General features: G+C 47.9%; 1 protein-coding gene across 3 annotated transcripts; it reads right to left on the bottom strand.

The window, feature by feature from the left end:
* Positions 1-16,682: 16,682 nt before the first annotated feature.
* On the bottom strand, positions 16,683-45,796 carry TSKU (tsukushi, small leucine rich proteoglycan). 3 transcript variants are annotated; one of them, XM_053304777.1, is made up of 2 exons: positions 45,297-45,796; positions 16,683-17,877 (listed from the first exon to the last, which is right to left on the bottom strand). In XM_053304777.1, exons 1-2 carry the CDS (start codon positions 45,300-45,302, stop codon positions 16,807-16,809), a joined length of 1,077 nt encoding a protein of 358 aa, XP_053160752.1. In that variant the 5' UTR covers positions 45,303-45,796; the 3' UTR covers positions 16,683-16,806. The 3 variants fall into 3 exon arrangements, with proteins under 3 accessions (XP_053160752.1, XP_053160753.1, XP_053160751.1); XM_053304778.1 differs by lacking the exon at positions 45,297-45,796 and adding an exon at positions 45,031-45,184; XM_053304776.1 differs by lacking the exon at positions 45,297-45,796 and adding an exon at positions 42,824-42,941.
* Between the last annotated feature and the right edge of the window lie 26,001 nt (positions 45,797-71,797).

Here is a 71,797-nt window from a genome sequence, read left to right as displayed (position 1 = left end):
ATATGTTTATCTCTAGGCGGTGTACACAATTTAAAACGCAACAAATATGAAACAGAAAAAAAAAACAATTTCACAGAATAAACAATTTTGTGGGATAAAAACAATTAAATGGTTTTAAATTCATTTCCGTCAAAAGCCTTAGAAAACAGGTGTGTCTTGAGGGTAGTATCGGGGCAGTGACCTGAAGACCCAGAGAGACAAGCAAGGAGAAGATACTTTGATTGATATTTATTTAAGTTGCCTGAAGAAGAGCACCTCACATTCGAAATGTGTCAGGCAATACTGAACACATTATTAAAAATTCATCAGCCCCTTTGGGAACTCCCCCTCCCTTTTTTTGCTCTTGACTTGATGCTGCATCAAAGAAAGTGCTGGTTCTTACCTATAAAGCCCTTAACAGCTTAGGTCAGGCTTTTAAAGAGAGCACCTCCTTTGTCATGAACCCTCTTGCCTTTTACGATCTTCTGGAGAGGTCCAGCTACAGTTGCCACCGGCTCATTTGGTAGCGACCCAGGACCGGGCTTTTTCTGTGGGCTTTGGAATATGCTCTCTGCTGAAATAAGAGCATCTCCTTCTCTGTTTGTTTCCAGGAAGAACCTCAAGACAATCCTGTTTTTGCAGGCTTTTAATTAGAATTAATTTTAATAATGTTAAAAACTTGTTTTAATATCTATTTTATTCTATTGTTTTATTGTCATGTATTTTAATTTGTAATTTTTAAATATTTTAAATTTTGTACACCGCCTAAGGGTGTACATATCAGGCGGTATAGAAATATGATAAATAAATAAATAAATAAATAAATAAATAATAATCTAGATCCCCCCGCCACTTTCCTCTTTCCTGCCTGAGGACACCCCAACCCACCCAAATCCGGAAGCGTCAACAACATCCACTGATGCCCAGCTTTGTCCAGTAAGCCTCCCCAATAGAGATGACCAGGGAAGTTTATAGAAGGAGGGAAGGCAGCATCAGAAATTCTCCTTCTCCAGTGTGTGTGTGGGGGGGCCATTTGATTATTCCGCATGCCCTGCCTCTTGACACTGCAGGCACAATTGCAGAGCAGGAAGATGGGCCCAGCACGAGCCGTCCCCAATGGTCCCTCCCGCTTGATGGTACCCAGCACTGGAAGAGCGACCTGGGTGGACAACCTCCTCTTCCTTCCGCCCGGCTGCCAGAGCCCCCAGGGCTGAGAGAGGAGCATCCCTCCAAACTGCCCCACCTGTTCAGTTGGCTTTCTTGGTGCTGGGATGGGCATCATCGGGGGAGTGGGGGTGGAGGACCAATGGGACAATCCGCTCTCCCTGATGGTTGCCAGCTAGGAAATCTAATCAGGCATCATCGTGGTGGAGAGCGTGGCATGTGCAAATGAGGGGTAGGGAGCCCTACCTGCCTTCAGGAGGCCCAGCGCAGGGCTTTGCCCCAGGATGCCGCCCACTACAGGAACCTACTCAGAGTACATTTGAAGACAGAGCTAGGGGTGGAGCACAGCATTTGCAGTCCGGTTTCTGTGCTGCTGTTCTCACTAAGTGCGAGTGCCAAGGTGAGGGTGCTATGCATAATTGTATTTTAAAGGTAAAGTGTGCTGTTCAGGCAGTGTCGACTCCTGGAGACTTCAGAGCCCTGTGGTTGTCTTTGGTAGAATACAGGAGGGGTTGACCATTGCCTCCTCCCACACATTATGAGATGATGCCTTTCTGCATCGTCCTATATCGCTGCTGCCCAATATAGGTGCATCCCATAGTCTGGGAAACATACCAGCAGGGATTTGAACTGGCAACCTCTGGCTTGCTAATCAAGTCATTTCCCCGCTACACCATTAGGTGCCCAATTGTATTTTACAGACTATGAATCCCCCGAATGCATCATTGCGTAGTGGGGAAATGACTTGCCTAGCAAGCCAGAGGCTGCCGGTTTGAATCCCCGCTGGTATGTTTCCCAGACTATGGGATGCACCTATATTGGGCAGCAGCGATATAGGACAGTGCTGAAAGGCATCATCTCACACTGCGTGGGAAGAAGCAATGGCAAACCCCTCCTGTATTCTACCAAAAGAAAACCACAGGGCTCTCTGGGCTCCAGGAGTCGACACCGACTCGATGGCACATTTTACCTTTCCCTAATGCCTGATTACACAACTCCTAAACAGGGCTATTGGGATGGTCTGACATGATCTGCCACTATTTCCCCTCAAAGTTTGATTTAATATTATTTCTATAGCACAGGCCTGCTCAACTTAGGCCCCCCAGATGTTTTTGGACTACAACTCCCACAATCCCCAGCCACAGTGGCCAATAGCCAGGGATTATGGGAGTTGTAGGCCAACATCTGCAGGAGGGCCAAAGTTGAGCAGCCCTGCTATAGCACCATCTTTGTACATAGCATTTTAAAGTTTACAATGAATGAGAAGACAGGCTCCTGCCCCTAGGAGCTTACAGTCTAAAATGCTAGACCATGAAGGCTGTAATAACTGCTTCTTCTTTGCCTGTTTCCATCGGCCTCCATTTAGCTGAAGAGGAAGAGGAAATGGAGGCAGCGGGAAACAGGTGAAGAACAAGGAATGGTTGCTGCTACACAAATATAGGCTTAGTCCCGGGAGGGCACAGGTTGGGTTCCCAGCCTTGGCTCCCCAGGTGTTGCTGAACTACAACTCCCATTCCCACCCCCACCCCCCACAATGAGGTCATTGTGGCTGGGGATGATGGGAGTTGTAGCCCAACATCATCTGGGGACCCTTGCAGCAGGATATGAAGAGCAAGGGGTTGTGTCTAGGGCTTCATGGAGATGGTGGGTTTTTGAGGAGGGGGTTGAAGGTGGCGAGAGAGGTAAAACTGTGGAGCCGTGCTGCTATATGAGTGTAACAGATGTCTGTTACATTCATACATATGTGTGTGTTAATGAAATGCGCCTGTGTCCATTTTAAAAGAGAACGTAGGGGAACATAGGAAGCTGCCATATACTGAGTCAGACCCTTGGTCCATCTAGCTCAGTATTGTCTACCCAAACTGGCAGCGGCTTCTCCAGGGTTGCAGGCAGGAGTCTCTCTCAGCCGTCTCTTGGAGATGCTGCCAGGGAGAGAAGTTGGCACCTTCTGCATGCAAGCTGGCTGGCGCTCTTCCCAGAGTGGCCTCATCACCTCAGGAGGATATTTTACAGTGCTCACATGTAGTCTCCCATTCAAATACAAACCAGGGCAGACCCTGCTTAGCAAAGGGGCAGTTCATGCTTGCTACCACAAGACCTCTGCAGGATACAGACAGAAATTGTGCTGCTGTACCTGCATCCGATATAACTCGTGAATAACTGTACCTGTGAACAGATCTGTACTTGTATATACTGTACCCTCATTGTATGAGCATTGGACATACTAGATTAACAGGGCTATTCTGAGAGATAGTCCAGGTATAAAGGTATTATTTAAGACAGGGTATTCAGCTGATGTCAAGGACTGTGACTCCTTTCCTAGAACTTTATAAACCTTTAAAGTGGTGGAAAATCTAGACACCACAAGCACATGAGATTTTAAAAGAAAAAGAGAGAGAAAAGAATCCACACCTCTCACTCAGCAAAGACAACAAAGGAAAACCCAGGAACTCTTTATTCTTCCTTCCACGAAGCAGAAGCCCCCAGAGAGTATTTACACTGCTATAAAAGAGAGGAACGTTTAGGCAGTAAATTGCCTTTCCTGTATTTGTACTGGAACAGTAAAAGCATTCAAAGGAAACACTTGAGCGATTGCAGAGGAAAGTGGATTGTGTTGTGAACAGCCTCGGAATATCCTAGATGCAGAACTCGGTGGGGAAATCAGTATGGGAATAATAGCATATTTTGTTTTGTTTTGTTTTGTTTTGTTTTGTTTTGTTTTGTGATTGAATAGTTGTAAAAAAGCAGCCACTGCTAAAGGTAAAGATTTATGTTGGCTTGTGCTACAGATAGAACCTGTTGTCAATTTGTTTGATAATTCAGGGGTTCTCAGACTTGGGTCCCCAGATGTTGTTGACTACAACTCCCATAATCCCCAGCCAAAGGCCATTGCAGCTGGGGATTCTGGGGATTGTAGTCAACAACATCTGGGAATCCCTGTTAGAGGGAACAGTGGTCCCTGGCTGTTGTCAGACCACAGCTCCCATCATCTTCAGCCACACTGGCCACCGTGGCTGGGAATGGTGGCCGTTGTAGTCCAACAACAGCTGGGGACCCAAGTTTGAGAACTAATCTATGAAAAACCTTTTAAAAGAAACTAAAAAGAGATCCCCAAAATATTAGCCGTATAGGAAGCAGCAGTCTGCTCTCCTGGACAGCTGGTGGCCTAAAAATAGGCCACCTTAAGCAGCCTCAGAGGCAGGATGCCTCTAAATACCAGTTGCAGGGGAGCAGCAGTAGGAGAGAGGGCATTTCCTCACCTCTTGGCTGTGGGCTTCTCAGAGGCATCTGGTGGGCCACTGTGGGGAAAAGATGCTGGACTAGATGGGCCTTGCGCCTGATCCAACAAGGCTGTTCTTATGTTCTTATGGCCCCCTTGAACCAAAGAGATGCCTCCTCGTGAGCAACAGTCACAGTGGGAGTAAGGCCTACTAACTAGCCTGGTCAAGGGAGGTAGGAAATGGGCAGAGCTGGAGAGCAGCATATAAAAGGCTGAAGAGAAGGGAAGATGAGGAGAAAGGACTTCCATGGTTCTCTCTGGCCTGGGCCACAGCAAAGAAGGAAGCACCCCTGTTGTATAGTGGTTAGAGCATTGGACTAGAAATGGAAAGTCCAAATTCCCCTTCAGCCATGGAACTCACTTGGTGACTCAGGGCCAGTCACTTCTCTCTCAGTTCAACCCTCTTCACAGGGTTGATAAACTAACATAAAAGGTAAAGGTAAAGTGTGCCATCGAGTCAGTGTTGACTCCTGGCGCCCACAGAGCCCTGTGGTTTTCCTTTGGTAGAATACAGGAGGGGTTTACCATTGCCTCCTCCTGCACAGTATGAGATGTTGCCTTTCAGCATCTTCCTATATTGCGGCTGCCCGATATAGGTGTTTCCCATAGTCTGGGAAACGTACCATAACCATGAGGATAATCTAACATAACCATATACACCAGGGATTCTCAACATTGGGTCCCCAGATGTTACTGGGCTTCATCTCCCATAATCCCTAACCAAAGGCCACTAGGGCTGGGGATTATGGGAGTTGGTCCAATAACATCTGGGGACCCAATGTTGAGAATCCCTGGTGTACACTGCTCTGGGCTCCTTGGAGGAAGAGTGGGATATATATTTTAAAATTAAAAACATAATATCAACCTCCCCTCTGACTCAGGCCAAGGAGACCCCAGCAGTGTTCCCTCTAACAGGGATTCCCAGATGTTGTAGACTACAACTCCCAGAATCCCCAAGCAAAAGCCATTGCAGCTGGGGATTCTGAGAGTTGTAGTCACCAACATCTGGGAATTCCTGTTATGGGGAGCACTGGACCCAAGGTTTCCCTATCTTCCCAATACATGCCAGTAACCAGGCCTTCTCTGTGGCTGCCCAAGGGCTCTGGAATGCACTCTCTGTCAAAATAACTTCTCCATCTCTTGACTGGTTTTTTTTTTTTTAAAGACTCTGGTTTTCTCAGGCGTTTCATTAATTAATTAATTAATGTTAAATTGCTAGTTTTATTTCACAAAATTCTTTTAATAATTTTATCTTGTTTTATATTTGGTGTATTTTAAATCATGTACACCGCCTAGGAATACACATATCAGGCAGTATATACATATGTGAGAGAGAGAGAGAGAGAGAGAGAGAGAGAGCCATTTCATACATTATTTTACACATGTCCTTGCAAAATACTCTATGTCAAACATACATGTGCTGCCATGTGTACCTTCTGCAGATTTCTGTGATTTTAATATCAGACTTTGCACTTCCTTTGCCTCTGTGATGACAGACAGGACTTCTGCCATCCCATCTCCAAACGAGGTTCAAGCTTGGTGTTCAAATGCGACTTCAGAGTATGTAGCAACCACCAGACACCAATTACTGCCAAGCAGGAAACATTTCGGTGTAAACTCTGGCTGGGTTGAAAATGAACAGGGCATCGTAAAGGGCTTTTATTTGGGGAGGGGTATCAAGAGGCTCATAATGTTTGCCTTCAAGTGGGTTTAGCTCTGTGACGCGATTCAGAGAGAAATGGAAAAGGTTAATGATCCTTTCAAAACACAGGCTGGGATTCCCAGGATGGTGAAATGCACTTATCAGAAAGATCTTAAGCTTTCCTTGCTAAAAAGGATGCAATGTGTTTATGTTTTGTTAGCTAAAGGCCTGGCTCTGTTTGACAGGCTGGGAATGGGAAAGGACAGAGACTGTTGATGAAGCTTCAGCGAATAAAAGAGCTATAAAGCCAATAACTACACATCTTGGGATATCGATTAGAACAGGGGCGCCCAAGCTTGGATCCCCAGATGTTGTTGGACTACAACCCCCATCATCCCTTTAGCCACTGTGGCTGGCTGGGGATGATGGAAACTGTAGTCCAACAACATCTGGGGAACCAAGATTGGGAACCCCTTTTCTAATGGCCATCCCAAGATCTGTTCAATACTAGTAAATGCATCTGGCATTCTGCAATCTAACTGGTATTCTGCAATCTAACTGGCATTCTGCAATCTAACCGGTATTCTGCAATCTAACTGGCATTCTGCAATACAATACAACTGGCATTCTGCAATCTCAGGTAGCAGAAGGTTTAAGAAAAACCTCTTCCAGTCTGACAGCCTGCTGCCTTTTAGAGCAGACAATACTCAGCTAGTTGGACCAATGGTCTGACTCAACATAAAAAAGCCTCATGCTGCAAAACCAACTGGTAGAAAATAACAGCTATTAGGAGTCCTGTTGCAGTGTAGCTCAGTGGTAGAGGAAAGGTTTTGCATGCAGAAGGTCCTCGGTTCTGTGCTCTCAAGGATCTCCGGCTTGGAGAGAGCACTCCCCAGTAGCTGATGTATAATAGTCATATCAGACAGTCAGTGTGTCATGGGATAGTTGCAGTCATCATGTGATAATTGTGGCCATGTGAATTTTGCCCCTGTGGTCACACATGGGCAGGAATCTTAGCACTGACCCAGTCACCAAAGAAGCATTGAGCTTGAAGGAGTCAATGGTAATCTGGTTTCAGGACCTGGTTCTCCTCATCTAAGGTATGGGAAGAGAGCTGGTCTTGTGGTAGCAAGCATAACTTCTCCCCTTGAGCTAAGCAGGGTCCACCCTGGTTGCATACGAAAGGGAGACTAGAAGTGTGAGCACTGTATGATATTCCCCTTAGGGGATGGAGCCGGTCTGGGAAGAGCATCTAGGTTCCAAGTTCCCTCCCTGGCAGCATCTCCAAGATAGGGCTGAGAGAGACTCCTGCCTGCAACCTTGGAGAAGCCACTGCCAGTCTGTGTAGACAATACTGAGCTAGATAGACCAATGGTCTGACTCAGTATATGGCAGCTTCCTATGTTCCTATGTTAATATCCTGAAACAGGAGTGGATCCCCTCCCAGCTCCCCAAGGGTCAGTCAAGGCAATGTGGATCATCCAGCACACACACCCACATCAGATAATGAAACTCTGTGCATCATGTAAGACCAACCAGGATTTTAAAGCATTCAGCACAAAGCAAGTTACTGGCATGTAGACATGAAACACAATTATCAGAAAGATCTTAAGCTTCCCTTGCTGGAAAGGACAATGCTTTTGTATTTTGTTAGCTAAAGGCCTGACTCCATTTGATAGGCCCCCTCAGACAGAATGGCAGACCTGCAGTTTGCCTCTACCCCCCACCCCCTATCTTCAGGCTGGGGGTTGGCAAAGAGGGAAAGATGGAAGCCCACAGGAGGAGCTTCCTTTGTTAGCTAAAAAATCCCAGTCCTGACGGCAGGGGCTAAAATCCCAATTTGCACAGCATGGAGGAGGCAATAGACGCTCAGCTAGGTGAGAGGAACTCCCTGCAGACCGAGGGTTCATTCCTAAGTTTAGGGGCGAGATCGGAACCATGGTTCCAATCATTCAGACATAACAGGCAGAGAGAGAGAGAGAGAGAGAGAGAGAGAGAGAGAGAGAGAGAGAGAGAGAGAGAGAGAGAGAGAGTACTTGCGAACCTGAGGTGAGTTCAGGAACTCCCCCAAAGGGCATAAGGTAAAAAATGATTTTTTTTCTAAAAAAGAAAAGAAAAGAAACCCCAAAAAGGTCTGCAAACCCCTGAACAGTCAGGGTGTGTGTGTGTGTGTGTGTTTGGTCCAGGGTTGGACCAAACAGGGGGGTGGTTTGGTTCAACACTGAACTGTTGTATCGAATTGGTTCGACATTAAACTGGCGCAATGTCAAGCCGGTTTGCACATCCCTATCCCTGTTATGTCTGAACGTGGTCACAGAGTTGGAGGGGAACCTGGAGGCAACCCCTGGTGGGGTAGGCAACCTTGCCTCTCCAGCTGTTGTTGAACTACAACTCCCATCAGCAGGGCCGTCCACACTGGAGAAACCTGCCCTGCAGAAGTTCATCTCTCTCCTCCAGTTCGGCCGACTTGTAGTGCTGCCGGGGCCACGTGTAAGTTTGCCGGCTATCGAAAGGCTCCCTACGGGCTGCTACGGATCCCTCTCTGCCCTTTCAGCCATCCGGCTGATAGGGTGGGTGGGTGGGTGGGTGGGGAGGGGTTTCAGAGGTTTCTCTGCCAGCCTCCCTGAAGCTCCCCTGGAGGCAGAGTGCCCAGCGCTGTGCTGTGTACACTCTCTGCCCTGCCCTGTAGCCCTGAGAGCCTGTGCAGGGGGGGGGGGCAGGAATGGGATTTCCCTTTTTTCATCCCCCCCCCCTTGTATATTTATTGGATGGCTTGTTATAGGGATTTGATATTGGGCAGAGATGTAGGGCAGGGTGGGAGGGCTATGTATATTTAATTTGGATTGGACAAATGTTTGGTTTTTAATAATTTCCGAAAACATCAAAACAGGTCTTAAAAGTGGCTTGTTTCATGGCATGAAATTACAAAAACTTCTGGAACTGCAGGCCACCCCCCCCCCCTGTTGGACAATCATTCCACCCCCATGTGGTGGGATCTACCCTTTGCCTTCATAAAAAAGGGTAAAAGCACCCCACTTTTTGCCCCACCCTTTTGATCACCTGGAATGACTTGGCATACGGCATATTGAGCACAGATGTAGGGCAGGGTGGGAAAGCTCCATGTATTTAATATGAAGTGGATTGGTCAATGCATTTATTTTTAAAATAATTTTTCCTTACTGCAGTAAAGCTGACAGATCGATAGATCGATAGAAATGTAAAGCAAGGGGCATGCGTTATGCTTGAAACTTTCCCCCTTACAAATGCACTTTATGTCCAAGCTGGTTGGACATGTCCTAAAAACTCACTCACACTATTTACACAGTGAGGCGCTTCACCTGACCCATGTGAAGTGCCAGATGGGGTTTGGCAGACGATCAAACCCCTAGCCCTGGGTGGCCGGATTGGCCACCCACACTACTACTGGCTCCGTCAGGGAGCTGGTGGGGGCTGCGGGGATCAGGGGACGCCCAGCCTCCGGGAGTCCCAAGATGTCCCGTGCATGTGTGTGGGGCATTCTGGGGGAGGGGGACCCTGACACCGGGAAGTTGTTTGTAGCCTCCCGGTTGGGGGTCTACTCATGTGCCGCTGCACACCACGGCGGCACACAATCACAATAAAAGAAACAAGGTTAATGGAGTGCATGCTCCGTTAACCTCGTTTAAGGGCAGGGGGAATTAGGCGGGCTAGCTGCCTTGGAACCACCAGGCTCGCCTGCAAGCCGAAAATCACCAGAAAGCTGGCTGGGCTCCCTTAGCCTGCTTTCTAGTGATCGTGGGAATAGGCTCAGTATGTCATCAGTCAGTATGGTTCTGTCATCATATGAAGCATTACGGAGGCCCCCACATGCTGATTCGCCCCCAGCCCCACATCAGATGGCCCTGATCCTCAGCCACAATTTATTGTGGCTGCGGGTGATGGGAGCTGAAGCTCAACAACAGCTGGAGAGCCAAGGTTGCCTAGACCGGAGGCAGCCTTGATACAAGAAATCCAGAGTTACAGTGAGTGACAGCTGTCCATATGCAAACGTTCTCACTAGAAACGGGGCCGTTGTGAGTGTTCCATTCCAAAACAGAACTGGCTCGACCGGTTGTTCCGATGGAATGTTCTGGGCATTTGCATTCCATGGAAATGTCCAGAACGAGCCCTTTATTTGAAGGGCGTTCCATTTCAGAATGGAATGCTCGCAATGACCTGTTTCAAGTGAGAACGTTCTGAGCTTGCAACGTTGGGCACATTCCCAAATACTATACAATCATAAGAAAGAGTAAGGGAGTTATCATAATCATTAAATTTTGAATTCCAAGAAGGAATGAACAGAATTCATCGTTGTATAAATCTGTCTGCTTTTACATTCAGTTCTGATCTTCTAAAATAAGGTAATTTTGTAAGTAGTGCAATGGCCCAAATATATTGTTTATATCAATCTGTTAATGAGGTCGGATGTGAACATTTCCAATAAGATGAAACACAGAGTCTTGCATCTGATAAGAGAGTCTTGCATCTCTAAACCATGCTCTAGAACTACCTGTTGACATAACCGAAGAGGACTATTTTTGGATCCTATGTTAAGACTTATCCCATTATATCCTTTATAATATTCAGAACATTCGACCAGAATTGTGTATGTATAATTATGGGTTTTCAACTAGTTGTGAATCTATCTATGGTACTATCATACAGCCCATATTTGGCCAGTTTGCTAGCCAAAATATCATGGGGAACTTTACCAAATGCTTCACGGATGATAAATTACAACCACAGCATTCCTGCAACCCACTAAACTAGTAACCAAATAAAAAAGGAGAATAAGATTTATTCCTACCAAATCCAGGCTTGCACCTACTAATCACTGCATTATCAAGATGCTTACAGTCTGGGCAGATTCACACATAATGCAGAATCTGAGGTTCCCCCAGCCTGAGATATGGAGGGAACCTCAAGTTGTGGCTGTAGATGATCAGTTTGTTTGAAAGTACCGGAGTTGAGCCAGAGATATGTCCCCTGGCTGGACCTCCCAGTGAGCTCTGGTTGCTATCTCAGCCTGCCCTAAACTTGTGGAATTCTCTGCCATGAGATGTGGTGACAGCCAACAAGCTGGATGGCTTTAAGAGGAGTTTGGATTACTTCATGGAGGGGAAGTCTATCATTGGCTACTAGTCGGAGGGCAACAGGACACCTCCAGCCTCCAAGGCAGGATGCTTCTGAGTACCAGTTGCAGGGGAGTAACAGCAGGAGAGAGGGCATGCCCTGAACTCCTGCCTGTTGCTTCCAGTGGCATGTGGTGGGCCACTGTGCAAAACAGGATGCTGGACTAGATGGGCCTTGGGCCTGATCCAGCAGGGCTGTTCTTATGTTCTTATGCCCTGAAGACATTGGTCTTGAGATAAAAAAGGAGGGGTTCACCTGGAGCAAGGTTTATGAAGAGTGTGGGTTCAAACATAACACACACTTCAGCAGATGCAGCACTTGGTTTGGCAAGCCAACTTCAAACCTTGGTTACAGATCTTGGTTTGAGGCCCTAAGCAAACCCCAGGTTCCTGTCTCAGTGGGAGTTCAGACAGTCACACAGTCAAGTTGCTTACTGACTTTGCAAATGGGTTCTGCGTTAAGTGTGAAGCCGCACTCTCACTGCTTTATCATCTGTTCTAGTCTCCTCCCTGGTGTTGAAGTCAGACAAATGGGCCTGTAGTTTCCGGACTCCTCCTTTCCCCTTTTTTGAAGACAGAGACAGTATTAGCCCATCTCTGGTCTTGTGGTATCTTACCCTGCCTGTTCTCTAGGATTCTCAATGATGACGGATCATGATTCAATGAGAAGATCTAATAGTTTAGGATGCAATTCATCCATCCCGGAATACTGGATATCATTTAAGGTGAAAAGGTGTTTTCTGACCAGTTCCTATCAGTCTTAAACTGTAACCCTGACCCTCCCCCAATCCTGATGCCCACACAGAGGTGCTCTTACCCCTGGACTTTGGGGCCAAAGTCCAGGCCCTCCACAGCCCCTGGGGGGCCCCAAATCCTCTTTAGTCTGTCCTGGGTGGTGTGGCCGCCTGGCAGAGCATGATGATGCTTAATTTGCAGTGGTGGGGGGCTCCAAAGGCCTTTAGGTCCAGGCTCCAAAATTACTTAGGTGCATCTCTGTGCCCATGTATGCTTGTACACAGTTCCCTTTCTGGGAGAATCTGGAGGCAAAATGGGTTCTACTTCTATAAAAAGAACTCTCCTTACCAGCAATATCAGCCAGATAGCAGCCTGCCATTTACAGGACTCAACATTTCCGTCAGCCACTCATGAGCTCTCAAGGGAGTGGTTTTTAAAATAAAATTTCCACTGACTAAGAGCATCAGACAATTCCTCTGAATCACGAGAGCGGAAACAACCCTTTCAATCCAAAGGGCCTAGGAGGGGTTTGACAAGGTTATCAAGACAAGAAACCTCACCAAGTTTTCTTTAGATTTTGAGAGCAAAAGAGGGGCTGCTTAATCTATAGCTGTCTCATCACTCACTTTGGAGTTTTATAAACATGACCCATGAGTGTATTCCATACACAGCTTAGCTTCGAGGGAAGCATGTCCACAATCATGCTCTTTGCGAGAGAGGAAATAATAGAGTTCAAATGGAATGTAATATATAGCATTTAGTATTCTAACAATGCTACCTATGTTTTAGGAGTTTTAAATGGTGAAGGGCCTCCAAACAGGACCTCAGTGCATGGACAGGTTGGTGCGGAAGAAAGTGATCCTTCAGTACCCATGTCCCAATTAACTTAACAAGGATATACTAGGCTTGTTCATACGATCATGTGAATCAAGCTCTAATGTGGGTTGTCAGCATTGAAGTGATTGTGTGAACCCATGCCAAGGTGGTTCATTGCCTGAGATGTCCACCTTGGCATTGGTTCATAAAATCATGCTCATGTTGGTAACCTACATTAAATGTAAATTCAAATGATTGTGTGAACAAGCCTATCATCTCTATACCAGGATGTGGCAGGTAGCTGTGACTAGCAGCCATTCATAGACTTGTTCTCTCTGAATCCATCCAATCCCCTTTCCAGCCTATCTAAGTTAGTGACCATAATATCTTCTTGCAGTGAACTCCATAGAGTAATTATGCACTGTGCAAAGAAGTGCTTCCTTTTGCCCATCTAAATTTGCCAGTTTCATGACCTCTGGTTCTAATGTTGTGACAGGGGGAGAAGTTTCTCTTCCTCCACACCATGCATAATTTTATATTCCCATGTTCTCTGTCTTAGTTGCCCATTTTTCTAAACTAAAAAGCCCCCAATATTGTAGCCTTTCCTCACAAGGAAGGCCCTGATCATTTGAGTTGCCCTCTTTTGCACCTTCTCCAGCGCTACGACACCCTTTTTGAAATGCAGCAACCAGAACAGTACAAAGTATTCCAAATATAGCTGTGCCATAGATTTGTATAAGGGCATTTAAAATTAGAAGTTGTATTTTCTGTCCCTTTCCCAGTAACCCATAGCATGGAATTTGCCTTTGTCACAGCAGCCTACACTGAGTCAGTTTTCATTGAGCTCTCCACTTCAACCCCAAGATTTCTCTCCTGGTTAATCACGGACAGCTCAGACTCTATCTGTGTACATGTGGAATTGGATCGTTTTCCCCCACTGCACAACTTTACACTTGTTTACACTGAACCACATTTGCATTTTGTTGTCTACTCATGCAATCTAGAGGGTTCCTTTTGGAGGTATTTGCAAACAGTTTTGGTTTTTACCAGATAGTTAAATTATTTTAAAATATTTAAAAACCCATCTTTTTACTCAGGCTTTTTCAGCTTCTTGATAATGTATAGGTTTTAATTCTGTGATTGATTTCTAAATTGTTAAGTTTTTATTTGCTTTCATGTGTTTTTAACTGTTTTATATCAATGTGAACCACCCAGAGATGAGAGTTTGGGGCGGTATACAAGTGTAATGAATGAATGAATGAATGAAATAAAATCTGCAAACTTGGCTATCTCACTGCTTGTCCCCTAACTCCAGATAAAAAGTATCAATACAGATCCTTGGGGGACCCCCACTGCTTATTTCTCTGCATTATGAACATTGGCAACTTATTCCTCCTCTCTGCTTCCTGTTCTTTAACTAGCGAATCAATCCACTACTGCTACGTTGACTCGAGCCTTTCATGAGATATTTTGTGTAAACCTTTTTGAAAGTCCAATTATACAGTGTCAACAACAGTATCACTTCTATTCACAAGCTTGCTGACATTCTCAAAGAACTCTGAAAAGTTTGAGAGGCAGGACTTACCTTTGCAGAAGCCATGACTCTCCTTCAACAAGGCTTGTTCTTTTATATGCCCAATAACTTGGTGATGGTCCACCAATTTACCCAGAACAGAATTAAGTGAACCAGCCCTGGTAATTTCCCGGATTCCCCCAGATCCCTTTTTATAAACCAGTGGTTGTCATCCTTCTAACAATGCAGAGGTGCAACATGCAAAGAGCCTCCAAAGCATTTAGTAATCCAGAGTTGTGCTGAGTACAGGGAGAGGCAATTTTCACCAATCCCCCCTTCCCCTGGAAGCAGGCGCGGGCCGTGAACGCGCCTCCGGGGGGGTGGGGGGATGGCGGTTTCTTTAACTGGAAACGGAGCTGGTGCTCCGTGCCGCCCAGCAGCCCCCGCGGCGGGGAATCGCCTCCACCACTTACCTGGCCGCTGGCTCGCCTCCGCGGGAGCCAGGTAAGTGGTGGAGGCGATTCCCCGCCACGGGGGCTGCTGGGCGGCACGGAGCACCGGCTCCGTTTCCAGTTAAAGAAGCCGCCCGCCACCACCCCGGAGGCACATTCACGGCCCGCGCCTGCCTGGAAGCACTCCCTGTGACCCGGAAGTAGCTCCCTGAGGGCCACACAGCTCTCAAGGACCTATTTCCAGGTTACAGGGAGCACTTCTGGGGGGAGGGGGGATTGGCATAAACCATTTCCTTTGCACACACAGTAAGACTCTGGATTGCTAAACGCTGCACAGGTGTTTTGCATATTGTGCCTCTTCACCATTAGTGAGGATGTCAGCAAGTGTTACATTAGTTACTTTCTAGTCCTGTGACACGGCCGATTTTAGGTACAGATTTTCATTAGAAAAGCAGCCATTCCACATTTAAGAACTCCTGGGTGAATACTATTCATACCCAGAAATCTGTTAATCTCTTTCTTTTTTTTAATATGCCCTAGAACAGGGGTTCCCAACCTGTGGTCCTCCTCCAGATGTTGCTGAACCACAACTCCCATCATCCCCAGCAACATCTGGAGGAGGACCACAGGTTGGGAACCCCTGCCCTAGAACATCACCAGGCATTGCATTACCTTAGAGGCTATGGAATTAGACGCATAGTAGTGATTCAGTTGCAGTTCAGAGATTTGGCTCACAGAAGTAGTTCTCTGTGGAGATCTCACCATGCAAATGACATAGTGAGCCAGTGCGGTGTGTGAGCCAGCGTGGTGTAGTGGTTAGAGTGCTGGACTAGGACCGGGGAGACCCGAGTTCAAATCCCCACTCAGCCATAATACTAGCTGGGTGACTCTGGGCCAGTCACTTCTCTCTCAGCCTAGCCTACTTCACAGGGTTGTTGTGAAAGAGAAACTCAAGTATGTAGTACACCGCTCTGGGCTCCTTGGAGGAAGAGCGGGATATAAATGTAATAATAATAATAACAACAGATGAGCACAATGATAGTGCATACATGGTTTATCCAGTCTCCCCAGTCTTTCTACCATTTTGGGAAAGGAAAGGATCACAGATATAAGGTGAATCATGCATCTGTTTCTCCACCATACTTGACATTGAGGCTATTCCCACAATTGCCCAAAAGCGAGCTAAGGGAACCTAACCCACTTTTGGGCGATCATGTGCTGCAACGGGAGCTACTTGGCTCCCGGCAGCTAGCCTCCATAAATACCCTTCCCCTTAGTCGTGCGCTCCGTTAACCTCATCCTTTTGCTCGTGTGTTGCCACGATGCACAGCAACACACGAATAGACCCCTGACCACTGCAAGCAGCCTCCCAGGCTTGGGGGTTTCTCCAGGATGCCCCGCGCACTCCTGTGGGGCATCCTGGAACTTCCAGGGGCTGCGCGACCTCCGACCCCCGTTGGCTCCATGATGGAGCTGGCAGTCGGGTGGGCGGCCAATGCAGCCACCCAGGGCTGCCTTTGGACCATCTGCGGGGAGAGTGGGCTAAGCCCGCTCTCTTCACAAACCCCCTTACAGCTCTTCACACTGATCGTGTGAAGAGCCTCATGAAAGATATGTGCAATCCCAGGGGCTGTGGTAGTGATAGCAGTGTGCAACTCCAAGACTTAGGTCCACTCCCCTGAAGAAGGACTGAATACCTTAATTTAGTATTTAGTATCGTAGGAAGCTGCTTTCTACTGAGTCAGACCACTGGTCCATCTAGCTTAGTACTGTCTACACAGACTGGCAGCAGCTCTCCAGGATTTCAGACGGCTCTTTCCCAGCCGCACCTGGAGGATTGAACCTGGGACTTTCTAGGTAGTTGCTCTTCCTCTGAGCCACGGCCCCATCTTCCATGTTCCAACTTGGGACAGGGGAGAAGCAACCAAATTAACTCACACACACACACCCGCTGTCTTAATCAATCATTGTAATCAAGTATTAAAATATACAAAACAATATAAATTAACCATTTTTACAGAAGGCACATTGGTGGCTTTTTCAAGTCCAGTATCCATACCCCCTCTTGGCCCTTGTCACAAGTCATAAGGAGCAGTTGCTATCGACCCATGACTGTCATGGCAGCTCAAGACCTCTTTCTTGGTCAGCCCACTCTGTCTGTGGTACTGGCCTTCTCGGATTGTCTTAAGACACTTGACGTTCTTGCCCAAGGTGATGCTTTTGATGGAAGGCAAGTATTTCAGCATTGCTTTTGATACAGAAGCTGCTATCCCTGTGCCAGACAGGTTGAGCTCTTGCAAAGAATTTAAGCTGTGGAAAACTTCAGCGCTGAACAATTTAATGTTGGGGTTGTTGGATAAATCAAGGACTTGGAGAGCGGGCAGATCTTTGAAGCTGTATGGAGAGATCTCGAACAGGTCGTGAATACCACTGAGTGAGAGGTGGATTAAATCCTTCAGTCCCGAGAACGCTCCTTTCTCGATTAGCGATACTGGGTTTCCATCAAGGTTTAAGTACCGAAGAGGTATCCCTTGAAGGTTTGGGATACGTTTTAACCTGTTTCCAGAGAGATTTAAGCTTTGAATGTTGGGGGTGGCTTTATCTTGGCGCCTTGAAACCATGTTGATTAAATTGTTAGAGAGATCGACATTGATTGGTTTCCCTTGACCTTTGGAGGCAAAGATGTTCAGCGTTATTTCCAGGAGGAGGTTATTGCTGAGATCGACATCTCCCAGGGGTGACCGAGAGAAGCATTCATCTGGGAGGGCGATCAAGGAGTTATGACTCAGATCCAAGGATTCAAGATACCGAAGCCCAGAGAAAGCAGAAGAAGCAACCTTTGAGATTTTGTTATAGCTCAAGTCAAGGCTAACCAGTGTGGTATATCCAGGGCCAGTCAGCATGGACTCATTGATGGATTCCAGTCTGTTTGATGATAAATCCAAGTAGGTAGTGTCCAGGGGAATGGGGACAGGCACAATATGGGACCCAATCCCACTGCAGTCTACTTTGGTTAAGCTGAAGCTGTCAAAGAGACCAAAAGTCTCCACTTCACAGTGGCATCCTGGGAAGCAGGTCTTTGAAGTACTGATGCCAGGAAAGAGGAGCAACACGTTGATCCAAATTAAGAAAGGCATTTCTGGAACCTGGAGAACAAAAACACAAATAGAAAGACATCAATCAACGACTGCCGCAGCTAGAGACAGGAAGTTGGGTTGTTTGGAGTTATACTGTTAGGGCGGGGGTTATCTAACCTGGATCCCCAGATGCTGTTAGGCTACAATTCCCATCATTCTCTTCATTCCATGATGCAATGGCCTCTGGCAGTGGATGATGGGAGTTGTAGTCCAACAATATCTGGGGACCCAGGTTTGAGAACTCCTGTTTGAGGGGGTATTTTCCTCTTATATGTAGTTGAAAGGAGGTATTCTTGTGAAATCCTCCCCTTCTGAGTTTCTTCCTGGATTTGGGGGTTCTGAACTACCTGATCTTGTTTTGAGAGTGGTATCCTGGAGAGAATCTATCGATTTGGTTGCTAAGAGTTGGCATTGACTTGACAGCATTCAATCAATCAATCAATCAATCAATCAATCAAGGTGTTAGCAGTCAGTCATTCTTCTGTTTTAGTTTTCCAGATTTTATACAGACACTGTGCAAGAATAGTATACTGGAGTTTTCAGTTCAGTGTTCCCTCTAACAGGGATTCCCAGATGTTGTTGACTACAGCTCCCAGAATCCCCAAGCAAAAGCTACTGCAGCTGGGGATTCTGGGATTTGTAGTTAACAACACCTGGGAATCGCTGTTAGAGGGAACAGTGGTTAATGTACCTTTTCTTTTCCTTACAGGTACTCTGTGCACACTAGCTCATATGCGCCTGGATTAAACTACAGATCTTGATGTAATAACATCAAGATTCCATTTTGTGCTGTGATTTAATTTAGGCATACAGTATATGCACTATGGCCCAGAGAGAATCTGTACAGAGGCAGGGAAACGGTATAATATGGTAAACTGCAGCAAACTGAGCATACACCAATTCTGAAATAAAGTTTGGAAACCTGGAAAAAGTTAAAGCAAAAGGCAGGCAAAGAGAGGAACGAGGTGTGGCGGTAAAAACCATCTATAGAACAATAACTGCCCCAAATGGGCAAAATCCATCCACCTCTAATTTGCAAGACTGATTGAAATAAAGGACCTGCTATTTTCTGACGTGACATTTAGGAAATGCTCATGGAGTTAACCCCCCCCCCGGGAATGCACCGCTTTCCAATGCACCGAGTGAATTGGATTATCTATTTGCAGCCCACCCACCAAAACAATGATTCTGCACAGCTAGCATTGCCAAGGGAAGGCTCTTAGCCTCGCCTTCACCCCAGCATGTGAGCTTGCACTGTGTAGCCTTCAGCTCACAAAACTGGTGCCAGGAAAATTTTGACTTGAGAATGGAATAGAGCCCAGTGACGCAAGATGAAAAATTTCTCCCAACTGGACATATTTGCTGACATGCCATCTCCAGTGCTGAGTAAAGCATCACCCTGACTATTGGAAGCCACACCCAGGTTCTCTCCAAGTATTAATATTTAAAGAAGAAAGCCACCTGGTTTTTCCACAGCAATATGAGCAGAGAAGAGCTGGTCTTGTGGTAACAAGCATGACTTGTCCCCATAGCTAAGCAGGGTCTGCCCTGGTTGCATATGAATGGGAGACTTGATGTGTGAACACTGCAAGATCTTCCCCTGAGGGGATGGAGCCACTCTGGGAAGAGCAGAAGGTTCCAAGTTCCCTCCCTGGCAGAATCTCCAAGATAGGGCTGAGAGAGATTCCTGCCTGCAGCCTTGGAGAAGCTGCTGCCAGTCTGTGAAGACAATACTGAGCTAGATAGACCAATGGTCTGACTCGGTATATGGCAGTTTCCTATGTTCCTAAGTTTTAACAATTTAGTGGAGGCTGCCTGTAGAGTGTTCTCTGGTTTTCTCTACAACCCAAACGTCTAGAAGTATCATCTCTTTTTTTTAAAAAAGTTAACAAACAAGCATTCAAACCCTGGGTCATGACCTGGCCACACATTGGGCATGCATGGTGGCCTCCAAAATAGCCACCTCCATGGGGGTGAGGCCTGGAAGGGGCCGAAGACTGCCGGAACTGGGCAATTTGACACATAATGGAGGCCAGTGGGGGGGGGGGGAGGCGGAACCTCTGGAGACCCCCTTGCAGCCTTGGAGAAGTCTCCTGGAGGGGGTGAGCAAAACAACAACCGCGAACCACCCCCCCAGACCAAACTGAACTGGAGGGGTTTGGGTGTGTGTGGCAAAACTGAACATGACTGGTCCAGTTCAAGTCCGAATCAGACTTGAACCAAACCGGGTAACCTGGTTTTGTGCACACCCCTAATGGACGAAAGGGCAGCCCTTTACGAGGCAAGGTGAGCCACTCATCTCAGGTGGAAGATTATTGGAGAGTCAGATCAGTCCCAAACAGCTGCTCCATCAGTGGAACAGCTCTTTGGGACTGACCTGACCCTTGCAAGCTTTGCAAGAAGGAGCACCTCTTTTCACACTACTTGCAAGGATCAGGAGAGGATCCTGGCTACCTTCCCTGCTCCCCCTGCACTTTTGAAGCTTGCAAGGTTGGTTTTGAAAGGGGCCTAGGCTCTACCATGGATGTGGGGCAAGGCAGAATTTAGCACCTCCTCTCAGGTGCTGCAATGCCTTGGGCTACCCCTTGATGCATGTTCTTCACTTCCTCAAGGCCAGCCCATCCACTAGGCAGACCTAGACAGTAACTTAGGACACCAGTTCTGGCCGTGGGGGGCAGGGCGGTGCATAAACAGTGCCAGAACATAGCATTTTCTCTCCCTCCTCTATTGCATCCGTGAGCCACCTAATGGCGCAGCGGGGAAGTAACTTGCCTAGGGAGCAAGAGGTTGCCAGTTCAAATCCCCAGACTATGTCCCAGTCTATGTTCAAGTCCCCAGACGTTTCCCAGACTATGGGGAACACCTATATCGGGCAGCAGCAATATAGGAAAATGCTGAAAGGCATCATCTCATACTGTGTGGGAGGAGGCAATGGTAAACCCCTCCTGTATTCTACCAAAGACAACCACACGGGGCTCTGTGGTCGCCAGGAGTAGACACCGACTCGACGGCAAAACTTTACTTTACCTTTAGTACTGCACAGTACTGCAAAAATGTAATATGCAATCCTGTACCCTGCTCCCCCCAAAACCTGCACAGTTCTTTTTGTTTGCCGCACCTTAGCCACTAAACAGCTAGTTTCATAAAGTGCACTCCCTCTCTTGAATATGAATTGCCCACCTCAGCATTCATTTCCAAAAAGATATGGTTTCAAACTTTATTTCCAAATCAACAGCAGCATCCTCTCATCTCTGGAGTGTTAAGCGTTTTGCCCCCATAATAGACTGGGAACTCTCTCCCACTGTATCCTCAAACCAGCACAGGCTAGTCATTTGCTTGTTATCCATGCAGGCTGATCTCATGAATGATCAGCCTGCATGTCTCAAGTTGAAGCCAGGCAGGCAGGGGAAAAATCAAACTTTGCCTAGGGAACTAAGAACCCTAGGGTGCTTCCTGAGTGCAGGACACTGCACAGGCTCACGAGAGATCAGGAGGCCCATGGCCAACATATTCTGAAAATAAGACAGCGGCAATCCTATGGCCCCATACCCCTGTGATTTCCTGAACTTCACCATGAAGCTGATGTTGAAACACTCTAGCTGACATACTATGCCAAGTTCAGTATGCATTTTTATGAAACATGCACACAGCTGTGCAATAGATGTGCAAATACACAGAACTGTGCAAATACCTCTTGTGCAAATACACAGAATTGTGCAAACGGAGTTGTGTGATAGACATCCATTACGGAAATAATGGCCACCCAACATACAATGATCGTTATTTCCATAACAGAGTTGCTAAAATCCAGTTGGATTTTGGACAATTCTGTGTATTTGTGCAAGAGCGCTATTGCGCCGTTGTGCAAATGTTTCCTTAAAAGGCACACAGAACTTTGTGAAATATGTCAGCTACTGTCTGTATGCCCGGAGGAGGGGAAACAAGTCTGATTTCTGGCTTTTCAAAACAGGCAGCCGCCATTTCAGAACTGAACTAAACAGGGTTCCATTTCTTCACACAACCCTCGCTCTTTCTCTCCAAGAATGGAGGGAGATGGACTGTCTCTTTAGCACTGCTATTAAGACCCATCACCTTTGGAGCTGGCCGACGGATCTCAAATTGAAGTGATTGGACCCCGGTGTGAATTTACAGCAGCGGTGGTTTAAAGGGGGAAAAGATAGTTATTTGAAAACACAGGGTGACAATAGGGATAAATTCCACAGCCTCAGGAGGAGAGAACAATCATCAAGAACTGCTATTTTTAAACAGGCAAGAGAGAGAGAGAGAGAGAGAGAGAGAGAGAGATGCCAGCCCAGCGGTGAATGGAGCTGTACAAGATAAATCAAAACCCTGAGTGATGTTGCTTTAACAGCATCACTTTGCCAGCGATAGCAACCCCTTTAAAGCATCGCCGTTCTTAAAAACGTCCCCGCTGCTTGTCAAATTTTAATAGACTCCTGGGTTTTCTCAACCTTGATTAATCCATCTACCTGCCTTGAAGTTAGACTCCACAGTTAGTTACACACAGAATTGCTGCTGCGATTGTTTTCCAACGGGGTGATTTAAAAAGGAGCGTTTTTAGCATCCAGAGGGAAGCACAACGCAATTTCTCAGGCCAGCTCGCCAACTTACAGACACAGGCGATCAGATGGAGGTGACAGAAATCTAACTGGATTATACCAGAAATGGAAGGGGGAGGAAAACGCTACCCTGGCCTTAAAAAAAAAACAACCATTGTCGCATGGTGGGGGTTGAGGGGGAGGCCTACGTAACATTTGCCAGGGAATTTTTTTCCAGAGGCGGAGGGCACAACTTATTTTCCAGACTTGGGAAGTGGCAGGCATCATGCTGATACAGCTGCAACGCAATCTGTTCTTGGTCAATGATTGTCCCTATTTTGTCTTTTGAAGACATTTCTGGAGGTGCCCTTAGTGTGAGTTGCTCAAGTTTTCATTGTTCTGCTTTCAGCTTCTTGGTTTGGGATACTATAATTAAGTTTCTGAATCGGAGGTGAGTAATGAGGAGAAGATTATCTTGACTGCAGGGCTGACCCTAGGAGGGTGTGGGGCTGGGGGCGAGTGGCATTTCTCATCAGCCACACCCCTCCACCACCACTCCTCACCCCACCCCCCAGGAGTCCTATCACCTCCCTCCTCGCTTGATGCCGAATCAGGGCGCACATGAGCCTCTAATTTAGTATCCAGCTTGTGCAGCACTGGGGAGTTCACCTCTCTCCTCATTCCAATACGGCCCTTGCAGACATATTCCTGGACCCTAAAAAGGCTTTTTGCAGGGAGGGGAGGCAAGCAGGTTTTTAATTCTGTTATTGACTTTTAATAGGTTTTCTGTGATTGACTTTTAATAGGTTTTCTGTGATTCTGTGATTGACTTTTAAAGTTGTTAGTTTTTAATTGTTTTTAAGTGTTTTTATATGTGTTTTAAACTGTTTTGTCATTGTGAACTGCCCAGAGACACGAGTTGGGGCGGTATAAAAGTGTAATAAATAAAATAAAATAAAAAAGTAAAAACTGCTTCCCTCTCTGCCGGCCCAGCACAATGAAGCAAACCTTAATAAACACCGTTAGTTTAGTACGTCGCTCCTGTAGAGTGCAGAGCTACAGGCTGTGCATCCTTATGTGGGTGGAGCAAGACTCTGGCTCCGCCCTCAGAAGGATGCGCAGCCTGCCAACCAATCTTATTCGTGATACAGTGGCCATGACAACGGTTGCAGTTGTCGAACGACAACACTCGTGGCTCACATTACACTACATACCTGACCATCCACTGCCCTTTGAAGGGAGTTCAAAAACTGGAGACAAGAGCCCTCCTCGGGCATTATCAGCACCAGCAGCGCTCACGTTGACAGTGAGGAAAGCAGGGAGGAAGTCCCGCCCTGCTGCTGTCACTCAACTCCTCCTGTGGGGTGCATGCATGTATAGCGCTATTGGTCTGAGGGGCGCGGCGCGGTAAGTGGGTTCACCGATTGACTGAGGTTGCAGAATCCCAGTGAACACGTTTATGGTGCCTCCTGCTTCAGATGACGGGTGGGAGGGGCGAGTGGCAGCGGCGGGCGGGACTTCCTCCCTGCTTTCCCCACTGTAAATGTGAGTGCTTCTTACATTGATAAGCCCTGAAGAGGGCTACCGTGGCACCCCTGGTGGCAGGGGGCTAGTGCTGGCCACCCCTTGTGCCCCTCCCTGCACCTGAAGTGACCACCTTACCCTTGCCTCATGGGAGGGCTACCTCTGGCTGGGACCCATGACAGCAGGGGGCTGCATCGTGGCATTCCCCACTTTTATTTTTGAGGGAGGAAAGTCATGTATTTTGCACTTTTCTGCACTGACTGGCTTCAGATGGAACATCCACACCACACTTTTACATTGCAAAGGCACAAAATGTGGGGAAGCACACAAAGAGTTTTTTTCGCTTGGTCCGGGCCGAAATTCTGCTTCGGTGGAACTGAAGCAGAATTTTGGCCAGGACAAAACGAACCAGGCCCTAACCTACACCCTTTCTCTCCACTCCATAAATAACTGAGCAGAGCTTAATATAATATAGAGGAACAAAGGAAGCTGTTTTCTACAGAGTCAGGCCATTGGTCCATCTAGCTGAGTATTGTCTACACTGACCAGCAGCAGCTCTACCAGGTTTTAGGCAGGAGCCTTTCCCAGCCCTACCAGGAGACGCTGCCAGGGATTGAACCTGGGACCTTCTGCATGCAGAGAGCAGATACTCCACTGCTCAGCTGCAGCCCCATCTGGCAGGGCACAGTGGTTAAGAGCCACTAATCGAGAAGTTCCCCCATTTGGAACACGTTTCCCAGCAGGTAGAAAACCTCACTGGCTGATAAATTGCCCTGATTAATTGTGCCAGATAAATGATAAATGCTTCTTCCACATTCGCCCTCTCCCCACCCTCTTTCCCTGGAGGATTTTATCTTCTGCACAAGGGGAAAAAAGTTACGGAGCCAAACCAAGCAGCCAAGAGCAAATACAAAGTCAGCCTCCAACCGAGGGAGGAAGAGGCGCTTCGGGCTCAGCCCTTAATTAACCCCACATGTCTGCCTTTTAGCGGCGGCTTCCCCCTTTCCTTCTGAACGGTCCCCACAGCTGCACAGCTTCGCTCCCGCCACTTTCCCCCCATTTTCCTCCCCCCCCCCACAATAAGCATGTCCTTGGAGCAAGGATAACACTTTGTGTTCCTTGGCTTGCAGCTTCCGCTTCTGGCAGGGCAGTAACTCAACATCTGCCGCCAATGGAGGGGATTTACTGCAAGCCATCATCGGAGGGGAAGAGACTCGTCATTCTCACCTGTCCTCCCCCCATCCCCGAGGCCAGGATATTTATTTGAATTTCTTTTTGTCTTCTCTTTCTTATTCATAGAGCCTTTTTAGGGCTTTCACTGTGCAAGCTGTTTATGGAGCAATAAAAGCACGGCTTCATTTCTCATCTTTTCCACGCAGCTCTCCTACCACCCCTCAAGAATTCTGTGATGGCGATAAATAATGGCCAACTTTTAAAATGCATTTCTTTTTATCACCCACTTTCTAAAATAAAAATGTTCAAAAGGTAGACGGTGCCGCCATTACTGTTGTGACTGTTGAGGCGATGGTGAAGCAACCTTAGTGTGTGGGAGAGGCTGCAGTGGGAGCTTCTCTCACGTGGCTGAAGCCTCCTAATATTCCCAGACACGGCACTTGCAGATGAGTTGCCGAATCTCCAGGACTGGCCTGGAGCCCTCAGGAACTGGCCTCGATCTCCAGTTGACTCTTGAAAGCAGAGATGTGGGGCTGAACATTTTCCACATATAATTTTCCAAAACAGAAAATGTTCTGAAATTTCCCCCCATACTTTATTTTTCCATGGAAAATTATTCAGTGTTTCATACTGTTATTACTAATGCCCAGCCACTCCGAAGCACATAAGATTAATGTTCTGTTTGCAAGACACAACTCTGGAATAACTTTTAAGATGTTTTGTGCAATGGCAAGCAATATTAGACGTGATCTGATTGTCTCTGGCTATGTATGGGGATTGAGAGCTTTTAGGTCACTCCAGTGTTTAATTAACTGTTGCATTTAAAGTGTGGTGAAAGTTTGTGTAGGTTTGATGGTTTAAATTGGCGGCTGGAATAGTTATATTATCTGTATTTTTTTAAAAAATTAATTTTATTACGTAGCCGCCCCGAGCAGTATTGCACTGGAGGGGTGGGGTATAAATATTTTAAATAAATAAATATCACTGACCAAAATAAAGATTTGATTTGATTCGTTTCATAAAACACAATAGCAACAATGAATGGATTCCAATGCAATACAAGGCAAGCTGTGCAATTTTGAAGTTGTCATGAATGCTTATTAGGTGATTATCCCCAAAAGGTGTGTAAGAAAGTACATTTCTGTCATGTGGATATTTTACAAATCAACAAAATAGGAAGCTAATTTGGTGTTTGGGGTTTTCTTTTACTAAATATATCAAGAGCCAGTGTGGTATAATGGTTGCAGCGCTGGACTCGGACCGAGGAGTCTTAAAAGTTCAAATCCCTGTTCAGCCATGAAACTCACCAGGTGACTCTAGGCCAGTTACTTTTTTTCCAGTGTAACCTGCTCACAGGGTTGTTGTGAGGATAAACATAACCATTTACACTGCTCTGGGCTCCTTGGAGGACGAGTGTGATATAAATGCAAAAGTAAATAAATATATAGATCGCATAGCATGCTAGGTCAGATCACAATGCAATTAGGGCATCATCAAGGAAATTTGCATAGGACATTTTTTGAGGGTTTTTGTTTGTAGGCAAATGAGGAAAATAATTGCATGGAAAGTTTTCTTGAAATATTTCTTGAAAAAATCCCCAGCTCAAAATTTTCCTGAGAACCCACAGCTCACCCTATCCTTCTGAGCATGCAAACAATCTCAAATCCTTTGCATTTACAGCATTTGCCTCTTCAAACAAATGCTATAAGAGTGGACAACATGAGGGCCAAAGCTTTCTGAGAGTGTCAGCACCAGGGTGGGCTTCTGGGTGTGCTCTTAGGATGCTGTGTTCCTTTAAAAAAAAAAATGTCTGGAGGGCTAGACTGTGTGAGTGATGAACATAATGAGTCCCAGCTGCTGGGACTGTGTGTAAGTGCAGGCTACTTGCAGCTCGCACTGACATAGAGCCGGGGGCCTAGAGCACCCGTTCTCTGGGGGAATCCCCCCCGTGCACTGCGCTCGGCACGTGGTGCACTGTGGGATACCCGGAGGCCGAGATAACAAGTCCCAGCCTCATAGCGATCCGCTCAGTGCACAGTGCGGTGCGAATCATGTGGGGGTGTGCTCTGCGTTCCCACCAAGCACTGGATCATCATCTAGGGCTGGGTTTCTTAACCTTGGGCCCCCAGATGTTGTTGGACTACAACTCCCAGAATCCCCAGACATGGCCTTTGTGGCTGGGGATTCTGGGAGTTGTAGTCCAACAACATTTGGGGGCCCAAGGTTAAGAAACCCTGGTCTAGGGGGCAGGCAAGGTTTGCGAAGCTTTCCCCCTGCATGCCGCCCAGTAGGTTGTGTGAATGGCCCCCATGTGTGATTAAGGTGATACAGTTATGTGTTTCCTATCTATACCCTGCATTTGAGGGACCAGTACGCAGGTTCACTTTTAAAATGAATGCATGTAAAGTCCAATTCAGGCATTATGCTGAATGAATGTACAGATATTTGTACACTTAGACACATGCTTGTGTGAATGAACGTACCTGTGCTCATTTTAAAAGTGAACCTGGATACAAGCCTTTCAGATGCATGGTACAGACAGGAAGTGTACTTCTGTATCTGCATTCAGCATAACATGTGACCGACCGTACCTCTGTACAGATCTGTACCTGTCGACACTGTACACTCATTGTATGAGTGTTGCACATAACGTGTGAATGGGCCTTAAGGCATTCACACATGTGCGAACATTTGTACACGTGTACCGTGTCAGGTCTGACTAGGGCTGCTGTTTTTGGTTATGTCCTGGGCATCTAATATCAAGATGGGGGGGGGGAACACACACACCTTTGCTTTAACTGGTACCCCAAAATGCATCACTGTACCTTTCTCCACAGGAATGAATGGCAACCATGCACTTATGAAGAGACACGCTCCAAGGCACGAGATGCATGCATTTTCTATGTTTGAACCCAATATTTTTGGTATTTCCCCCTCAGCAACCCCCTGCCACACACAGCACCTTTGAACTCCCCTAAGTTTGAATATCAGACCGTGCTTTTGACCTGGAAATGCTTCAAGAGGACCTTGGGGCAAAAAGGTGCATCAGCTTTCCTTCAACCGGCGAACTGCAGGCTCCGAACTCAAGTAAGGGCTACAATGGTAGCATAGGGGGAAATAGAGTGAGTGTTTGCATGAGGCTGGAGAAAAGAGATGCAACTGCAGGTAAGATTTCACAAAGGCTTTAAGGAAGCCAGAGAAAGGAATCCAACCTGGAGGCCTGGCACCTTTCCAGTGTAGGGAACGCCCTCGCTTGTTCAATTAACAATGGGAGATTTCCCCCCCCCCCCAAAGGACCACCTGCTGCTTAAGATTTCAGTTTGAGGCAGTTGCTGGGAAAATGCAAGAGAAGAATGGACTCTCAGAACCACATCCGACAATATGGGCTTGTGGAGTGGTATTCCTTTCTGTTTCTTTATTTTTCCTCTCTTAACTGAGATAATAGGCCCATTCACACATCATCATCATCATTATTTCTTGTTTACACAGTCAGACAGGTGTTGTTGTTATTATTATTATTAATTCAATTTCTATACCACCCTTCCAAAAATGGCTCAGGGCGGTTTACACAGAGAAATAATAAATAAATAAGAGGGCTCCCTGTCCCCAAAGGGCTCACATTCTAAAAAGAAACACAAGATAGACACCAGCAACAGTCACTGGAGGTCCTGTGCTGGGGGTGGAGAGGGCCAGTTACTCTCCCCCTGCTCAATAAAGAGAATCACCATGGTAAAAGGTGCCTCTTTGCCCAGTTAGCAGTATGAGTGTACAGAGTACACCGGTACAGATCTGTACACACGTACAGACATTCACATGCTGAACAGAGGTACAGAAGTATATTTCCTATTTGTACCATGCATTTGAAGAGCCTGTGTCCAGGCTCACTTTTAAAATGAACACAGGTAGTCATTCACACAAGCATGTGTACACGTGTACAGTCATTCACACAAACATGTGTACGAATGTACAGACATCTGTACACTCATCAACATAATGTCTGAATCAGGCTAATGCCATTACTTATCTGCACCTTCATGGTGCATTGGTCAAACTGTACCCTCCCTCCAAATAAACTATACAACTTCTGGCACTTCCCAAATGCAAGTCTGCAATAACAACCAGCAGTTCTGGCAGAAAATTCCACCTTCCCAGTTCCGCACAACATACTTCTGGAACCATTTATGAAAATGGGCTCCAGGTCAGTGGCAATGAGTTCCACAGACTAATGGCATGTCATATGCAAGCTCAAAGGTACAACTGTTTGTGATTTTTCAGGGGGGAGAGCAGGAAGGGAAGACACCCTGCATTATGCTCAAAGGAAGTCTATTATTTCATATGTTCCAGGGCTAACACTGACATTACTGACTTATGGGTCCCAACTGGAGCTCAGATTAAACTCAGGGGAGATTTGAGATCTCCTGGGTTCAGATCCAGCATTTTATTTGCACTGACTTACTGTTTTGCCTTCTGGGATGTTCCCGCCACCCCTGGCAGGGCTCCAGCACTGTTAACAGCTACCAAACAGGCAGAAACACAACAGGTAGATCTTCCTTCTTGCGGCAACACCCTGCTATGAAAAGCTTCCCCAGTTGAATTCCAGGGGTTACATATTTAACATCCGGCTGTTCAAAATGCAGAAAACCTGCCCCTTGCAAGGAAGGGAGGGTCCTAAGCCGTGCCCTCCCCACTGACTAAAGCCATGGGGCTTGGTAAAGCGGCGCAGGAAAAAGGCTTCCTTAGCTGGTGCAGGACAGAGCATTGCCGTGCCTGAGCTAAGGTGCAAAATACATGCTGGGGGCCAGACCCCCTTTCAAAAGCCACCCTTGCAAGCGCTGAACAATGCACGGAGGGCCAAGGAGGAGGGAAGGTTGCCAGCAAACATCCCTCTTCTCTCCTTGTGTCTCTTGCAAGCTTTGCAAGGAGGGCTGGGAGAGATGCTCCTGACAAAGCTGGCAAGGGGTCGGGTTGTAGGAGTGTGTGCAGACCGAGGGTTCGTGGTTCAGTCCCAGTTCAAACCGGAACGCGGGTCCGCAAACCAGTTCGGTCCCATTCGGGCCATACGTGAACTGGTTCGGCACTGACACCGGGGGAGGGGCATTGAGAGGCACCTTGAAGAGTAAATAAGTATGTCCTTACCGGCAATAACGTTGCTCCAGGCAGCTTCAGAGGCCGGGTAAGTGCCAGAGCCATGCTGCCATGTGCGGGCTGCCGGGGGTGTGTGTGTAGGGGGACACACACCAGGAAACTGCCTGGAGCGGTGCTACCACCGGTAAGGACATGCTTATTTACTTTTAAAGGTGCCTCTCTCCGCCCCACCCCGGTGCCGCTCTCGAACCGGTTCATGGTTGGCCCAAGCTGGACCGAACCAGTTGGCAGATCCGTGGTTCTGCCTCAAATTGGACCGAACCATGAACCCTTGGTCTGTGCACGCCCCTACCTGATTGGTGCTGAAGATCTGCTCCAATGGTGACAGCAGGCAGTGGCGTTCTTAGGAGCGGCTATTCAGCCAGAAGCCCGGTGTTCTCAATGAATATGGCAGAAAGAAGCCTCTTAAAGCACCCACCAAGGCCATCTGCCTGTAAGCCATTTGCAGAGTAGCTTGCTGATCCTCTGTGTATCTTAAAGGTGCCAACTGTTTTCTTTGTCAAAGTTTATCCCCTCCGTAACCCAACAATAGCCTTGGGCCATGAATGAGGCCGGACTTGCAAACTTACGTAAGAACATAAGAGCAGCCCTACCGGATCAGGCCCCAGGCCCATCTAGTCCAGTATCCTGCTTCGCACAGTGGCCCACCAGATGCCGCTGGAAGCCACAGGCAGGAGTTGAAAGGGGCATGCCCTCCCTCCTGCTGTTACTCCACTGCAATTGGTACTCAGGCACCCTTGTGTGTGAGGGATACTAATCTTCAGTTTCTTGTAAACACATATCCATCCCCATCCCATAATTTTCTCTTGCCAGTTATTTAAAAGCAGCTTTGCCCATTCCTGCTGAGGCGGGCTGGGTTGATCAGGTGAAGATAATCAGATAACGTTTTCTCCAGCTTGGACACACAGTAAGAGGGAAGGCATGAACAAATATCAAGGATGAGAGAGCCTCTGAGCATGTACAAAGATTTCTTAACAGAAGCAGCAGCAAGCAGGCCCTCATGTCTGCCTCAAGTCCCGTTAACAAGCCCTCCCCCCCCCCACACACTATTAGGTCCAGATCTTGAAATTACCTAGGTGTGCCTCTGATAGCAGGGGACAACTTTTCACCTCACTGGTACCCCCAATAATCAGCTGCATGAGGCACCGCAAATTCACCTTGCCTCAGGAAAGGGCCGCCCTGTCCCTTAGGCTTGAGAGAGGTGGGGAGCTTCTCCCAGGAGTCTTCAAACTTGGGGCAGTCTCTTGGTGTGCACCCACAAGGGCCTCACCCTGGCTCTGTAGGAACATAGGGAGCTGCCATATACTGAGTCGGACCATAGGTCCATCTCGCTCAGTATTGTCTACACAGACTGGCAACGGCTTCTCCAAGGTTGCAGGCAGGAGTCTCTTTCAGCCCTATCTTGGAGATGCTGCCAGGGAGGGAACTTGGAATCTTCTTGCTCTTCCCAGACCAGCTCCATCCCCTGCGGGGAATATCTTCCAGTGCTCACACTTCTAGTCTCCCATGCATATGCAACCAGGGTGGACCCTGCTTATCAAAGGGGACAAGTCATGCTTGCGACCACAAGACCAGCTCTCCTCAAAACTCCTAGAAAGCTTTGCTGTTAGACCAGGTAACAGGCTGACGATAGATCACTGGGGTTACAAGTTACAACAGTGCCTCGGTTTCTGGCTGAACCAGCTCTGTTTTCTCCTGCCCCCTGTGGGTTGATGAACGGTTATGTTGCAAGCAATGGACAGAGAAAGGGGAAGGAGGCCCAGAAGCCCTGGCCAGCCCAGAAAAAGGGGAACTCTGCTTCCCTCCGTTACACATCGCAAGCCCAACCACAGCGACCGCTGCCACCTCCACTATTACGCAGGCAGTATCCCTGCAAGCAACGGACCTTCAAGCCACAGAGAAGGTTCGGATCCAACGCCCAGGCAGAATCTGGAGCAGCCTGGGAGGAAACGTCTGGAAATGCCACGACGGCTCTGGATCGCAGGGCCTCAGGGGCCCCCACACATGCCCTGCCTGGTCTTCTAACTTCCATAAAGCAATCCGGAAAACGGGAGGTATCCCCCGGCCGGCCTTTGCAAAGGATTCTGGGTATGTTCCTGGGTAGGGCTGCAACCCAATTAAAGGCATTTCAAACTCCATTCATTGACAGATGTCAGTCAATGAATCTGTGGATTAAAATTGTCATTAAAATAAGTGTGATAATTCTAATGAAAAGTTTCATTAAAATGAATGAGGCTTAAAAAATTATTTTACTAGGGAACAACAAAAGTAAAAATAAACACACCCGAGAGGTATGGGACACAGGGTGGAGCCCACGTTTTCCTGTTCTTTTGGCTTGTATTTTGGGAGAGGTGCGGATGGCCTCCTTTTGGAGTCTGTTCTGGACAACATAGGAAGCTGCCTAATAGCGAGTCAGACTCTTGGTCCAGGTAGCTGGGGATTGTCTACACTGACTGGCAGCAGCTCTCCAAGGTTTAAGGCAGGAGTCTCTCCCAGCCCTACCTGGAGATGCTGCCAGGAATTGAACCTGGGACCTTCTGTGTGCAAAGCAAATGCTCTGCCATTGAGCTAGGGCCCCATTCCCTAAGGGGAATGTCTTACATCAGACGGTACTCACATGTAGTCACCAGTGTTCCCTGTAACAGGGATTCCCTACTGTTGTCTGCAACTCCCATCATCCCCTGCTGCAATGGCCTTTGGCTAAGGATTATGGAAGTTGGTTGTCTTTGGCTAACCAACTTGGGCAAATATTTCCATAATCTTTGGCTAAAGATTATGGAAGACAGCCAGCATAGTGTAGTGGTTAGAGTGCTGGATTAGGACCGGGGAGACCCGAGTTCAAATCCCCATTCAGCCATGATACTTGCTGGGTGACTCTGAGCCAGTCACTTTTCTCTCAGCCTAACCTACTTCACAGGTTTGTTGTGAGGAGGAACTCAAGTATGTAGTACACTGCTCTAAGCTCCTTGGAGGAAGAGCGGGATATGAAATGTAAAATAATAATAAAAAAAGTTGTAGTCAACAACTTCTGGGAATTCCTGTTACAGAGAACTCTGGTAGCCACCCATCCAAATGTAAACCAAGTTAGACCCTGCTTAGCAAATGGTACAAATCATGCTCTCTACCGCAGTACTATCATCTTAAGTGACACAGTGGGGAATGCTTGACTAACAAGCAGAAGGTGGCCGGTTCTAATCCCCGCTGGTGCTGTATCGGGCAGCAGCAATATAGGAAGATGCTGAATGGCATCATCTCAAACTGTGAGGGAGATGGCAATGGCAAATCCCTCCTGTATCCCGCCAAAGACAACCTCCGGGCTCTGTTGTCATCAGGAGTCAACACCAACTTGACGGCACACTTTACCTTTTTACCACAAGACTGGATTTCTACCTGGTCTATGGGGGGTGCAATTCATACCAAGGGATATCCTTTATTTTCTCCAGAATGCCCTCGGAATGACAATGCATTATGATGCAGCATTATTTTGAGGGGGTTCTGGGGAAAATCTAGTGGCCTCCCTCCCCCGCCCTCGGGGATTCTGTATCCCCACCTTTGAAAAACTACCCAAATGCCTTTTAATGTCTGTAGCCTGCAAAAGGAGCTGTGAAAGTGAAGCCGGTAGAACCACTTTAGTTCAGCCTTAAAGGTAAAGTGTGCCAGTGTGCCATCGAGTCGGTGTGAACTCTTGGCGCCCACAGAGCCCTGTGGTTGTCTTTGGTCGAATGCAGGAGGGGTTGACCACTGCCTCCTCCCGCGCAGTATGAGACGATGCCTTTCTGCATCTTCCTATATTGCTGCTGCCCCATATAGGTGCTTCCCATAGTCTGGGAAACATACTGGCGGGGATTCAAACCGGCAACCTCTGGCTTGGCAGTCACTGTGCCATTAGGTGGCGCAGCCTTAGACAGCTGTCTGTCCACGGAGGGACAAGCACAGCGCAGAGGGACAGAAAAAGCATCGCCGGCATCGGGGCGCGTGTGCACCCACCGTTTCCTAGCCAGCTTGCGCACCACTAAGAAGTTGGATGATCTCTTTCCCCTCTCGTTCACTCCAGAGAGGAAAGAGGCTTTCCAGCCCCTTACTGCCGCGTGAGGAGGAGGAGAGGCAGCGTTGTCCTGGTCCAGAAGCCGCCGGGCAAGTGAGCGACTGGTGAGCGGCCCTTGGAAGCCCCTCTTCTTGGGGCAGCCCGTGTTGTGGGAACACGGCCGCCCAATTCCGACGGGGACTGTCACGCCAGTAAGAGCTGGAGGCTGAAGTGCAGCAGTCCGGCACGAAAGACAGGGGGGGCTGACATCCAGACTCCAACCATGCGGGCGCAATCAACACAGCTGCAGCCCTGCAAGCCGGCCGCATACCTGAGCATGGGCCCCAAATTGCCCGGCCTCTTGTGCACTTGGTCTGCTGGCACTGAAGGGGCAGAGAGGAGCTTGGCATGGGTCCCCGCGACAGGCATGGGCCGAGGGAGCGGTTTCGCAGCGGGAGGCATGCAATAGGTTGGGGCAACCCTAACGTGGAACACAAACGCCCGACTCGGCAGAACTAGCTAGTGCAACAGTGCAATTAAACCTGGGGGTCTTCTGCATGCAGAGCAGGTGTTCTTCCCCTGAGCGCTGGCCCCATTTCCATACCTTGCTGTGCTCACACAGGTAGTCTCCCATCCAAATGCAAACTAAGGCAGGCCCTGCTTAGCAAAGGGGACAATTCAGGTGCACTACATAGGAACAGAGGAAGCTGCCTTCTACCAAGTCAGGCCATTGGTCCATCGAGCTCAGAATGGTCTACACTGATGGGCAGCGGCTTCTCCAAGGCTGCAGGCAGGACTCTCTCTCAGCCCTGTCTTGGAGATGCTGCCAGGGAGGGAACTTGGAGCCTTCTGCATGCAAGTATGCAGAAGCACTTCCCAGAGTGGCACGTCTTACAGTTCTCTCACGTCTCCCATTCAAATGCTAACCAGGGTGGACCCTGCTTAGCCAACAGGACAATTCATGCTCGCTACCACAAGACCAGCTCTCCTCCTCATGGAGAAGAGATCAGAAGTAACACTGGAAAGGATCCAAACAACTAGTGTGATCCGGAATCACTCCCATTCATTCATTCATTCATTCGATTTCATAATCAGTTTCCAGGTGTGCAGTGCTCAAGATGGAAAGTTCAAAAGTAGGTGACAGTTCTTTAAGTTGACCTGGGCCAGGGAGGGATTTGGGTTTTAAAAAAACAAAACAAAACAAAGCAAAAAACAGGAGATGCCCTTGCTTCTGCTCCTCCAACATGGTGGAAACGACTATCACAAGTCTCATGTGAATCTGTTTTAGCCCGAGGTCAGTGGCTATTTTATTAAACATGTGGTGGTGTCCCAGTTTTGACAGCTGCCACCCAGATGTTCAGCAATGTAGCTGCAATGCTAAACTACCTAGATAAATATTAGGCTGGAAATTTAACTCAGAAGTATAGCTCCAATCCTATGCATACTTACCAGGAAAGTAACTAGTATTGATACAGTGGGACTTCCTTATGAATATTTTATTTATAAACCGTCTTAACACCTAGATCTCAAGGTGGTGTACATAGCTTAGAACAATAAATAAAACTCAATAAAAAGAAAAACAATTTAATTTTTTAAAAAACAATTTAAACATAATTTAAAAAATAGTTTTAACAAAAAAATAAAACCATGTTCACAAAAGGCCTGAGAAAACAGGTGTGTTGAGTGAATTTTTAAAGGCATTTTAAAATATAACGTTATGCTATGAATCTCATTAAATGTAGTGGGACTTGAATTTCAAATTATGCCTGTTCTGGATGGGATTACACTCCCACTAAAAGATCAGGTTCGTAGTCTGGGAGTGCTCCTGGATCCCAAACTCTCCCTGGTTTCTCAGGTTGAGGCTGTGGCATGGAGTGCTTTTTATCAGCTTCGGCTGATATGCCAGATACGTCCATTTCGGGAGACTAATGACCTTAAAACGGTGGTACATATGCTGGTAACTTCTAGGCTTGACTACTGCAATGCACTCTATCTGGGGCTGCCTTTGTACGTAGTTCGGAAACTACTATTGCTTCTGAATGCGGCAGCCGGGTTGGTCTCTGGGACAACAGGAAGGGACCACATTACACTGATTCTAAAAGAACCGCACTGGCTGCCGATATGTTTCCGAACAAAATACAAAGTGCTGGTTATTACCTATAAAGCCCTTAATGGCTTAGGTCCAGGGTATTTAAGAGAGCTCCTTCTCTGTCGTGAACCCTGTTGCCTATTAAGACCATCTGGAGAGGTCTGGTTACGGTTGCCGCCAACCTGTTTGGTGGCAACTCGGGACCGGGCCTTCTCTGTGGCTGCCCTGGGGCTTTGGAACTCTCTCCCTGCTGAAATAAGAGCATCTCCTTCTCTGTTCGTTTTTTGGAGGACCCTGAAGACATACCTATTGCCCCAGGCCTTCAACTGAGACCCAAGTTTGAATTTTAATGTGTTTTTATCTATTATGATTTTTAGCTTTTAATGAATTTTAAATGTTTTATATTTTATATATTGTGTTTTAATTCTGCACACCGCCTAGAGATTTCGATATTGGGTGGCATATATAATTCTAGAAATAAATAATAAACATCTTAAAAACTGAGCTCTCTGTAGGCCTTATACAGCTGTTGCACTACAACTCCCATCATCCCCAGCCACAGTGGCAAAGGCCAATGTGGCTGGGGATGCTGGGAGTTGTAGTCTAACAACATCTGGGGAGTAAAGTTTTAGACCCTCTGCCCTAGTCCTCTAAAATAATGTCTTGGCCAAGGCAGGCCTGAACGAACTAGACAGTCTTGGCTAAAATATAGACTTCCCTCTTTTTAAAAAGACCTCAGTGCTCCAAACACGATTTCACTGTACTGAAAACTTGGCATGGAACTGCAGAAGCAAAATATGCCAAAGAGTAGCACAGCCCTCCGCTGCTGCCTGGGAAGGCAAACGTAAAAGGGAGACTTGTCTCCCGAAGCGTGTGCAAGCCACTCCTTGCTCGCCTTCCCCCCTCCTTTTCGACTGACTTAACAAGGAGGCAGAAGAAAACGCTGGAGGAGGAAAGTCTAAGAACCAGTTAAGGGAGAGAGGGGAAACTCTGGAGCCGTGCGGAAAGCCATCTGCATCCGAGAACTGCAGCATGGAAAAGGCACGGGTCCAGGATCTGCTTGTGAGACCGGTCTCCTGGTTTCCAAGTTCTCCGGAGGCTGGATCACAAACTCTCCTCATATCAGTTGGCGCAATCTTGTGCTTGAGGTCAGCTGCAGCCCTGAAAAGATTTCCTGCTCTCTTGCATCAGACCCCAGCAGTTATAGGAACATAGGAAGCTGCCTTATTCGGAGTCAAGCCACTGGTCCATCCAGATCAGTATTGTCTACACCAGGCCTGCTCAACTTTGGCTCTTCTGCAGATGTTGGCCTACAACTTCCATAATCCCTGGATATTGGCCACTGTGGCTGGGGATTATGGGGGTTGTAGTCCAAAAAACAGCTGGAGCGCCTAAATTAAGCAGGCCTGGACACTGACCGGCAGCAGCTCTCCATATTTGCAGGTGGGGTCTTTCCCAGCCCTACCTGGAGATGCTTCCAGGGACTGAACCTGGGACCTTTGGCATGCAAGGCAGAGGCTGCATTGAGCTATGGCCCCATCCCATTAGTGCATGCGTGTGCACACATAGGAAGCTGCCATATACTGAGTCAGACCATTGGTCTATCTAGCTCAATATTGTCTTCACTGACTGGCAGCAGCTTCTCTGACGTTGCAGGCAGGAATCTCTCGCAGCCCTGTCTTGGAGATGCTGCCAGGGAGGGAACTTGGAACCTAGAAGCCGCTGCCAGTCTGTGAAGACAATACTGAGCGAGATGGACCAATGGTCTGACTCAGTATACAGCAGCTTCCTATGTTCCTATAAGGCAAGGTGGGGCAGTTGCCTCAGGCAGAAGATTATTGGGGCAGGAAGCTCCCTGCTGCCACTCTCTATGAGTAGAGTGTCTAACGGTTACTGTTGGCGGTTACCCCTGCTAAGTGAGCAAAGAGGCACCTTTCAAAGTGGTGATTCTCTTTTGTTTAGAAGGTGGAGAGCCACTGGCCCTATCCAGCCCCAGCACAGCAGCCCTCCAGTGGCTGTTGCTGGTGTCTGTCTTATGTTTCTTTTTAGATTGTGAGCTCTTTGGGGACAGGGATCCATCTTATTTATTTCTTATTTCTAAACACCCTGAGCCATTTTGGGAAGGGTGGTCTAGAAATCGAACAAAACAAACAAACAACGGGGCCAGAAGTCCCGCCCCAGAAGCGATCCCTGCCAGCACTCCATCCACAGTCAGAGCAGCACTCCTCTGGAGAGGCTAACCTTGCATCCATGATGGCGGGCATGTCCGTGCTTGGGATAATCGGGAACGGATGAGGACAAGAAAGTGGGGAGCGTGGAAACCAAGCCCTATGCGGAACGATTCCAGGAACTGGGGACGCTTAGCCTGGAGAAGGAAAAGCCAAGGGGTGATAGGAGAGCCGCCTTTAAAGATCACAAAGAAGAGTGAGCAGGTTTGTTCTCTTGCTCAGGCCTAGAACCAAGGAGTTGGAATCCCAAGAAGTAGATTTAGGCTAGACAATAGGAAGAATTTCCTGACCATGAAGTGCTGTGCATCAGTGGAACAGTCTGCCTTGCATGGTGGTGTGTTTCCCTTTGCTAGAGGATTTCGAGCAGAAGCTGGGCGGCCATCCGTCAGAGATGCTGTCAAGGTTTCTTTGCACTGAGAAGGGGGTTGGACTAGATGACCTCCAATGTACCCCCAATGATAACTATCTATTATTCTGTCTAGCAGTGGCTAGTAGCTATGATTGCTAAATGGAACTTCTATGTCCAGAGGCAGTATACCTCTGAATATCAGAGGCTGGAGGGCAAAAAAGAGAGAGAGGTCTATTGCCTTTATACTGTGCTGTTGCACTTCTCAGAGGCAGCTGACCCAAGGATCTGAGCTGAAGGCATGTGAGGCAGCAAGCCTGATGAAGCTAAGCAGGACTGGATCTGGCCAATATAGGAACATAGGCAGTTGTCAGACCCTGGGTCCATTTAGGTCAGTTATTGTCTACACAGACTGGCAGCGGCTTCTCCAAGGTTGCAGGAAGGAGTCTCTCTCAGCCCTATCCTGGAGATGCTGCTAGGGAGGGAACTTGTAGCCTTCTGCTCTTCCCAGAATGGCCCCATCCCCTGAGGGGAATATCTCACACGTGTAGTCTCCCATTCAAATGCATACCTGGGTGGACCCTGCTTAGCACAGGGGACTACTCATGCTTGCTACCACAAGACCAACTCCTCTCCCATAATATGCCTTAATGGAAGACCACCTGGGAGCCCCATGGATGCCTGCACAGGGGAAAGATGATATATAAATGGAATGAATAAACAGAATCTGGTTTGGGCACTGCAGCAAGAAGGATACTGGTCTAGGAAGATCTTTAGTCTGATCCAACCAGGATCCACTTATACTTTTATTAGCACAAAGCAGAGATCTGAAAAAAATTCCCCATGCAAATTTTCTTCTGCATTAAAAGTTTCTCCAAAAATTTTACGATGCACATTTTCCTGATGCCCTAAAGAGACTGGGATCGGATTTGTCATGTTATTTAACCTAAATATTTTGTTTTGAAAAGCCCACTATATTGCCCTCCTGTTTACAGATCAACAAAATACTTTCTAAACCCTCTGAAAAAACATTAATTGCAACTTTGATGTTGCCATCCTTTCACTGTTACTAACCCGTTTTATGGAACAGTGAATGTTTAGAAATGGAAAAGTATGGTAAAATTTTCCAGAACATTCTCTGTGGAAAAATTCCAACCCCACATCTTTGGTAGAAAGAAGGAACTTATGCAAACTGTGAGTCCATGAAATGCACAGGATAGCAAGAGTTCCGTCACATTTCTGTGCAGAATCCACTCCAGTTTGAGTTCCACAGAGTGGACACAAGAGCATTAGAGAACCCCCGGCCAGGTTTAGGTTTCTGAGTCAGCAGGATCATGTTTCAGGCAGTTTGGTGAAAAAATACCCTGGTCCAGAGAGTCAACTCATCCTCCACTGTCTGGGCCTCCCCTTTGAGTAAGCATGACTAATAAACATTTCATGATTTTTCTGGCTGGTTGAAAACCTGACCAGAAGTTTCTTGTTCTTCCTGTGGAGACATTACTTTCCTCTTGTTCCTTCTCGGCTTAAATCCAAACATTTGTCCTTTTTTCAAAGATTTCTTCTCTAGTGTGATCTTTGGAAGCACATATAAAATACTGAACTCTCACATTCTGGTCCTGTGGGAGCAAGCATGAATTGAGCTGGTCTCAGGGCAGCAAGCATTAACTGTCCACTTTGCTAAGCAGAGTCTACCCAGGTTTGCATTTGAATGGGAGACTACATGTGTGAGCACTGTAAGATGTTCCCCTCAGGGGACGGGGCCGCTCTGGGAAGAGCACTTGCATGCAGAAGGTTCCAAGTTCCCTCCCTGGCAGCATCTCCAGATAGGGCTGAGAGAGACTCCTGCATGTAACCTAGGAGAAGCCACTGCCAGTCTGTGTAGACAATAGTGAGCTAGATGGACCAATGGTCTGACTCCGTATAAGGCTGCTTCCTATATTCCTATCGCTTAAGGCAGGGTTTCCTAAACTCAGGCCCCCAGATGGTGTTTGACTACAACTCCCATCATACCCTGCCACAATAGCCTTCACCATTGTGGCAGGAGATGGTGGGAGTTGTAGAACCACAATATCTAGGGACCCAAAATTTGAGAACCCCCACCTTCAGGGGAGACTACAGAGAGCAGGGTGGAGTGCACAGAGAAACAGTTCTGGTTTCAAATTCCCACTCTGACACAAACCTCCCTGGATGACCTAGAGCCAGTCACGCCCCCTAACCTACCTCACAGGGTTGCTGTGAGGATAAGTTAGGGATGACAATGGTACATACACAGCTTTAACTCCTTGGAGGACAGTCAGCAGCGAAAGGAGATAAAGTCTGTAATCCTGATGCATGTCTGCTTAGAAATTCATTCCCTCCCCCCTTTCCTTTTCCTCATTTATATCCTGCTCTTCCTCCGAAGAGCTCAGAGCGGTGTACATGCTTATTTTGATCCTCACAACAACCCCGTGAGGTAGGTTAGGCAGAGAGATACATGAGTGGCCCAGAGTCACCCAGTGAGTTTCATGGTTGAATGGGGATTCGAACCTGGGTCTTCTCCATCCTAGTCCTACACTCTAGCCAAACAGAGGCTGGACCTAGGTCTGGGTTATTCAAACGTGGGTCCCCTCCCCAGATATTGTTGGACTAAAATTCCCATCACCCCAGCTCTTCTGGCCTCAGGCTAGGAATGATGGGACCTGTCCTCCAATATCAACCACTGGTTCGTCTCGTGGCGACTCAGAGGTAGGCCTTCTCTGTAGCTGCTCCTGAGCTATGGAATGCACTCCTGGCAGAAATCCGTAATTTGAGTTCCTTATTGTCTTTCAGGAGAGCCCTTAAAACCTATCTGTTTGGCCTGGCCTTCCAGGGTTTTTAAATGGTTGTAAACTGTTTTAAATGGTTTTAAAAGTTTGCCCTGGTTTTCCAAGGTTTTTAGCCGTTTGAATGTTTAATTGGTTTCATTCTGTCTTTATAGTTTTGATTTTAATTGTTAACTGGTTTGAATTGTTTTTATTTTGTTGTAAACCGCCCTGAGGCATTTTTGGAAGGGCGGTATATATTAACTAACTAACGAACGAACAAACGCAATCAATCTATCATCTGGGCATCCAGGTTTTGGGAATCGCTAAGCTTGGTGGCCGACGTAGCCACACTTGCCCATCTGGCACAGTGTGGGCCAGCAGCAACCACATCACCCAGGACAGACTAAAGAGGATTTGGGGGCCCCCAAGGGGTGTGGAGGTGGCCCTGGACTTTGGTCCAGAGGGAAGAGCGCCACTGTCTAGCAGAGCCAGGCTACACAGCTTCGGTCCTCCAACTGTTGTTGGACTACAACTTCCATCACCCCTGACTACCAGCTACTGTGGCAAGGGCTGATGGGAGCTGTAGTCCAACAACAGCTGGAGGGCCGAAGTTGTGCAGCCTGGCAGTCGAGTGTCCAGTTGTTTCCCCATTGTCGACTGCAGGGGTTCCCAACTTGTGGTGCTCCAGATGTTGCTAAATGACATCAATGTATTGTGGCTGCGGGGGGGTGATGGTAGTTGTAGTGCAGCAACAGCTGGAGCACCACAGCTTGGAAGCCCCTGGTCTGTTTCATACTGTAAGTGCCTTAGGGGCAGGGACCTCTCTGTGCTGCCTACATAGCCCTGTAAGGCATCCTGTCCTCTAAAGGCATGATAAAAACAAGCTGTTTTTTGCTCCGAAGGTCCAAAACACTAAACCCGGGAGCGACGACGCTCAAATTTCTGCAACAAACCCCAGCTGAGATCCGTCTCAACTGACATGTCTGGGCTGATCCCTGCCGAGTAACCTTTAAACCTCCTGCAAACTCGGCTCCTGCAGCAGGGAGTCCCCCCTCCCTCTCCCTGGATTCCCTGCATCACTTACCTGGCAAGTCTTGAAAGGAAACATCCCAGAAACAGCCTCCCACTCTCTCTTTCTGGCTCACTCTCACACCCTCTACACCTTTCCCCGGAGAGCTCTGCTTGCTGGAGAGGAAAGGATTAGAAAGGGGAGGAGGAGGAAGAGAAAGGGGGGGAGGGGAAATGCAAGGAAGAGGGGGAGGGGGCTGTGGGGAGGAGGGAGGGAGGGAGACAGAGAAGTGGCAAGGCTGGAAATGAAGGGCTGGCACTGGAGGCGGGCACTGCTCATATTACTTGCGGCCCTGGCAGAACTCTCTGCAGCCAGAAGGAGAAGCAGTCCAACTCCAGGAAAAGCAGAGGCAAGAGGGAAAGAGCACACCCAGCACCGCTGGCAGGGCGGCCCGCGCAGCTCACACACTGCGTGCCGACTGGCAAGCCCAGGTTGGAAACCTGAAAGTCTCTTCGCCAGGCCTGCTGCCTTTTCGACCCACAGCGGCACCCAAACACTCCCCCCCCCATTTCTCAGCACACTGTCTAGACACACAGCCGAGGGAGGTGGGAGGGAGAATCCTGAGAGGGGAGGGTGGAAGGAGCCACTGGGTGCATTGGCTTGCTCCAGTGATCAGCCGCTGCTTTTCCACTGCAGTGCCCAAAGCTGTAGGCAGCCACGCAAAGAAATGCAATTTGAAAACCATGAAAAGCTCACACACGCAGACACAACAGGTATGCCATCAAAGAACAGCAGCAGCAGCAGGCAGGGGGGGTGTCCTCTTTGCGAATGCTTCCCAAATAAGAAAAAGTTCCCCAGATGTTGTTGGACTAAAACTCCCATCATCCCCGCAAAAAACAAGCATATCAGTGAGAAAGCATATTGCTGCAATGCTTCTGGTCTGGATTTTTTTGGGGGGGGGGTTGTTTGCTTGTTTTTGCTTGCAGGGTGAGTTTGAGTCGATGAAAAATTCAAAAATGTGAGCTTGGATCAGCCACTCCACCATCCGAGAACTCCACCACTGCCTTCCTCTGTATGCATCTGCCAGGCCTTGATTACCAGTACCCAAAGGTGTGAACTGACCCCACCGAAAAGCATTTGCCTTTGAGGTCATATGTAGGTTCTGAGAGGGCCCATTCACACATGCAGGTCACCACTGGATGTGGCAGCCATGACTGGTGAACATGCCTGTGCAGACCAGGAGGGTATGTGCATAGTGTGGTGTAGTGGTTAGAGTGAGAGACCGCAATCTCCATTGAGCCACAACACTCACTGGGTGACTTTGGGCCAGTCACTTTGCTCGCAACCTAACCTACTGCACAGAGCGGTTGTGAGGATAACCATCACTCTGTACACTGCTCTGGACTCCTTGGAGGAAGAGCAAAACATCGATGTAAAAACAAATAATACATACAATTGTAAAATAACCCATGTGTTTGCAACACAATTTTTCGTCCTCACTTGTCAATCAATTCAACTGATTGCAGTCAACGGACCAGAAGTAGAAATAAACAATAATCAACACTTGTCAATCACGCTCCACATTTTCACATGCACACTTTGCGCCTCTTAGATGAACCGCTAAAAGTAGCAACAAGTGAAACAGTTAAATAGGCTCAACACGTGTTAGCATCCAATGCACACTTCCGAAGACCTTTCTCTCTGCAAGTCCTCTGCCTAGCTCCTCACAAGGATGACCAGGAAAGGCTCCTGAATTTGAAAGCCATTTCCCCCCTTGAATCTAAAACTTTGCACGAAGAGCGGGTGCCTTCTAGTTCGGGGAGCGCGCTCGGCAAAGCGCGGCGGGGGGGGGGGCGGCGGGGGGGGAGAATCCACACACAACACTCCGTTGCACCGATCTGCTGCACGGCGCAGCGCTCCGTCTGGATCTGTGAACTCGATTTCAGTTTCTCTGGAAACCGAGCCCTTAAGTTTCAAATCGCACCCCCCGCCCCCGATGGCGGTTGAAGTACTAGGAACTATTGGCGGTGGGCGAAAATACACCCCAAGGAAGAGGTCCCTTTCTCCTCCCTCTGAAGAGCATCGATCAGGCATTCGAGCGGGGATGCAATTTTAGCACTTTCGAAGGAAGGAAGGGATCATCACAATGTCTGCAGGCGCCCTCAGTTAGGCACTCTGGCGACCGATTTCCCGTCCTCCTCTCCCTGCCCCTCGCAGAAATGGAGAAGGCAACAAGCTCGCGAAGAAAGCCCGGGCGGCGGCCACTGGCTCATAATGCTCACCTTTGTCTCTTTCTCTCCGCGGCAGCAATGCAAGAAGCGGCGGTTTTGCAGCCTGGGGAAGGGGAGCGCCCTCCTCTCTCTCCCCCCGCCCCCGCCAGGCAGAGCCTCCCACGGATGCCGCTCCCTCGGCTTCGCTTGGGGTCTCCGTTTGGGGTCACCCCCCCCTCCCCGCCTCCGATCGGGGCAGTCGCTTTAAGAGGAGGGCGCCAGTCAGAGGAGGAAAGTTTGCCGGGGCGGCGGCGAGAGCCTCCCACTCCCTCACTCACCTTCATAACCTCCCCCGAGGAGGCGAGCCGCCCTCCTCTCCGCGCTCCTCCTCCTCCTCCTGGATCGGCACCTCGGTCCAGCCTCTCGCACGCTCGGGGTCTGCCTTGCCACGGAATCCCGAGGCGGCGGCGGCGGCGGCGGCGTGCAGACTAGGCACTGGCCCCAAGCCCAGCTGCCGCCGCCGGCTGCTGCGTCCAGGCACCGCTTCCAACCCTGCCGCTGCTGTCGCGCCGTCCTCAGCTCCAGCGGCTGTGCAGGCGCTCTCGGGTCCCGGGTCGCAGCCCGGCCGCCGCCTGCCTCTCCGCTCCGCTCACTCACTGCAACACGCACACCGACCCCCAGCCCCGAGCCTCCCCTCCTCCGAGTCCGGCAAGGCTGCGCTGTGCCAGCATGTCCCGGCGGCAGCTGCTATCCCCGGCACCAGCTGAAGAGCGGCGGCGGCCCTCCAGCTCCCTCGCCGCGGGGAGCGTCGCAAAAGTGCACAGCTCCCTCCGCCGCGCCCGCTGCCTCTGCCGGCCGGTGCAGGCAGACGCGCGGGTGCGTGTGCGCGCGCCCCTCTTCCTACTCCTCTTTCTCGCCCTCCCACCACCCAGTTGAGGAGCGGGTGTGGTGGGTTTCTGGGGTGGGCCGCGAAGGCAACTCCGTCTCGGCGGCAGATGGAGGGAGCCAACGAAGGGAGCAGCTGCGGGAGGGAGGGAGGGAGAGAGAGAGAGAGCCGGGGCTGCTCGGAGAAGGGCAGCGGGGAGGTGGCGGCAGGCAGCGGCGGGGCCCTCCTATGCAGCGCGGCTCTGGCTGGCAGAAGGACGCCCCCGCCCCGCGACTGCTCCGGTTCTTACCCTGGAATCTGTTACTTCGCCCCCCCCCCGCCCCCAACTGTTTCAGTTTAGTCAGTCCTAAGGCTCAGCCCTGGAAGATGGACGGAGAGTCCTCTGACGGGCCGTGCATAGGCTGCGAGGTGGGGTGCACTCTGCACTGGTCAGAGACTCAGAGCAGACTCTGTACAGACCATACTCTGACCATGTGCAGAGTGCATCGCATTCTAGCAGCCTATGTTATGCATCTGGAAGTTAGGGATCAGAGCGCCCCTGCCTTTTAGAAAGCGGGATATGCCCTCCTCCTATTCTTGGACATCTGCATCTTCCGTCACAAACAAGACTTTTCTTTTGCCCCCTTTGAATTTTATGTATCAAGCGTCCCATTATTCCGACAGAGGCCCTTTGCGCCTAACTCGATCTGCTTAGACGGAGGTGGGCTTTCGCCGGCAAGAGGGGCCAACCTGAGGGTCTCCAGCTGCAGCAGCACTGCAACTCCCACTTGCTGGACTACAACACCCACAATTCCCAGCAGCAATATTGTGACTGGGGTGATGGGAGTTGTAGTCCAAGAACAGCTGGCCACCCTGCTCTATGGTCCCAGTCTGGGGTTTTCCCCAGCCTTGTTACACAAAATGAAAAAAGGCTTAACCAGAAGGACCCAGAACCACACCAGATATCTTGTGCATGCAAAGAATATCTGGGGAAGGAACCTGGGAAGCTGCCTTCTACCGAGTCTGACCCTTGGTCCATCCAGCTCAGCATTGTCTACCCTGACTGGCAGCAGCTCTCCAAGGTTTCAGGCAGGGGTCTCTCTCCAGCCAGCCCTACTTGGAGATGCTGCCAGGGGTGGAACCTGGGAGCTTCTGGATGCAAAGCCGATGTTCTGACCAGATTGCTGGGAAGCCTCCTACACTGCAACCTTCAGACATGATTGGCCATGGTCCACCAGGAATTCGCCAGCGCACTGCCTCTGTTCCCCACTTCTGAAACCAGTTTCGATTCCCACAAGCCAAGAACTAGCTCTGGGAAAGGGAACAAGGAGGCCATGAAGCATCTCCGATACCGTGTGATGCTGCTGCTAAACAAGTGAATGCAACCTTGGGCTGCATTAACAGAAGCGTAGTGTCCAGAGATCATGAGAAATAACCATTCTACCCTCCTCTGCGCTGGTCAGACCTCACTAGAAATAGTGGCTGCCATCCTGACAAACACCGGTGCTAACAAAGCACCAGTGTGATGGGAGATGCTCTGGTGCTGCTGAAAAGTTCAGCTAACTCAGCTCCCCTGATAGTGCAGTGGCAAAGCAATTCACTCCCTTCCCTGGGAAGCACTCTGTGCCACCCAGAAATATGTCCCCATGGGTTGCACAGCCCTCAGGGATATATTTTCAGGTGACATAGAGGGCTTCCAGGGGAAGTTTTTGAAACATATCTCTCTCTCTCTCTCTCTCTCTCTCTCTCTCTCTCTCTCTCTCTCTCTCTCACACACACACACACACACACACACACACACATTGTGTGTGTGTGTTCCATGAGTGGCTGCATGGGCAGATGGGCAGATTCTGTAGTACACCAGCAGGGAAATAAAAGGACAGGGCTTTTTCAGTAGTGGCCCCCAAATTGTGGAATGCCCCCCCCACCAGGTCAGCAGTTCCTTCATTGGCCATCCTCTGCCACCTGTCAGTGGTATATAGTGAGGACACCGATGGCTTTTGTCCAGGCTGCCGCTGGTGGCTCCCACCTTCCCAGCCATGCCCCCTGAATCTGATGTCAGATGCAGGGGCTATGGCGATGCTAGCAAACAGGGCCTCAAACCCTGTTTGGAAGGACAATCTGGCCAGCGCTGTGCTCCCAGCATGGCCGGGAATGCTTCTTTCTGCTTCCAAAGGCAGGGAGAGACATTCCCAGCCAGGCTGGCAGCGCAGCACCGGCCAGATTGTACTTCCAAATGTGGTGTGTGGCCCCGTTTGCCAGCGTTGCCACACCCCCTGCATCTGAAGTCAGACACAGGGTGTGGCTGGGGCACCAGGTGTGGCCTCTGGGACATGGTGGCCCAGGTGCTTTGAACCTGTCCGCTCAATAGACACTAAGCCCCTGCACCAATCAAAAATGTTTGACTTCAGGCAGGCATTTTCCTGTTGTTAATAGGAATTTAGGAAGCTGCCTTCTACCAAATCAGACCATTGGTCCATCTAGCTCAGTATTGTCTACCCAGACCAGCAGTGGCTTCTCCAAGGTTAAATTCAGGAGGCTCTCTCAGCCCTACCTGGAGATGCCAGGGAGGGAACTTGGACACTACTGCATGCAGATGCTTTTCCCAGAGTGGCCACATCTCCTAAGGGGAATGCCTTGGCTTGCGATACTTACATGTAGTCTCCTAATCAAATGCAAACCAGGATGGTTGCTGCTTAGCAAAGGGGACAATTTGCACTTGCTACCAAGCATAATCAACTCCCTTCCCATCATGGTCTTCCTACTGTTCTTTATCCTGATTTTTATCTTCCTACTTTGTTACTGTTGTTTCTGTTGTGAGCAGTTTGTGTTTTTTGTGGCATTTACAGGTATCTTAATGGCGAGTGTGCGTATCTTGTCTGTTGTACTCAGCTCTGAACATTTATTTCAAAAGGTGTGCATCAATGTAATGAATAAAAAATAACCAATCCTGGGAGCAGCTGATGTTTTGAGATCAGTTTCAGGAAGAGTTGCGGAGGGTTAAGTAAAGTTTATTCCTCTTCCTGGTCTCTTTGTGTTGAAAACTTTGTAGCAGAAAACACAACTGTGTTGTTGCCATTGTTACAGACATCTGCAGCGCACTCTGTCTTAATGAGCTGATGTCTGCAGAATGACACAGCGGAAAGATTACATGATTCGGCTCAAACCATCACAGCTGAACCCACCCTGATGACATCACTCAGACATTTCATAATCTCAGGCACACCCGATTACAAGTTTATATGTTTTCTCCATGATACAGTGTTGGCATAATCCGAGTCAAAAAGCCATGTGGAGTCCTTGCAAAATGTGCTTGAATGAGCTAGATTCTCATTAAACAAGAATTTTTGCCCGTGGGATGACCCCTGAAGGCATTTTTAGTTCCACATGCAAGGACTGGCTGTTTTGTCTATGGAACGAGATAGTCTAGTAAGAACGAATCTGCCTACTTTCCTTTCACTATCCCTACAACTGGACTAAATTTGATCCAAATTGGTTAGGCAGGTTACAAATTAGCCCACTTACATGTGAACATTTCAAATGTTCACGTGTCCGCCATCTTGAATCAGGGTGGATGACATCATTACAAACTACACCATTGAGCCGTCCCTACACCTTTAGTAGATTTGGTTCAAATAGGTTAGGTGGTTCACAAGTTAGCCCACTTGCGCCTCATAAGTTTATGCGTCCACTGACTTGGATCGGGGTAGATGACATCATTATTGGTGACCTTATGGGTCCCTACAGCTGCACTCAATTTGGTTCATATTGGTCCAGGCATTCAGAGAGAAAGAGGGAGGGAGGGAGGGAGGGAGGGGAAGAGAGAATGCCAGGTGATCTCATAAGCCTACTGGAAAGTAGGCTAACAATATGAAATAATTTCTGAGATGTTTTTGAAGTTGCTCATGGGGGACCATGGTCAGTGCTACCTCTCGGACAAGTATTTCTGGATATGTAGAATCCCCAGCAGATTCCAGTATAACCCAGTATTGTAAATCAGAGTTGGAGATCTGCAATAGCAGTTTCCTGCACTGAGTTGGGGGGTTGGGCTAGAACAGGGATTCTCAGCGTTGGGTCCCCAGATGATATTGGACTTCAGCTCCCATAATCCTCGGCCCCAGTGGCCTTTGCTTGGGAATTATGGGAGTTGAAGTCCAATAACATCTGGGGACCCAACACTGAGAATCCCTGGGCCAGAAGACCTCCCAAGGTATCTTCCATTCATTTTGGAGCAAACTCTAGAACAGAAGTTCCCAACCTTTGGTCCTTGGATGTTGTTGGACTGCAACTCCCATCATCCCTTGGCCACTGTGACTGGGGCTGATGGGGCTAGCTAGCAGTCCAACAACACCTGCAGTCCCACGGTTGGGGACCTCCTCTCTAGAACAGAGCTGCACAGCTTTGGCCCCCCAGCTACTGTTGGGCCCACTCTCCCTGACTAGTGACCACTGTTGCTGGGGATGATGGGAATTGTAGTCAAACAGCCGCTGGAGGGCTGCAGTTGTACAGCCTTGATCTAGAAGTCAGTGTGGCTGTCCCAATGTAAACCAAACTGTGGGCTGTGTCGAGAGTCCAGTCTTTTTGGCTCTCCAGGGACTTTTACACACAGCAGGCTTTACCAGGAGGCTTTGCTGCGAACCCGAAGTTGTCCCCCCAAACCAACGCAAATAGTGGATTTTTAAAACCCTGGGTATAAACTGGGCGACACTCTAACGTGCAGTGAAAAACCTGAATTGTGTGTGAACCTCTCCCCGATAACTCACAGGGACTTCGGGGTGAATCTGGCCGATATGTGGATGCACCCCCTCCATTTCACACCAAAAGCCTGGTGTGAAAAACTTCCAGGTTACTTGATACTACTTCCAGGGCTGGTTGGAGCCCTTCCTACCAATCTCAGCGGGGCACCATGGAGCAACAAGGCTCAAAATAGCCAGACTCTCTTCCTGAGGTATATTCCCATAAGTTCCCCCCTCTGTGATTCACAGCAGCTTTGGGAAGAGCAATTTAATTGATGGAAGTAGCATGGACAGAAAGGGTTAGACACCCCCATGCCCACTCCCTTCTGTATCGCACTTCCAAATCTATTCACTCTCCAGGAGGCTTTACAGACAGGGCTGTTACCCCAAATCTCTGGAAGAGAGTGTGTGCGTTCACACACCAGCCAAACTTAATCTCAAGTCCCTTCAAGAAGATCCTTGGACCCACTCCACACACAAATTGGGCTTTGTCTTGCGAATTCTAGCTTAACTCGATGTATTTCTGGGTTTTTAAAATGCTGGTTTTAAGCGACTTTTTCTGAAAACAAATAGGGAGAGGCACTGATGTAGAATCAGTAACATGATAAGATAAGTAACATGAAAGCCTCTTTAGGAATGCTGATATAGGCTTTAGAAATATCTCCCCCACCCCTCAATTGGCTAGAATGAAAACATGGAGGCATGCTATGTGAACCTACACCAAAAAAACCCTGAGAGCGGAGGGGAGGGGCTGCTTCTCCCATTGTCGCGAGTGTAATTCCAAGTGGCTTCGCTCAACATTTACCCCGTAGCATGAAGCTATGTGTGAATAACCCCCGGGTGTTTTTTGAGACAGAAAATATCACGGGGTGTCTCTTAATCACAAAGCTCTGATGGGCGAGCATTTTAAGTTTCTCTTCTAAGAAGGTTTTCGTTCCAAGAAAGTTTTGCTTTTGAGCCGAGACTTCTGTTCCTTTTTGTTAGTTATATATTGCAGGTGAACAAATGCATTTTGGGAAATCAATGGCCAGCATTTGTGGGACATGCAGGCAATTGAAACCAAAAGAAGACAATTTGGCATTCAGTTCTTAAATGACTGAAATTCTACAGAAGAAGATTTTTATTTGGAAGAGTAGACACAATCTTGTGGGGGGAGGGAAGGGGTTTCCTGATGAAAACATCATTTTTAACAGGCAGAAGGTCCCCGGAAATTTCCTAACGGGCCCTCAAATTTATGGCCTACGTGCTGGAATTGCAGTGTCAAACTTTATGGCCTGTGCCATACATTTTATAGCTAGCAGCAGAGACCATTATGATGATCCCATCTGACCTCCTTAGCAAAACAAGCTGCAGAATTGGACTCAAAAGCACTTTTATTGAGCCCATAATGTCTGGCTGTACTAGAGGCGGAGTTTTAAAGGGTCTTTCAGCCCTCACAATTAATTCCTTGCTTCTTGTTATTATGAATCAGTTGCTTATTTTTTCTTTCTTTCATTCTCATTTCCATGAAACCCAAACAGTAAAACACACTATACAGAAGAATCATAGTTAAGAGTTGGGATGTGCATGAATAGAATATTGTGATTCGTTTCGTGGTCGAATCAAAACCAGCTGTTTTGATTCGACCACGAATCTAGGCTGCTCGAAACCAGGTCATTTTGATTTGGACTTGATTTTTCTAATTGAATCCCAATCGATTCAACCTGTGCTGTTCGGAGGAGGGGAGGAGAACCTCATGTATTTTAAAAACAAAATGGCAACATGAAATAAATTACCTTTATTCATTGCAGAGCCTGCAGTGGTGACTCAACCCCTACAGCCCCAGGCCACTTAGAAGAAGTGGCACATGGAAGCACCTTTTAACTGCTCCTCTGGAGGAAGTGGAGACATCAGTAATTCAGAGCTGGCAGCGGTGGGGAGCTGGCAATCAGGCCCGCCATCCCTCCCCGGGGCCAGCCTGTCCGGTTGTTTGCACTTACTAAACTTAGCGCTGAGCTAAGCCTCTTTTATTTGGCCTCTGTGCAGGTGTGGGGAGGCCATTTAATGGGATAGCCCAGCGTTCTTTTAGCTAGAACACTGGTGTTTCTGTGCAAAGATGCTGGTGTTCTAGCGAAAAGAACGCCAGGTTATCCCATAGGGGAAGGGGGCATAAACCCACGAGGGTGGACCACTGCCTCATATCCGATGAACCATCATGTGATTGTGGGTTGCTGCTGAGACATGATGGAAGCTGGACTGATCATGGAGCCTATGATGAAGCCGCTTTCTAATGAGTCCGACCATTGTTCTTTCTAGATTAGTATTTCTTACTCTGACAGGCAGTAGTTCTCTAAGGTTTTCCCAGCCCTACCTAGAAATGCTAGGGACCTTCTGCATGCCTGGGACCTTCTGCATGCAAGCTAGCAGATACTCTACCACGGAGCTGCAGCTCCATCCACTTGAATCCAGTAAGATACTTCTTACATTTTAAAGCAAGAGTGCAGTGCATCACCGGGATTGTTGAATGCAGATGACTTATGCTTTAACTCAGAAGTGCTCAGCCTGGGGTCCCCAGCTGTTGTTGGACTACGGCTTCCATCACCCCCAGCCACAATGGCCAAATGCCATTGTGACTGAGGATGATGGGAGTTGTGGTTGAACATCTGGGGTCCCAAAATGGAGAAACCCAACTAACTATTCAGAAAATCTGAACATGCACTCTTGCTTTATGTATTGAAAACCTCTCTGAGGACCATGAACATTCTAATTTTTAAAAAGAAGACATGGTAAGACTTACGGGCAAACCCCATGTTGCCTTGAACCTCCATAACTGGAGCTCCCAACACGATTTTCTTGTTGTAGTAACGACCCTGCAGCGGAGGTGTGTTTGTGTGTGCTATGTGTATTGGTGCCATTGGGGCTTAGAGGTCCAACCTTTCCTTCCACAATCTGGTCCTGAACCAAGTTGCTTCCTGAACCTGCTATAAGCTGCAGACATGAAAACCTACAGGCACAAAAGGCAGGTTTCCCCCTCCACAGCCAATGTGTGTGGATTTAAGGGTCAGAGAACATGTTACAAGAAGTGCTTGCTTATTGCTTCTGTGCTGTGTGTGTGTGTGTTTAAACAGTAAATATGACCTGGATCAAGCACTCCCCTATAGACTGGGATTGTGGCAGGGAAGATGGTCCTAATCCAATCCCCCCCCACCCCCGCCAGCAGCTGTCTGCCAAATGTTAGGAGCACCCCCTATTTCAGTGGGCCCCACTCCTGTCTGTCTCCCTGAAAGGAAAGACCCTGAATTTCTCTGTGCCAGCAGCCATGAAATCAGAAAAGAATGGATGCAAGTGGGAAGCTTATAGCACCCCCACTTTGTGTCAGGAAAGTGTTAAAAGGATTTCTGGCATGCAACTGACAGAAGCATGAGTCAATCTAACTCTTAAGCTACCTTGATCTGCAAACCACTTCTTGGGTCTTTCCAAATTCTAATCAAAATGCTGCCCCTCTCAGAATGATTGCTACCATCAATTCCCTGAAAGGTTCAAAGTACTCTAAGTTGATCTAAGACCCTCCAGCCTGGGCCTTTCCTAGGAGAAGAGGGGCTGTGGGAATGCCTCAGTCAATCATGAGCCTAGAAGGGCTGAAACACACCCTTTCCCAGTCTAAGAGACACCTCCAGAACAACCAGGGCTTCAGAAATCTCGCTGTCCAGCAAAGCCCAATTTAGAGTACTAGGAACAGCAGAGGTGGAACCACCATTGGACGGGGGTGGGGGGTGGGGGGTGGGGCGGGCGAGTGTCCCTAGGCTGCTGTGGTCTGGGGCACTGCTAAAGCACCCTTCCCCACTCCCACCCCCCAGGGTACACCTTGCCCCCTTCTGCACTCTGCCGGTGAATGAAGCGCGCACCAGCTGGGAATACAGGAACACACAGGAACACAGGAAGCTGCCATCGGTCCACCTAGCTCAGTATTGTCTACACAGACTGGCAGTGGCTTCTCCAAGGCTGCAGGCAGGAATCTCTCTCAGCCCCACCTTGGAGAAGCCAGGGAGGGAACTTGGAACCTTCTGCTCTTCCCAGAGTGGCTCCATCCCCTGAGGGGAATATCTTACAGTGCTCACACTTACCTTCATGGAGGAGAGGTCTATCAACAGCTACTACTCGGAGGGCTGTGGGCCACCTCCAGCCTCCAAGGCAGGATGCCTCTGAGTACTAGTTGCAGGGGAGTCACAGCAGGAGAGAGGGCATTTCCTCAGCTCTTGTCTGTGGGCTTCCCAGTGGCATCTGGTGGGCCACTGTGTGAAATAGGGTGCTGGGCTAGCTGGGCCTTGAGCCTGATCCAGCAGGGCTCTTCTTATGTCTTATGTTCTCATCTCCCATTCATATGCCATCAGGGCGGACCCTGCTTAGCTAAGGGGACAAGTCATGCTTGCTACCGTAAGACCAGCGAGGCACACCTCTCTCGGGTAGCTGGTGCTTTGTTGAAATGCTGGCTGACAGGAGGCTTCTTTCCCTGCTTTGCTCCCAGCAAGGATCCATAATGTTCAGCTTGGGAGCTGTGAGCTACCCCCTGAGCACCAGGCACTGGGCTCCTCCCCGAACCTCTTGGCGCCGTTCCTCTCTGCCCCAACCAGGTTCCACTAGGCTCCGCCCCATTGCCCCTCCCCTGATCTTCCAGGGCCCACCCCTGAGTCTCTAAGCTCTGCCTCCTCCTGCAATTCTGGACTTCAGCAACCCTGCCCGGCTGTGACCATAGCTCTTTATTGAAAATACACACATTTCTCTTTTGCCCATCAAAGCATTCCACGTTTGCTTCTAATTCCTGCCACGTGCCAAGAAGAGCTTTTCTGGCTGAGTAGTGATGACTCCCCGGCCTTATTTCTCCTCCAAGCGCATCCAAGAAATGGAAGGAAGACCAAAACAAGAGAATGCAGATGTTGAAAAGGAGGCTACTTGAGTCTCAGTCCATTTAACAGATTTTTCTTCCTCAGAGCAGCTGAGCTGGGGGACTCAGAAACCGTCTGGGTGCACAATGGGACTCCATGCGTCTTGCAGCCAGACTGAACTCGCATCAGGATGGGAAGCAATGTTCTTTTCGCCGCAGTGATTGCAATGGTACCCCAGCGGATGGGCCCATCTTTGTGTAGAGATGCCCTTGTCACGGAAGCCTCATTTCGACAGCTGTGCTTTTCTTCCTGAGATGTTTTGATATGCTAATCACTCCCTGTCATATTTGATAAAGGCACTTTGGAGACGAAGGCCTCTTGACTTGAATATAGTCTGAGTATCTCTTTCTTCCCCTCCCACCAGCCCACACAGAAATGAAGAGGAAAGACTTTGAAAATTGGGGACACTCTGATCTCAACCAGGGTACTCAGCCACGTTTCTGAGAGGTGCTTAACCCTTGCCTCCCCCAGTCCATTACACTTGTCCCACCACCGAGAGCCCTCCAGCATAGGGACATAGGAACAACATAGGAAGCTGCCATATACTGAGTCAGGCCATTGGTCCATCTAGCTCAGCATTGTCTTCACAGACTGGCAGTGGCTTCTCCAAGGTTGCAGGCAGGAATCTCTCTCAGCCCTTGTATATAATTGTGCTTTGGCAACGTACTGTATGCTTTGGTAGTTTGTTGGTTCAATTAAAAAAAAATCTTGTCCTATCTTGGAGCTGCCAGGGAGGGAACTTGGAACCTTCTGCTCTTCCCGGAGTGGCTCCATCTTATGGGAGTTGTAGTTCTGCTATGAGAGATAAGCGACTGGCCCAGAGTTACCCAGTGAGTTTCAAGACAGAGAAATTGCACAACTCCCAGTTGTGGACACACACATACACACGTGCACACACCGCCATGTGAGGGAACTAGCAGACTTAGACAGTCCAGGGATCTGACTCTGGATAAAGGTGATCAAAAGGCTCAAGGAGAGCTGGTCTTGTGGTAGCAAGCATGACTTGTCCCCTTAGCTAAGCAGGGTCCACCCTGGTTGCATATGAAAGGGAGACTAGAAGTGTGAGCACTGGAAGATATTTGGGAAGAGCATCTAGGTTCCCGGTTCCCTCCCTGGCAGCATCTCCAGATAGGGCTGAGAAAGATTCCTGCCCACAACCTTGGAGAAGCTGCTGCCAGTCTGTGTAGACAATACTGAGCTAGATGGACCCATGATCTGACTCAGTATATGACAGCTTCCTATGTTCCTATGAATGATGCAACCTCTGTCCCAGGCAGGGGCATAACTAGGGGCGAGGGGGCCCATGTTCAACCCCCTCCCCGAGCTCGAGGGCCCTCAGGAGCTGGGGGCTTCGGGTTCTTTGAACCCATCTGCACAATTATAGCTACACCCCTGGTCCCAGGGCTTACCTGTATGGGCCAGATACAGTTTTCTTTACACTGCACTTTGGTGTCAGTCCCTTTGCGCTAAATAACTCTTACAACCTCCCCCCACCCGACCCTTTGTTGTGCAGCTGGCTCCTTGTGGGGGGAGGAGGAGTTGCCCACACCAAGAACTAGCTTTGTGCAAGGGAGTTGCCAATGCCGATGCATCGCTTCTCTCCCAACCCCTCCCCCCAGCCCAACTTCACAAATTCAGTTCCCTGCCTTTTCTTTATTGAGTTCTAGAAAGACTATAAATTCTTCCTTTCCACAGATTCTGTGGCTAGTTGCTGCTGCAGTGTGGTTTCTGGATTTATTTGTTTTATTCTTGTGGCATGATTGTTTTGTTTTATATTGGCTTCTGTGTAGAGATGAGCAGCTAGCTCTCTCATTGGATTGGTTTGGAAATAACATAGCTATTTAAAAATGGGGAGGGAGAGAGGGCGTTAGTGTGCAAAAGCTCAGCTTATTCTCCCAAGCTGTTCCAAATTTGCCCTGCCCCATCCCACCTATCCAGAGCCCTGATCTCCAAAACCTCTTCCTCCCTTAACACTTATCAGTTGGGGGCTAGGCAGCAGCAGCGGCAGTGCTCTGACCACAAGAAGAGAAACAAGTAGATCTATCCTTCCTTCCTTGTCCCTTCTGGTGTGCTGCTAGCATGCCATATCAAAGTTCCCATATCCCTTGGGTAATGTAGTCTGCCCTGTGGCCCTTGGATAATATAGTCTGCTCTAAGGCTACTAACATTGCGGAGCGGGGATTTAGGGGCTGGGTATGTGTTTGTGTGGGTAAACTGGGTTTTTTTCTCAGAGTAGGTTTTTTTTTAATCTAAGGTGGAAAAAATTTCAGACGCTTAAGATGCTCATTTTCTGTTAAAGGTGAGCATTACAAGCTCACAAGCTCATTTCTGGGCACTGGCTGAGCAATCTTCACAATTTTCTATAGTGTTAAGATTTATTACTATTTCTTCTTTATTCAAAGGTTGTAATTTATTGTTGTGTTTTTGACTGTTCTAATTTTATTTTAATTGTTGTTTTAATTTTGTAAACCACCTAAAGACTCAACATTTAGGGCAGTATAGAAATGTAATGTAATGAATGATTGATTGAACATAGGAAGCCTGCCATATACTGGGTCAGACCATTGATCTATCTAGCTCAGTATTGTCTACTCAGACTGGCAGTGGCTTCTCCAAGGTTGGAGGCAGGAGTCTCTCTCAGCCCTGTCTTGGAGATGCTGCCAGGGAGGGAACTTGGAACCTTCTGCTCTTTCCAGAGAGGCTCCATCCCCTGAGGGGAATATCTTCCAGTCCTCACACATCAAGTCTCCCATTCATATGCAACCAGGGCAGACCCTGCTTAGCTAAGGTGACAAGTCATGCTTGCTACCACAAGACCAGCTCTCCTCCCTTTGATTGATTGATTCAATGGATGGATGGATGAACCATTGTGAGCTTTTGAAAAATCAGTCTAGAAATGTTTACAAGAAAGTAATGAATGGATGAATGAATGAATGAATGAAGAGTGACAGAGAGCATTCATGGCTCCATAGTTGCTATGAGGAACTCCAGCTGGTCCTCATTTTCAGCCACAGGTTTGCTAATATTGGTGAGGAAGAAATGATCAGAATCAGGACAGTAAGATGGTCGAGCTCAGAGAGAAACTAGTAGAGTTTCTTGGCAACTCTGCGAGAGCCTTTCCCCGTCCGGCTACCTGATCACCCTTTAATTGGAGGTGCCCGGATTGAACCTGGGGCCTTCGACATGCAGATCCGATGCACCACCGCTGAGCTACAGACCTTCCCACCTCACCCTGCAGGACTGCACGCATCTTATTGAAATGCTCTTGATTTTCCTTGGAATTTCTCAAACATTTTGCTACAGTTTACCTTGGAGGAACGTTTTGAGTGCAGCTGCAATGCCCTCCAGTCCAGCTGTTCCCTGATGCTGGCCAGCTCTTGCCTGCCTGATTAGACATCGATCAGCCTGCATGAGGCCCCTTCCAGCAGGAACCCATGGAGTTACCCATAAGCCCTAAGCAGACATTTGGAATGGAAGTACAATCAAAACGTGTGTGTGTGGGGGGGGGGGGATCAGGGCTGTGATTGCAGACCCAACCCTGACTTCCATGCATGGTTTGAACTTTGTGCACAGAACTCTCCTGTGAACACCCAAAAGCATGTAGGCATCTTTATGGATGTAGGCATCTTTATGGAGCTTTCTCCTGTGAACACCCAAAAGCATGTAGGCATCTTTATGTAGGCATCTTTATCTTTAACCTGGGACTTTCCAGGATATTGAATTGTATGTAGGTTCATTCATATGTACACACACACACACACACACACACACATTAGAGCTGTGCACAGCTGAAATTATCAGATCCAATATGATACCAATACGACGCAGATGATGATCAAATTGTGCAATTAATAATTGTACCAACCAGGAATGAATTGTCTGAGGTACTGTAGCGAGGTAGATTCATCAGCCCATAGGGTATAATGACCCATAGGAAACAATGGGAAATCATAGAAATGTCTATTAAAATATTCTTATAAATCTGAATGGGATGAAACTTTCAGGTCTGGCAGATCTTCCTTAGAGTTTATGGTGTATCCTTCCTAGGGCTTGATACCAACCCCATTTCATGCAGTCGTGCCTTGATAAGCAGGCAATGCCTGAAGCGGCATTGATTTGAAGCGGGGATGTCAGTCATGTAACTGTTCTTTTCTCATCACCAGATTCAATGACAAGCCAGTTTTGTGACTTCAGCACTGGTGAAAAGCAGCATGAAAGCAGCCCATCTGATCATTGGATGAAGTTTGATACAGCCTGGTACAGATACGGGAAATATTGTGGCGGGTGGTGCTGATACTGGCAATTTTACATCAAAACCCGACATGATGAAAATGTCATGTAGAGGGAATAATTTGAGGCACAGCCCTAGTAGACGTCTGTGCTCAGGATTTAATTAACGTGTGGAGATCAGAGGTGGGACTAGTGGGCGTGATCCCGACCCCACCCCCATGTATTGTGTCAGGTTTTAGGACATCTGCACAGGATTATACACAAGACTTCACAGGATCAAGACTCTATAGTTTCAGCTATTTGGGTCAGTGGTTTGGTTTGGATGAAGAATATGAGATATGCAATTCAAATTTGAGCTGGGAAAAGGAAAACAACCTGGCAATAAAAAATTCCCAGGGTGAGTCATTGTTGCTTCCCTTTAAATCATTCCTACCAAACCCACAACAGCAAAGGAAGCCAAGGATGGACGGTCCAAGATTATATAACAGACCATCTAGGGGGAAGCTTTAGGGAACTATTTGCTACATACGCACTTCTGGCTGCCAAGTTGTGAGTTGTTGCAGGGATTGTTATTGAAAACTTCTGATTATTAATTGCATTTTAAGTGCCTTGAAAGACTAACATATTGCCTTTGCACTGTTGTTGTGAACTGAACTGAAATTTATTGTGGAACCTAAGAACGTAGGAAGCTGCCATATACTGAGTCAGACCATAGGTCCGTCTAGCTCAGTATTGTCTTCACAGACTGGCAGTGGCTTCTCCAAGGTTGGAGGCAGGAATCTCTCTCCGCCCTATCTTGGAGATGCTGCCAGGGAGGGAACTTGGAACATAGATGCTCTTCCCAGAGTGGCTCCATCCCCTGAGGGGAATATCTCCCAGTGCTCACACTTCTAGTCTCCCATTCATATGCAACCAAGGTGGACCCTGCTTAGCTAGGGGGACAAGTCATGGGTGCTACCAGCTCTCCTACCAGACCAGCTCTCCTCTCCTGGATTGGAATTGTGGATTGGCATTGTTATTGATTAGCTCTTTATGAATGTATGAACGTTATTAATTTAACATATTGATTGGATTGTTTTGACACTTTTTGAGAGGAATCTTATTTATGACAGATGGACCTGCTTTATATAGGAGCAGAGGAAGCTGCCTTATGCTGAGTCAGTCTCTTGGTCCATCTAGCTCAGTATTACTGGCTGGCAGTGGCTTTGCATGATTCTCTCCTGGAGATGCTGCCAGAGATGGTGTCTTTCCTGGAAATCCGCCAGAGATTTCCAGGTAGGAAATAGTTTCCTACCACCCTTGCTACTTTGATTATTGTTTTCTGTTAGGTGCTTTGAGCTTCCTCTGGGAAGGAACTGTAGGATCTAAGTCACAAGCCAGTGTGGTATAGTGGTTAGAGTGCTGAATCAGAATCGGGGAGACCGGAATTCAAATCCCCATTCAGCCACGGAACCCACTGGGTGACCCTGGGCCTGTCACTTAACTCTCAGCATAACCTTCCTCACAGGATTGTTGTGATGATAAACATAGACCATGTACTCTGATCTGGGCTCCCTGGAGAAAGAGCAAGTTATGCATGTAACAAATAATATGAGAGCACACAACTACTATTTATGTATACTGCCTAGAGGTGCAAATGTCAGGCGGTGTATAAATATGATAAATAAAAGAATAAACAAATACACAAATAAATAAATGACATGAAGAGAAGAAATAAAATCTGCATGAGGCAGAGAGCTAATTTGCGATGAACTCCTGCATTCTTTGCAAATGCTGGATGATCTTTCCAGGATTCTGTGACCTGAGCAAGTGTGTGAGGTTACTGGCTGTTCAGAACAACTCTCTTTGGCTATCTGCATGCTCGCCTCCAAATCCCTCCAGGTCAAACTAAAGACCTAAATATCACCAAAGCCCTCTTCAGTCATTCGGTCCCGTCCCCCTGCCATGCATTCAGCAAGACATGGGGTCAGCCTTTCTGATGTATTAGTTAGCCCCACACATCGGGGCGGGGTGGTGGTGGTGGTTAGCTGACACATCAGCATGAGGGTCATGGCTAGCTGGTTCACTCCCGTTTGCCTCAGTGTGGTGGGGATGGTGGCAGAGATGGTGACGAGAGCCCCTCCCATGGGCCTGCCCATTTGGCCTGCCTCCCAAATGCCCCAAAATGGCCTGACCTGGCATTTGGGAGGAAGGCGGGCCCAAGGAAGGAGCTTTCTCTGCTTTCTTAGTACTAGCACGCAGATGCTCTGCATGAGTAAAGCAAGTTTTATTTTTTAAAATATGGTATATAATATAATATAATATAATATAATATAATATAATATAATATAATATAATATAATATAATATAATATAATATACAGTAAACCCTTCTCTAAAGCAGTAACTTTTCCTTCCCCTTCTTACTTTCCCTCTTCCTTTCTCTGAAGTTTCTGCCGCTCATTCAGGATTTTCCTGAATTATTTTTGGTGCATGTATATGGATGTCTATCAATGGCTACTAGGTCTATCAATGGCTACTAGTCGGAGGGCTGTGGGCCACCTCCAGCCTCGGGGGCGGGGTGCCTCTGAGTACCAGTTGCGGGGGAGTAATGGCAGGAGAGAGGGGATGCCCTCAACTCCTGTCTGAGGCTTCCAGAGGCATCTGGTGGGCCACTGTGCGAAACAGGAAGCTGGACTAGATGGGCCTTGGGCCTGATCCAGCAGGGCTGTTCTTATGTTCTTATGTATGAATGGCTGTTGCTTAAGTGAAGGAAAAGACTAACAAACCCATCCTGTGTCACTGGAACCTTTATGGAGGACTTGGAAAGGCCCCTGTGAAAGGGAAGGGGAAATGGAGAACTGAATGGGAACTATCATTTTCTACATATGGAGGCTGTTCACCTGGGTAGGGCTGCTTGTGTGGAGTGCCGGGATTGAGCCCAGTCCCAGCACTGCCCTGCGAGGTAGCCCGGCTTTTTGCACAAGGCTGTTCCTATAGTTGCCTTCTATCTCGGATCCCAGTCATGGGACTGCCTGGGCTGCCTGCACCCTGAGCAGACACAGAGCTGGATGCCTCAAGTGCCCAGCAGTGGGGAAATCCCCTCGTGTACCAGCCTCCTCCTGGGGTGCATTGAGGGATACCTGGAGGCCGTGCTTCATTTCCCCAGCCTCCAGATGGCCATGCAGCTCTGGGCTTGTGTGGGCACGTGAGCCACATGGGCCAAGAAAGTGAAGAGATTGTCTGGGGGGGAGGTAAGAGTAGGAGTGTGCAAACCGGCTTGATGTCGAGCCAGTTCGACGGCTCGGGGCTGAATTGAACCACCCCCTGTTTGGTCAGACCCTGGTCCGACTCCGGACCGAACACCCCTGAATGTTGGGGGCGGGGTTCGCAAACGTAAAAAAAAAACCTTACTCCCCTCGGGGGAGTTCCTGGAGGCGGCGGGGGGGTCTGCGGAGGTTCCCCCTCCCCCGCCAGCTGTCCTCATGCCCCCCCTCTGGCCGTTTTGGCTGACTCTTGAGCCAGTTTTCGGCCTTCTCCTGGTGGCCGTGCGGCCATTTTGGAGGCCATGCACCGGCACACTTGGCTTCTGCGTGGCCCAGGCCGAAAAGCCGGCCAAAACGGGTAAAGGGGGGCATGAGGACAGCCAGCGGGAGGAGGGGGAACCTCCGCAGAGCCCCCCCCCGCTGCCTCCAGGAACTCCCCCAAGGGGAGTAAGGTAAAATATATATATACATTTTAAACTAAAAGAAGCTCACAACCCCACCCCCCGGAATGAACTGAACTGGGGGCGGGGTTCGAGGGGTGGGGTGCTGGACCGAACTGGCCCGGTTGAGTTTGAGGCCGGTCTGGACTTGAACCGAACTGGGCCAGCCAGTTCCATGCACATCCCTAGGTAAGAGCAATCCTGCCTTCCCCACCAGCTCTCCCCGCCCTTCCCTCCAGGGTTGTGTGAATGGCCTTACGATGTGTGTAGGGAAAGAAACCACCTCTTTTCTGCTCCAAAGGTTGGAGAGGGGCTTCTTCCTGTGTCTACATGCACACACATACACAAGAAAATGTTGAAATATATCCTTGGTATGCATGTGTTACCTATGCATGACTATGGCAAAGGTTTTAGCCACCTTTCTACCTCAGAAGCAGAAAGGGTTGTGACTATCCTGGGGGAGCATTCTTCAAGCGGAGAAGTTTTCTGCTCTTTTTGTTCAAGCCCCCCTTCTGAATTCCATTAGCTCCACCCACCTGGCTGTCTGTTAACTTCCCTCTGAACCCACAAACATTCCGTTCCATTGAGTTACATTGGCACAGTTTGAGGATGTTTTGCCCCCTTAGGTTTCTTCAGATTTTTGTGAAACATATGCATCTGCAGGTTACCCTGAGTCTGCTAATACCTCCCTCTTGTTCACAGGTGCTCTGATTATGCATCCATAAGGATCATAACACCTTCACCTCCTTTGGAAATAGATATAAGATTTTCGAGCTGCATCACGCATTGGTTTGTAACATGCAGTCTGCCCCCTTGGATTTATACACAGCTATGGTCTGCTTTGTCATTGTTTAGGGCAGGCATAGGCAGGAGGGGATCAGGACCTATGGGCACATCTCTGGGTGACTTGCAGTGGACTGACATTTTATTTATTTATTTATTTTTGCATTTATATACCGCCTTTCATTAAAAAGATAACCCCATGGGCTTCTGACTCCCAACTGTTTAACATTACCCACATTGAATTCTTATTTAAATTGAATTTAAATTTAAATTTTACCCACATTTTAAAATTTTAATGTGTTTTTAACATGTTTTTATCTAATTTTTATCTTATGGGTTTTTAAACTCTTATTGTTTAATTGTTTCATGGTATTTTATATTTTAATTGTTGATTGATTATAACTGTCTTTGTTTTATTTGTAAACCGCCCTGAGCCAATTTTGGAAGGGCACTATAAAAATTGAATAAACAAACAAACAAACAAACAAACAAACAAACAAATAAATAAATAAGGTATGTTCCTACCTAAATTAGGCTGCTGAAATGAAGAAATCGGGGGTGGGGGGGCTGGAGTGGATTTTCTGTAACTGGACCGAGCTCAGTTCCGAAAGCACATTTCTGAGCATGGCATGTGCTCAGAGACAGCCTCTTCCATAATTCTAAATGTATATCTGCCCCCGAGTCACTATTTTGCACCCTGCTCCAGTTGATGGAACTCAGAGTTCTAGCAAAAAAGTCAAAGTAGACCCCACAAACCTGACGCTTGCCCACCCAGGATTGGACTGTCCACTAGGCCGACGTGGATGGTCACCTAGGGGCACCACATAAACAGTGCCAGAATATAGCACTGTCCATTATTCTTTCTTGCCTTCTTGTTTTGCATCCCTAAAGTACTACACAGTGGTGTAAGAATGTAGGCAGTAATTCTGCATCCTGCTGCCCAAAGGATAACTCTAAAATATGTTGGAAGTTAAGGACTTTGCGCTGTCTCTTGTCTCAGACAGTGGAGGACAGACTAGTGAGTCAGAGGGCTAGAGGGTCAAGACATTGGTCATCCCTTCTCTACTGCTCTGACTATCCCTTTGGAATGTAGATTGCTAATCTCAGGGTGACTTCCTTCCTCTCTCTCTTCCCTTCCTGTCCCTACTACCTTGCAACATGGCAAGCTCCTCTCCCTGCACCATGTGTGCAGAGAAGATGCAGAATCCATCTGCATCCAGCTAGATAGATAGATTAGAGATCCTAACTCCTCACTTTCCTATCTAGAATGGAGTTCCTTAATAAATGCCTTATATATTGATTTGAAACTATGAATTGGCTCCAAGTTACTTTACTCTCAGCATACACACATGCCTAACCAAATTCCGCTGTGTTGTGCCTCTGTGCACTCTGCTATAATGAGAAAAGGGATTCTCTTACCACAGAGAATTCCCAACAAAATATACAACCTTATTTGCAAGTTGCATCTCAGCCCCCAAGAAGCAGCTGATTTCCTAAGCGGCACTCCTTCTCTTGAATATGAATGGCCTGCCTCAGTATTCATTTCCAAAAATGACCTCGCAAATAAGCAGTTAAAACCAGGACTCTGAACTTCTTGGCTGTGGTGGGGCAGGGGGAATCAATGTTCACCTTGGGCTCCCCAAACCCTCTACCCTCTCCACCCCTTTAGGGCAAACTGTTCCATGCCACCTTAGTTAATATTTGCTTGATCAGTATTTGAGATGTACCTCACTTCAAGGGTAACTAACAAATGCCAAGTCATCCTGGAATCAGCAGTCACAACAGGTCATTACCAAATTGACATTTGTTTAGGTCAGTCTGATATGTGTGCCTCTAGGCAGTGTACATAATTTAAAAACACAACAAACATAAAGCAGAGAAAAACCAAAACAATTGCACAAAATGAAAAAAGTGAAACAATTTCATGGGATAAAAACAATTAAACAACTTGTTCCAGAGACCAATCTGGCTGCCACATTCTGTACCAATTGTAGTTTCCAGACTACATATAAAGGCAGCCCCACGTAGAGTGCATTACAGTAGTCAAGCCTGGAGGTTACCAGCATCCTTCAGGAGAGCCTTAAAGACCCATCTTTTTAGCCTGGCTTTTAATGTTATCTGGTTTTAACTGTAATTTTAATCTGCTTTTAGTGGTTTTTAATTTTAATTATTACGTATTCTTGATTTTAATGTAAACCACCCTGAGGCATCTTTGGAAGGGCAGTATATAAATCAAATAAATAAAGGAAGGAAGGAAGGAAGGACCACTGTTTTACGGTCATTTACCTCCAGAAATAAGCGTAGCTGACATATCAGCTGAAGCTGATAAAAAGTGTCCCTGGCCACTGCCTCAACCTGAGATACCAGAGCGAGTTTTGGATCCAGGAGCACTCCGAAGCTACATACCTGATCTTTCAGGAGGAGTGTAATTCAGGAGGAGAATAGGCAGATCTCTCGGGTCCCAACCTCCCACAGTCAGTACCTCTGTCTTATTTGGATTCAACTTCAGTTTGTTATACTTCATCCAGCCCATTACTGCCTCCAGGCAGGCATTTAGGGAAGTTATGTAATTTCCTGATGAGGTCGATATGGAGAAATAGAGCTGGGTACCATCAGCATATTGATAACAGCTTGCACCAAAGCTCCTGTTGATATCCCCCAGCAGTTTCATGTAAATGTTAAAGAACTTTGGAGACAGTATGGAGCCTTGTGGAACTCCATACTTTAGCTCTCGCTTAGCAGAGCAGCAGTCTCCAAATGACACCATTTGGAATCTACCAGAGAGGTAGGAATAGAACCAGTCTAAAACAGCGCCAGCCAATCCCACCTCTCTCAGGTAACCCAGAAGGATACCATGGTCAGTTGTATCAAAAGCTGCTGAGAGATTCAAAAGGATCAGAATCGGTGCCAGCGATGCTGCAGCCACCACCAAGAGGGGTGAGAGGGATGGAGTAAAGGGATGGAGAAGGAGCAGCAGGAGTGCAGCTCATGTGAGGGTGAGGGCGGCTGTGGCAGGGGGTGAGGAGAGCAGTCAAGGACTAGCACACAGATGCTGTGTGGGTTAAGCTAGTTGGGGTTAAGCTAGTTCCAAATACTTGATTAGAAGTTTCTTGAGTGAGTGTGTAGGGTTCTTTGTGGATTGTTATCCTTTGTCTGCCAGGCCACACTGCTCATGAGAGGTCAAGTTCTGTAATGGTCAACATCTGTTGACTATCATCTTAGCCTGGATGGTAAAAGGTCATTGGATTGGGCAGGGTGGGCTGAGGAATAGATTTCATTCCTGAAAGAGCCCATGTGGAGGTGGATTGCCTGTGGACCTTTCCTTCTTCAGAATGTATTTTAAGTGAAGTAATAATCCAAAAGATTGAAATGTATATTTGTCCCTGAGCTGAATTTCACCTGGTTGTGTGTGTGTATGCAATCTTTTTTTTTTTTGTACTTTTCAGTGAAAATTAAAAATAAAAAGCATAGAAATAGAAAAAGAATGTCTATGAGACAGCAGGTGCAAAGAAAATATTTTTGAAATAGACAAGATGTCTCATGGTAGTTCTGAGTTGTTAGAATGAATGAAGCATGCAGGTAGGAGATGAAAAATATAACAATGAGGCCGGGGGAAAGAGCGGTGAAATGTATCGAGGTTGCAGATGCCTACACAAATAACATTTTCAGGAGAAAGAACATGTTAAAAATGAATGGAATGGCATTCCCCTACAGCCAACACTAAGAGGAGAATTGACCCCATCTGCAGATATATCTGGAGGATGAAAAAGAGGAGACTTCTTCACAGCGGGATGACCAAGACCCTACGGCTGACCCCAGCACAGATGGAGCCCAAGATGAGTCAAGTTATAGGCCAGGGCTGGTGGAGCCAGGCAGGCAGGCAGGCAGGGCTCAGCGGCCAAACTGGTAGATAGAAGGCAAGCCAGGCAGACAGTCAGGAATCAGAGGTCGAACCAGGAGCCAAAGGTCAAGAACATGCCAAAGGTCGAGGTGAGCAAGCAGTTCAAGAACAGAAGCATACTAGAACAACATCATCTGGGGGGGTCTAGGATGGAGAACCCCTGGCTTATCTCATTAGTTAAGATCTTCAGTTTTCCCTCCAAAGGTATGTTTTGACTGCCTGGAACAAGACTGGAGGATCAGATATATATGTATGATGGGATTACTTCCTTTTGTGAGATTTAAGCAGGGTAGAGAAAAAGCAATGGAAATGACAGCCAACTCCTGAAGCCCTGGCAAAAACTAGAACCAGGGGTCATCCCATGAAACTGATTGCCAATGAGTTTAGGGTCAGCAAGAGGAAGTCACACAATGCATAATTAACCTATGGAATTCTCTGCCACATGATGCAGTGACAGCCACCAACCTGGATGGCTTTAAGAGGGGTTGAGGCAAATTCATGGATGACAGGTCTATCAGTGGCTATTATAGGCCACCTCCAGCCTCAGAGACAAGATGCCACTTCATACCAGTTGCAGAGGAACAACAGCAGCCGAGGGGCCAAGATGCCTCTCAAGAGTCAAGAGTGGACGTGAGTCAAGCAGGCAAGAGGCCAAGTGGACTACAGTCAAGCAGGTGACTACTAGGCAAGTACTAGAGTTGCGGGCGAGTACTAGAGTCAAGCAGTACAATGGTGAGTAGGCAAGTACTATCAAGCAGGCAAGAGGCCAAGATGCCTCTCAATCCCAGTTGCAGGGGAGCTATAGCAAGAGACAGGCCATGCACAGACCTCTTGCCTGTGGGCTTCCCAGAGGAATCTGGTGGGCCACTGTGGGAAACAGGATGCTGGACTAGAATGGGCCTAATTGGGCCTAATTCAGCACGTCTGTTCTTGAGTTCTTTTGTAAAAAAGATGGCAGTTGTCAGTGTGGCCACTAAGAAGCACCCTAAGCTGGCACAACTACTGCCAAAATAAACCTCCCCCAAACCTGGGGGCGGGGTATCTTGGCTGTGGTAGCAGCAGCTCAGAACACACTTTAGCAGCTGCTCTGGTGGCCACCATCTTCTTTTACCCACAATGCAATGCTTCCCACTGTTGCATACAGTGATGTAATGGGAAGACCACTGTGTTATAGGTAAAAGAAGATAGAAGTTGCCAGTGAAGCTGTCCCACCATCTGCTGTTGCTAGAAGGCACACATAGGTTGAGGAGCCCAGTGAACCTGGCATTGGCACTGTCAAATGAGCTGTCCCCTCTAGGATTTGGGCTGCACCACTCTCTGTCCTCGTCGAGCTCTTGCCCAAATCAGCCCATGCCCCAGGCATTATCATAGGGGTGCACACTCCTTCAAAGAGGGATATTGGACCCCTTATCACATCTGTGCAAGGCATTTTGGACACACAAAAGCACAATATTAATACAAACCTAAAGAATGTATATATGAGCTAAGTGTGGAGTTAATTTATGGTCACCAGAAAGTTGTATATTAGATCTGTCCCAAAGGTCATGGACAATTAATGCTATGCCAGATGACATCCCTGTCTGATTTCAGGGTTGAAAGTAATGCTGGTTAGGGAGAAATATGTCTCCCAGAAAACAGGATATGTTCATTTTTTTCATAACTATAAAAATATTTCATAAATGAAAGTATTCACTTTGTAAAAACCCTGTTTGCTGTCACTGATTTCCCTATCTGCTGCTCTGAATTCCTCACCCCTTCTAGTTATTGCTGCTGCTTCCGAGTTTAGACACATGGATTATCCTAGCCCATCAGGGATCACATAGTGACTGGGCTGACATCACAATGCTATGTAGCTAATCAGATTTGGCTTTGTGACGACATGGATGACAACAAATGAATCCAATTGGGAGTGAGAGCAATGCTTCCTGGATCACTCAGTCTGAATCAACATGGCTCACACTGTGAACTGGATGATATCACAGTGCTGTCAGCCAATGTAAACTGCCCAGAGATGTACGTTTTGGGAGGTATAAAATATGTTACATACATAAATAAATACAATAAATCCATACTGGCTATGTGATCAATCACTGAGGGCAAACGTAGTCAGTTCAGAGTGAGGGCAATGCTGCCTGAACAGGCAAGCACTTGCTAATTACTAAAGCACTTTTCAGTGCTGTCAAAAACATTTACAAAATACAGTGATTGCTTTCAGCTCATCTTACATACAACAGAAGCATGCAAGATCACTTAACTTCATACCACAGATTCTTGTGGCCCTCTGGTTGAAAAATGCTCAGATATGACAAATGTCAATGATATCTACAGGAGGGACTGTGTGGGTGAGTCATGCTATAAAAACAATAACAATACTTCCTGTCCTAAATATTTGGAATGGAATGGAGAGGAGAGCTGGTCTTGTGGTTCCAAGCATGACTTTTCCCCTTTCCGCCCTGCTGTGCATTTGAACGGGAGACTGCACGTGTGAGCTCTGTAAGTTATTCCACTTAGGGGATGGGGCCAGTGTTCCCTCTAACAGGGATTCCCAGATGTTGTTGACTACAACTCCCAGAATCCCCAGCTTCAATGGGAAGGGGCCACTCCGCTTGCATGCAGGGCTGCCTGCAGCCTTGGAGAAGCCACTGCCAGTCTGTGTAGACAATACTGAGCTAGATGGACCAAGGGTCTCACTCGGGATAAGGTAGCTTCCTTCCTATGTTTCCAATGGGTGAAAATTACTTAAAAACCCAACTCTTGCTCAGTCTTTCTTTTGCTTTCTGCAGATCAAATGCCACACCCTGCTCATGCCCAAAGCCAACTTCAGAAATGTTGCAAAAAGCTCATTTCATTTGCTCAGCCTGCTCTGGCCCCCGTCTTCACCACTGACTTAAGAGGCTTTCCCCCCTTCAGCCTGCAAGCAGCCGCTTCTGTTAGCCAAATGACAGTAATTCTTGGAATAATAAAAGCTTGCAGCTGGAACGAAGATGCTGAGTCAGACAATAAAAAACCCCAGGAAGAGGGTTTTGGAGATGAATAGAGGAGGAGATTTTTCTCTCCACCACGGGGAGTTTCCTTTCCCGCTGCAACACGCTCATAATTGCCACCACTTTGGAGAGCAGCGAAAAAGGAAGACAACAGCAAAACGGAAAGCACAAGAGGGAAGCAGACGGAATTCTTCAGGAGGACAAAAGTGGATCTAGTACTCTAGCAAGAGATGCTTCATACCAGGGCTGGTCCAAGGCATTGTGTAGATATTATTATTTTGTTAATTATTTATATCCTACATTTCTGGTAAGAAGAGTTACACTCACACAAAAACCACAACAAAAGCAATGCCATCAAAAATACAGACTACAAAATGAGACTAAGCTTCCTTATCTGCACAAGCAGAAGATAAGGAAGAGGCCTAGTTCATATGTAACATGGAACTGCAGGTCCAATGGGCCCACGGTTCTGTGCCCCCCTCTCCTCCTCTCCTTTCTACATTCAGACACTGGAGAGAGCTTCTCTCTGCAGTCAGGGAGACTGCAGAGGCAGGGGAGCTGGCTATGCGGGCTTCCTTCTTTAAAGGACAGCCCCCACAGCCAATTGGGCCAGAGTGAGTGAGGAGCTTCCTCCCTCAACTCTGGTTCTGTGGGGCCCAAACGGTGGTCCCAACATTAATACGTAACACTGGCGCTGCAGAAATGGAGTTTGCGGAGGCAAAAGTCCACTCTG

The sequence above is a fragment of the Hemicordylus capensis genome, chromosome 3 (assembly GCF_027244095.1).
Source record: "Hemicordylus capensis ecotype Gifberg chromosome 3, rHemCap1.1.pri, whole genome shotgun sequence".
NCBI lineage: Eukaryota > Metazoa > Chordata > Lepidosauria > Squamata > Cordylidae > Hemicordylus > Hemicordylus capensis.
Note: the sequence above shows the minus strand (reverse complement) of the source record. Positions and strands in the feature narration are given on the sequence as shown.

What these genes read in the sequence shown, in the direction of transcription:
- TSKU (XM_053304776.1), bottom strand. Translation starts at nt 42,847, where the DNA reads ATGTTTCCTTTCAAGACTTGCCAG. An exon ending in TTCCTTTCAAGACTTGCCAG is followed by an intron (nt 17,878 to 42,823) that starts GTAAGTGATGCA and finishes TTTGTTCTCCAG; the next exon opens with GTTCCAGAAATGCCTTTCTT.